The 72,089-nt window shown below is 39.4% G+C and overlaps 2 long non-coding RNA genes across 3 annotated transcripts; both read left to right on the plus strand.

Annotated features, from left to right (window-relative positions):
* Positions 1 to 8,180: 8,180 nt before the first annotated feature.
* Positions 8,181 to 24,115, plus strand: LOC113117874 (uncharacterized). Its single transcript, XR_003294213.1, has 3 exons — positions 8,181 to 8,264; positions 23,450 to 23,552; positions 23,846 to 24,115. It is a non-coding gene; the product is annotated as an uncharacterized LOC113117874 (long non-coding RNA).
* A 15,926-nt stretch (positions 24,116 to 40,041) lies between these two features.
* Positions 40,042 to 41,359, plus strand: LOC113117875 (uncharacterized). 2 transcript variants are annotated; one of them, XR_003294214.1, is made up of 4 exons: positions 40,042 to 40,128; positions 40,223 to 40,312; positions 40,468 to 40,500; positions 40,690 to 41,359. It is a non-coding gene; the product is annotated as an uncharacterized LOC113117875 (long non-coding RNA). The 2 variants fall into 2 exon arrangements; XR_003294215.1 differs by having other exon boundaries at positions 40,053 to 40,128; positions 40,226 to 40,312.
* The last annotated feature ends 30,730 nt before the right edge of the window (positions 41,360 to 72,089 follow it).

The raw sequence follows: 72,089 nt of genomic DNA on the forward strand, positions 1-72,089 counted from the left end.
AACATCAATCTCTTCTGACTTTACAGTGGGACTCTCTGCTCCTCTGACCAATGGAGTTATTAGTTTTGTGTTTCTGTTTGGTGACTTCAGCTTTACGTAAGCAGAGAGGCTCACAGAGGCATAAGCAAAGGTCAGGTTTTTTCACATGAGTGTCTGCTAGTCGCCAGAGCTCCTCCTTCCATCAGCGGTCATTACCCGCGGCTCTCAGGGGCTCGTTTAATGTCCTCTCACCTGACAGCTGGCAGACAGGTGCCGACACACAGCTCTCAAACAAGCAGCGCTCAACAGAAAATCAGCAGCAGTCGATACCAAACACATCCGACTGCAACAAAGCAGCCAATTTACTAGCAAATGGCTGGGTAAGGGAGAAATATTCTGTCTCCCCCCAACTCTGTGTCTCCCATCCAAACGAGATTGTGAAATAGCAATTATGGCAGCGTTTGCATCTGACACCTGTCCAGGAATGATTTGTTCTTCACACTCATTGCGCCATCAATCCCACAAATCCCTGCGGAGCACCAGAGTTGGGCGAGGATGCCATTTGGGTGATGTCATTTTTGATCAGGAATGCTCTGGCTTTGATTTTCCAGTAGAGACGCTGTCAACAAAGAGCTGCTCTGAGTTACCAGACGCACTGAACAATCAGGGGTCCAGCTAGAACCGAAACCCAACACCACTGTTCTGGAGGAAACCATCAATGCACTGGTGCTCTGAATACACCTGAATATAGCGCTTCTATGAACACAGCAAAAATGGTAATATGATGTTGTGCTTGTTTTTAAAAACAGAATTTAAAATATAATGCATCCAAAATATAAAATATGCATTATACTCCACCTTACTGCATTATTTACATTTATGCATTTCAAATAGTTTTTTAAACCACAGTCACTTTTCAGAGTCACTTTAAGAGTAAGAAAAGTCATTTCAAACATTCAGCAATATTTTTCATAATACGGCAACACTGCAGTCCTGCAGATCTCAAGTCTGTGTTCTTTTATTTCAGTTAAAAGTAAAGCTCTTGAAAATAATGCTTTCTTATTGGCATTGATGATTCCATGAAGAGGCTATTTGCACAACAGTGGAAAAACGTTCTTCAGATTACTAAAATATTCTCACTCCAAGAAAAAAGAACTGATTACTGGAAGATTCTTGTGACAATAAAACATGGTTCTCTTGCAGTAGTTCATAAACCTTTACTTGCATCGGCCACATGTTTTTTGCCTTTACCAAAATTCCCATGGGCTAATCGTATAAATGTAAGTCAATGGAACTCCAATGCAAAGCCATTTTAATCTGAAAAAACCTGAAAATAACTTTTCCAAAGAATCTCCAAAAAAATCAAAAAAGGGGAAAAGTTTTAAATAAATACTGAAAGATTTGTTAAAGTCTAATATTGGTGATGTTGAAGACTTATTATTGAGTTCATTTATAGCCTACATTTAGTCTTTCACTTGTTTTAGTCTTCAAAGTTGTGTTCATTTGTGAAGACTATCATAATAAACAATCATTTATGACTCATCATCTTTTGTAGGCCACAGAGCTTATTTTCTTCAAAAATCCAAAAGCCGATGGAAGAATGTGACTGGGTTCTTGTGGAGGAAACCAGAGGGATGCAAAAATACTCTTTTATTTTGGGTTAAGCTGCTTAAAGATGTTGTTTCTCAGTGGTTGCTAGTGTCAGATCTATGGGCTTTTATAGGGTTAGGAACAAATGTATCTCTTTCCCAATTCTAACACACTATGAGTGAATGTTTAATCCACATCAGTCTGTACTCTGTTGAGCTGTCTTTGTAGGGTTAGCAGTCGCTGTGAGCTCTGGACTCCAGCGTTTGTCTTTGGTCTGACATTACCTCGGCTTTCCTCGGGCCGTGATGACTGCAGAGTCCTGAGAGAGGCCTGGAGGAGTGTCACGAGGGGGGCTTCCAGTGAGGTCAGGACACCTTCACGCTCCGCACCACTGTGACGTTTGGAGGACCAGACCAGCTGAACATCTGACCTGGGGTGCGTTTCCCTAAAGCATCATTAGCCAACTATGGTCACAAGTTCTGACATGACCAGCATAGTTTAATGATTTCCTGAAACCAAACGAACATTTGCAAACATTAAACAATGAATTTTAGCACACCCTCAGTAAGTGCTGTTTTTGAAGAGTACACATGTGCATAAATGCCTAAGGGAACCCCAGAATATGACGTAGGAGAAAACCCACAATGAATCAAACATCAAATAAAGCAAAATGACAAGGAACAAAATATAGTAAATTAGTTTTCAGGTGCCATGTTCAATACAGCTGCATCAAAGGTGTTTGCAAATGTTTGCTTTTGAGATGCGTTTGTGATATTTTGAATGCAGTGCTTTATTTTGCAAGGGATGTGAGGTATTTTGCATTTTGTGTGTGCAGTTATGGGATTTGAGTGTACAATTTTGAAGAAAAAAAAAAGTTTTGAAAATGTCTGTGGACTGTAATTTCCTTCTAGATTTTTGTGAGTTGTGTTTTGCAAAACGTGTTTCATGAAATTGAAAAAAGGAATCAAAGGCTGATAATTAGTGCATGATTTTGCAGATTTGATGTGTGCTTCTGCTGTTTGAGAGTTTTAGAAATGTTGTATGTAAGCACTTTAAAAAACAACAACTCTATAACACCCAAGATAATCTGGAAATAATGTAAAGGAGTCAATGCTAAATGAAATAAAACCGAGATGAATGCATGTATTTGTGATGATTATAGGTGCCGCCCCTGAACAGGAGTCAGAGCACATGGGGCCGGCGTGAACCGGGCCCTGTGTTCAGTCAGCCGTAAAATGAACCACAGCCAGTCGCCTGCTGGTAATGAGAAGTGGCGTCTCGCTCAGCGTCACCTTAGGAAAATCACTTCTATAAATACCTTCTAGAAGTAAAGATCACCTTAGTTAGACTCGTGCAACACTTTCTCAGAAGGTCATCTGCTGCCCATCCTCGACCCGCTCACTGGTCACGAGGCAGAAGCCTGTCTGGTTATTTCCCCGATTCATCAGTGCATCGCAGCATGTGGAGCAGCTCATGTACATGTCATCTGAGGTGGGCCGGGTGCAGTGAAATCACCGCTGGGGGTGAAAGCTTCTATGTGCTGTTAATTACTTCCCTGAAGCGTTGGCATGTACCCGACCTAGAGCCATATTTCATCATGTCAACCCCTCGTGCTACATGCCATAGCAGTTTAGGAACACAACAACGACTCGCTAATAAAAGCACTGACCATGCACAACTCAGAGCAGAATACATGTGTAGATGCAGTAAAATGCATTAAATGTTTAATACAGTATTTTAGTGTGGTTTTGTTGAGTCATGAATTATTTTGATATGTCAAAGAATGTGTATGTCAGCCTGTTTAGTCCAGTGTAGGTATAAGCCTTGAGCGTCACATGATTTGCCTCATTGAAATGTTGTCCAATCCTCCTTTGAATGTGGACCCCCTCACTTCTCGTGTATAGAATACATTTACCTCCGCTCTGCTGCTCCGCTGCTGTGTTTTCCACAAGCTTTGGCTCTCCTCGAGAGAGAGTATGGGTAATACTCTGTAGCCGGTCAGGCCCTCAGGGGCCCCTCTCCTATTAACCCTCACCCCAACAACCTGATCCAATTAGCTTCATTCAACATGGATCTGCACGCTGAAATCGACACATCACAGAACGCTTATCAATTATCATTCACATTGATTATGCAGCCTGTTTCCGCTCAAGGGGAAGCTCATATTGATTCGACAAAATTAGCCAGAACAAAAGGAGGGCGATTCAGCTAGACACCCACATCAGAGTGTGTTAATACGGCTAAAGGCTGAGAAAGGCCGTTGTGTGAGTGTTTAAGAAGGCTTGCTTAGGCCTGCCTGTTAAAGTATGATTAGCCTGTGCCACCGGTCTATATGCCTGACTCGAAGCGTGCAATGTGTTTTGGATTCTGACCCACATCTGGCCGGTTGACCCTCAGAATTACTTCAGTGCTGTGCATCCTTGACCCTGTGGACCCTTTGGAAAATGAAATGCGATCACATCAAAAGTTCAGTAAGATGGCTCAGCCACGCTCCAAAGGCTCTCATTAGAGTCTGGGAAAACTGTCTGTCTCCCACATTAAATATTTACACCTCACACAACAGTAAATAAGTCATGAAAACAGAGACGTTGTACAACAGGAGATGCAGGTATCTGTACTGCTCAGTGATTCACACACACCCCAATGATCTGATGGAGCAGCAATGACTGAATAACTCATATTTACTGTAGGATGAAATGTTGAGGTGAATGTGGCTGTAGTAACCATAGATACCAAACACCCACCTAACAACACCCTTGCAACCACTCAGAACACTAAAGCAACACTCTAGTAACCATTCAGAATACCCACCTAGCAACACCCTGGCAACCACTCACAACACCCTAGCAACACTCTAGTAACCATTCAGAACACCCCCCTAGCAACACCCTGGCAACCACTCACAACACCCTAGAAACACTCTAGTAACCATTCAGAACACTCACCTAGCAACAGCCTGGCAACCACTCACAACACCCTAGGAACACTCTAGTAACCATTCAGAACACCCACCTAGCAACATCCTGGCAACCACTCAGAACACCCTAGCAACACTCTAGTAACCATTCAGAACACCCACCTAGCAACACCCTGGCAACCACTCACAACACCCTAGCAACACTCTAGTAACCATTCAGAACACCCACCTAGCAACACCCTGGCAACCACTCAGAACACCCTAGAAACTGCCTAGTGACAACCGAGTACAACCTGGAAACCCTTTAGAGCAGTTTTGCAACCTCATAGCAACCATCTAGAAACACCCTATGTCTGTAACAGAAGTAAGAACATTTATAACCTACTCACTGTGTTTTTATCATTTATTAAAATAGACCATTATAAACCATTGTAAAATATTGCTGTTGTTGCAGTTTCATAAATTCCATAAATCTCTCCACTTTCATGGGAACTCATCACCTCACAGTACTCACAGTACTCATCGTCAATTATCTTTACTATATAAAGCATTGCTATATACACATATTTATATGCAGTTTCATAACAACGTTCGGGAGGAGCACGTCAGATATTTAGCCTAATTAGCAAAGGTGGAGCCACTTAAGATAATCAACCTTAGGGTATAAATACATCTGAATTAGCCTACCTGTCTCCATTGACGCTCTGTCTGCCATCTTATCACAGACCCAATTTTTCTTCCACCAAGGAGATCCATAGCTGGGATTTTTCAGATGTGCTACTTTTGCTGATACCCATGATCATTAAACACGGCCGCTGAGCACCATCAAACGTCGTTGGGACAGCTGCTCTTCTCGCCAAGCCACACGTCTTGGCCAATAGACCATGCAAAACCCGAGCTCGCCTCGCTTGACACCACGATTGATCCGATCAAGACCGGGCTCTCCTCGAGTGCTGGAATCACACTTCAGTTCCTACCCACTGCGGCTCAGCCTGTCGCCGCAGCTTTTCCGGCCGAGACGCAGTTTGAGGCTGCCTCCTACGCGCATCGGAATCAATACATTTTTCAGGTGAAAACGCTAAATACTGGTTCGCGGTTAGAAAGTAGTGCGGCAGCTGCGTGGAGTTCCGATCACATTTCGAAATTTCAGATCCGATTTGAGCCTCGGATGCGTTCAAATATTTTAACTCCTGCGACTAGACTGTATACGAACGCCCAACCGGATGTGACGTTTTCTAATCAAATCTATTGGTGCGAGGTAGAGCTACAACTAACGATTATTTTTTCTGTCGACTAATCTAGCGATTATTTTTTTTACAATAAATAATTAATCTAATGTTCTTTTTTTTTAATTAGTTAATGAATCCTTTGGAGAACTTTACAGAAAAAATATAAGTACAACTTCTAATATAATATTTCAACCTTTATTCATTTTCAACCAATGTGGTTGAAGTTTTTACAGTATAAAATAATAAAGAGGCAAAGAAAATGATTTTACTATGGTAAATATGAGTTTGATTAAACCACAGTAGCCATAAATTTACAGTAGTCTGAGACGTCATGAAATGTTCTTTAGCATCACAAACCATAAAATGTAGTCAGGGTTCTGCTATGGTTTAGCTTGGTTTCAAGAGATCTGGAGCTGATTCGGGGTAGCTCGGTGGTTTGTGACTGTTGTCTCACGGCGCGCCGTCTTTTAAGGGGCCGTTCACTTATCACGTCATTTCCAATGTAGATGCACGATAAGCGCGCTCATAATGGAAGCGGCGCGGTGTGCGTCGCGACACACTCTTTTTTTTCCAGGCGCGTCCGAACCGCATCGAGTTAAAAAACATCTCAACTTTTCAGAATGCCGCAAGGGCAAGAATATCAGACCTGAACCAGGAAGTTGGTCACCAGATCACACGGTAACCAGTTAAACCGTAACCGGAGAGCGCCAAGATGTTTTCCTCTGAGGTGCACTCATGTATTGCAGCACCAACTGGCGACCATGTGACTCCATATCACCACTGTCCTCCTTCCTCTCCTCCTCTTCTACACAACTTGCAAAGAAGTTATGCACCTCCGTAGCTCCTATCTTCAGGAAAAAAGACAGATTCTTATAGAACATTGTCATTTACAATCTAGTTCTTTGTAGTCTAACATACTCAATTGTCTAACACACCTATATTAAACATTACCTATAAGGTAATCCTCACACCTGTCCTGTATGTGTGTGTCACTCTAAATAAATGAAAATACATTTTGTCATTTGCTCTGCAAATGCTGTTGATGCTAATGTTATTCACCCTCTTTCTCCACAAGGCCTCTCACTCTCTCCTCTGTCCCTGCCGTTTCTGTGAGTGCTGTCAGGGTGCTGATGACCTCCTCATACTCTTGACCGTTGAGAGTTTTCCTTAAGAAACTCCTCAGGCTAGGAGAGAGAGCTGTGGCTACCTTATGGTACAGGTGGACTTTGAATTTCATCTCCACTGCCTGGGCTAACTTCCCTTTCAGCTAGGGGAGGAGGAGCATGACGATACATGCAACATCATTGCACTGTGCTTATGTTTGCTACTTGAATGACCACCAACTAAATGAAAATCAGACATGTATTGTATTACCTCTTTTACAATCACACTGTCTCCATCCTGGATCGACAAACCCCTCAGTAGAGTAGCCTTGGTCGGGAGGACAAGGTGAAGGGTAGGTGTCTGATCAGTGGAGAGATGCCTGGTATCCTCATTGAAAGGTTTCAGGAGTTGGATGATGTCTTCAAGAAGTTTGCAGTCTATGTTGTTGAGGTAACGGAGCTCGTTTCGGCGAAGCAAGATGTCATGCAGCCTCCCAGATCTCAGAGCATCATTAACAGATTTCAGCATTGCTAGTCTGGTATTCCACCTCGTCTCCACAGATTGCTTCAGTGACTGGTCCAGTGCTTTTTGCAACCTAAAATATAAAGAGATTGCACAAGAAAAATGGATGTTATGGTGACATAAATTTCAATTCTTTGGCCTCTCTTTTGGGAAAACAACATTTATTTAAAAAAAAAAAAGAGATTTATTTAAAATTGAGTAAATAAAAAACAAAGAACTGTGCAGGTATAAGTTACAGTAGCTTCTTTTTATTTATTTCACTTTAATTTCTTTCAAATTATATAAGCAGCTTTACCAGGAAGACATAACATTGTATGCTATTTTACCCTGCTCTTTTGAAGTGTGTGACAAGGGTCTTTGTGTCCTTAAACAGCTTGATGATGTTGCTGTGCACTGGGTTGTCCTCGTCCGAGTGGTCAAATACATGTTTTAAGATTAAGTTGATATTATGGCCAGCACAGGAGAGTCGGACATAATCCTTGAATGCTGCAACCACATTTGAGCCATTATCCATTACAAAAGTGGTGTCATTGCTCAGGATGCCAAATTCCTGTGTGAAGTAAAAAAAAAAAAAGATTTAAAAAAGACTAACACAAAAGCTTTGCAAAAAGAAGCCCAGATATAAGAGCATCAAAACAGATTGACTAACGGTCCTGCATGTCACGGTTCATGAATTCACTCTCTCTCTCGTCTATCGTGTGTGTGTCTATGGGCGTGGTCACTGATCAGCGATGATCAGCAGCGCCAGCTGGTTTCAATTGTTTGTGTCCTATATAAGTTCAGTAACTGGTGTTTCATGTTGTCAGATCGTTGTTTCTCCCTAGTGTGCTCCCGTACCTGTTTCCTGTGTCCTAGTTCCTGCCTGAGTCTTCCTGTGTCTTCGTCGTCTTGGATCTTCAAGCTACTCTGTAACAAGTAATCTGGTATGCGCAATATTTTAAACAAGCCTCACTAACTAAGTTTAATGCCTCAGTTATGTTAGAATGTATCTCATTCTTTTGTTTCTGTGGTGTTGTGTCGGTCTCATCATGAGGCACATGGTCCGGAGCGCGTACGACCAATGCATCAGTTTCAACTAAACCTTACTCCAAATATATTTACCAGTTTTGAATACTATATTTAACATGTTCGTTTACGTCCATATTAGGGTTTAATTGTTGAACTTTAAATGAAATCCTCTATTGTTTCACCATTGACCGATTTCCAGATCATTTAGATAGATAACTTCCGTGTGCAGATGCGGCAAATTTTTCACAAGACAAGCGAGATGACCGTAGTAGCCGATTACATGAACTAGCTGTTTTAAATATAATAATTTCATATTTAACATCAGTTTATCAGCGCATCTGAAAGTATATTCTTTTAGACTATCGGTGATTCCATAGGCTCTCTTTTTCACCTGCATGGTTTAAAACAGCAAAAAGTCATGCCATGACAAGAACAGAGTCTCTCTCTTCCTCCACCCAAGCACGATTACATACATATACGTATCGTCGATCTCACGCACTGACAAGATGATGATTGACAATGGCCATATCGCTGATTAATGGCACTCATCTGAGGTACACCGGCACAGGAAATTCTATTTATTTTTTGTACACTTAATTTTTCAAATACAATGACTGCACCAAGATTTTCTGACTTTATATTGGAAACAGCTCATTGGATTCGTTAAACAATTATGCAGTAATCCTCATAGCATCTACCCTTTAGACAACCAAATTGTTCTTAGTATTGAACCCCTGTCAGGCACTGCAAGAGTGCTCCCGGCTTGATCCAACCTTTGCCTTTTCCGTGTAAAAAAAAAAAAAACCCTCCTTCACTGTCTGGCCAAATACTGGCCATACAACTTTACCTTTCTGTCTTACGTTCGGAGAGGCTTTCCCGTCTGATGCCGCAAGTAATTACCTCCCATCAGACGTCGGTGAGAGCCTCCCGCCTAGACCACATTACTTTTCCTTTCTACGGTCGGCGAGGCTTACCCATTCGACACCGTGAGTATTGAGCTCCCGGCAGATGGTTGCTAAGTCTCCCGGGCCGGACAACTTTTTTCATCCTTTGGTCAAAAAGGCTTACCCATCTGACGCTGTCAGTATTAAGCTCCCTCGGGATGCTGGCGCGAGCCTCCAGGCCACACACCCTTACCTTTTCCTCCTACAGTCAGCAAGGTTTATCCGTTCGATGCCTTGAGTATTGAGCTCCCATCGGACGCCGGGGAGAGCCTCCTGGCAACACAACTTTACCTTTCCGTCTTACGTCCGGAGAGGCTTATCCGTTCGATGCCTTGAGTATTGAGCTCCCATCGGACGTCGGCGAGAGCCTCCCGGCTAGACAACCTTACCTTTTCCTTTCTACGGTTGGCGAGACTTACCCGTTTGGTGCCTTGAGTATTGAGCTCCCATCGGACGTCGGCAAGAGTCTCCCAGCCACTTAAACTTTACTTTTCCATGCTACGGACGGGGAGACTTACCCGTTCGATGCCTTGAGTATTGAGCTCCCATCAGACGTCGGCGAGAGTCTCACGGTCACCTAAACTTTCGTTCCTGTTTGTAGGGTGGCGGTGCTCGCATACGACGACAAGAGTCTCCACTTCCCGCCAAACTCTGTCCAAATCTCCCCCCCCCCGTCTGGTGAGGCTTACCCGTTCGATGTTCTGAGTCCTGATCTCCCATCGGATGCTGTGAGAGCCCGCGCAGTCGGGTTTTCCTTTACCTGCTCCCCGGCCGGCGAGGCTTACCCGTCTGTTGCCATTGAGTATTGTGCTCGTGTCAGATGTCGGCGAGAGTGCTCCCGGTCGGGTTTTCTTTACTTGCTGCCCACAAACAGGTCTTATCCATCCGATGCCGTGAGTATTGATCTCCCGTCGGGTGTCGCAAGAGTCCTCTTTGTCGGCGGCCCAAAGCCTGTTTATCTGCTCAACCGAGAGGACTTACACGTACAAGTCTTGATCTCCAGTCGGAGGCTTCATGGGTCCTCTCGGTCAGGTATCTGCCCTGGTTGCCCACTGACTAGCAGGGGCTCATCAGCCAGTAGGGCCCGTACGCCAACACCGTGACCTATTACGGTCGAGACAACTCGGGCCCTCCTGGTCGGGCAATCCAATCACGTCGCTTCTCCGCTATCGGCCTGTGGGGCTCATCCGTTCCAATGCAGTGAGGTGCTCCGGTTGTGCAACGGCTTGAGCCCCCCTGACCGGGCGCCCTAAATCACATAGTTCGACACAAGCAGCCGGTGGTGCCTATTCCTGCAATAGGTAAAGTTGCAATCACTGGAGTACATTGGCTCTTCCGACCTGTCTTTTTTAAATATCAGTCCCCGCCAGATGTCAAAGCTATTGTGGGGGGTCCTTTGTCTGGCGGCTTTCCTTTCCGCTATTGCTTTTTGGGGGGTACTCTAGGTTCGGGCCATTCCCGAGCTTGGAGCCCCTTCCCCGGACAGCACGCCAAATATGCATTATAATACTTCAGCTAATTATATGTAAGTGTGAACTCGTGAAATGCAGTTTCATAACAAGGTTCGGGAGGAACACGTCAGATACTTAGCCTAATTAGCACAGGTGGAGCCACTTAAGATAATCAACCTTAGGGTATAAATACAGCTGAATTAGCCTACCTGTCTCCATTGACGGTTTATCAGCAACCCCCCTCCACCCCATCTCCTCCACTAGAGTTCATTTTACACTTTTACATATACGGGGGGGTACTCTAGGTTCGGGCCATTCCCGAGCTCGGAGCCCCTTCCCCGGACAGCACACCAAATATGCATTATAATACTTCAGCTAATTATATGTAAGTGTGAACTCGTGAATTGTGAGATGGTGTAAGGTGGGATGGGATGAGGTCGTATGACAGTGAAGCACGCTTCTGATTGCATTTGTCTCTAAAGCCGTGGTATGCAGTATGTACTGGACAGTGAGCAGCTAGTATTGTGTTTCTGTTTCCATGTCGATTAGCTAGAGCTGATGGGTAATTCAGCTTAAAGACACATGCACCAGCATCCCTTATCTTTAGCCGATTCTAGAGCAGTCATTGATAATTAGGGTTCTCTCTATCTCAGAGAAAAAGCAAATGGAAGCTCCTTCCCCGAGCTTCCCGTGGGCTCTCATTTTGTGGACAACATTTTTTTGGGTCAGTGAGTTAATGCTAAAAATATGTCCTGCCAAGACCCCTCCATTTATCTGGGTGGGTGTTGAGTGTGATGCTCAGCGGGACTCTCCTTGGCGGTGGAAGCAGCACTTAAGCCTCAAAGTCTTGCTGCACTCCGCTGTGACTCCAGCTCTAATTAGACAGCCATACTGCACTCTGCTGTTCATCTCGGAGGACTCATGACATTCTGTGACCTGGACGCCGTCCTGCTTGTGCTTCTCAACAGCAAAAGATTATCGGCAGACTAGAAATCTGAGATTTCCATGCATCTTAATTTCTTGTTTAAACCCTGTTTTTGGGAAGGTGACAGAGGGACGGGGCGAGTCTCTTCTATGACACCTCCTGCTGCTGCTACCTTTATCTTCTGGCCTATTAACAACTGTTTCTGGGGTTTTAATTACGCCCCTGTGATCCTCATGTCAATTCTCTCCCGAGGGACAGCATGTAATTACCAGCCACTAGTCTCTCCTGTCAGCATCACGCCGTCTTCTCCAACATCTGTTCCCTGAGTGAGCGGCCAGGGCCTGTAAGAGAAACATCCACTGACTGACCCCCATCAGACACACCTCAGCCTTTAGAACCATTCTGATCTGTGACAGTGTCAGCTGCAGAAAATCATTACAGCTCTTTTCATTGAATCAAATTCAAACTCAACAGGGGTTCCTTGCATGCATCCTGAGAAGAACTTTTTTAAATATCAACTTTAAAATGTGAATCTCTTGGAAGATATATATATATATATATATAGATAGAGATATATATATATATATAGATAGATAGATAGATAGATAGATAGATAGATATATATATATATATATATATATATATATATATATATATATATATATATATATATATATATATATATATATATATATATATATAATTAAAATTATTATAACAGCATTTTATTTTATTCAGAACAACCCTAAGTTACAATGGAAATATTTATGGCTGTTTTGATTTCTGTGCTTTTATTTCAGAGCTTTGGTCTTGGTGGAAAACAGCAAAAGGGAGACTAAAGGGATAGTTCCTCATTTTTGTGCTATTCCACCTGGAGGGAACATTTAATTGAAAAGTCTGTGAAAGTGATTTTGTGCCTCTTTGGGATGAGCAATAATGTGACATTCACTTGCAGAACGCAAGCTTCTAGATGCACATAAGTCTGAAGTAATGAATTTAGGTAAAGGGGGTGCAGAGCCAGTGGTGGTTTTGTAGGTAAACATCAATACCTTGAATACATTGGGACCAACTGTTGGTAGCCAATACAAATTGATAAACAGAGGTGTGACATGCATTCTTTTTGTCTCATTAAAAATTAATCTTGCTGCCATGTTCTGGATTTATTGTGAAGGAACATTTTACGTTACTTTTCAGTTAATTTTTGTCACCTGAGCTGAGTTTGCTTACTTGTTTTTTTAAAAACAAAAGCCCAAAATTCAATTTATTAATTTTCTTTTTTTTTTTTTTTTTGGGCAACAGTAAAGGCACTTCCATACCAAAAATTAAATGAATAATCCTCATTCTAAAGAAAGTGCCTCTGTCTCTGCATTTAATCCAGATTTCTCTCAACCCAAGGACAGGATGGGTGTCAATGAATAAATGGGAAAACAAAGTAACTTATTTGAAAAAAGGGAAGTAAATTAGTAAAACTTCAATTTAAATGTACTGTAATACTTTACTTGTTACTTAAAAAAAGTAATCTGAATGCATAACATGTATTTATTGTAATACGTAACCCCCAACGCTCCTCTCAACCTCAAGAGAATGTTTTATAAAATGTTAATAAAGTTATAAGAATGTTGAATAAACATAATTTTAAGAACGTTTTATCCTAACATTTATAATAACTTAAAAAAAAAAAAAAACATGCATATGCATGTCATATGGGTCAGCAGGATTATATTTACAGAAGTATGAAAAAAAAACATAACCCGTGTTACCTGTATTACCTCTTCCAGAAAGAGTGCTTAATTAAACTTGGTGCTTGAATGGTCTATTGTCACACTTTCACAAACAATGGTGCAAACATGAACCTGTGCTGAATGTGAAAACAGAAAGCACAAAGCTTTTTTCAGCATGTCATGTGTTTCTGCTGTTGTATTTAAATGCACCGATCAGCATTACTCCTATAGGATAACTGTCAATACACCTTTTGACTTATTCATGTCATATCAGTTTCATAACGCTCAACACATGTGATGTCTCTGTGACTGACAGCTCTCAATATACCACAATATCGATTTTGGCCAGAGTGTTGTACCAGGTTCAAAAGTTTTCCCTGCAAAATACAAAATAAATAAAGCCAGACAGCCGACCAAAAGAACAATATGTGCCACTGATAAAAATGCATGAGCTTTTGAAAACTGTGCAGAAACTTTCAGAATTAAGAAAGGGCAAAACACAGGAAAGCAATTTGCAGTGAAAGGATGAAGATAGACAGCAGACTTTCACATTAACCCATCCAGAGAGAAAGACCAGTGCATCATACAAACAAATGATCTGCTAGAGGAGCCCGGTTTAGAATCAGAAGAATCAGAATCAGAAAGAGCTTTATTGCAAAGTATGATTGCACATACAAGGAATTTGTTTTAGTGACATAAGTTTCCAGTACACACAGGCAACAACACACAGACATAATAATAATAATAATAATAATAAAATGCACGTATGTACATATAAATAGACAAATATTGAAAAATAAATTGAAAAATAAATACATTTTATGAACAGTTGCTATAGATGCTATAGATGATAAATGAAATGTGAGTGAAATGCAGGGATGTACTAGGATGGAGGGGTAACAAATAAATATAAGGATATTGCAAATTTTTATTGCATACGTGGGGAACATTTAACTGTTCATGAGGTAGATTGCCTGGGGGAAGAAACTGTTCTTGTGCCTTGCTGTTCTGGTGTTTGCGGCTCTGAGGCGCCGGCCAGATGGCAAAAGTTCAAAGATGGGGTGACTTGGATGTGAGGGATCCAGAGTGATTTTCTGAGCCCTTTTCCTCACTCTGGATGTATACAGTTCTTGAAGGGTGGGCAAGGGAGCACCAATAATCCTTTCAGCAGTCCGAACAGTTCTCTGTAGTCTTCTGATGTCTGATTTTTTTGCTGAACCAAACCAGACAGTTATTGAAGTACAGAGGACAGACTCAATGACGGCCGAGTAGAACTGTTTCAGCAGCTCCTGTGGCAGGTTAAACTTCCTCAGCTGGCGAAGGAAATACAACCTCTGCTGGGCCTTTTTCACAATGGAGTCAATGTGATTGTCCCACTTCAGGTCCTGAGAGATGGTGGTTCCCAGGAACCTGAATGACTCCACTGCAGTCACAGTGCTGTTCATGATGGTGAGTGGAGAAAGTGCAGGTGGGTTTCTCCTAAAGTCCACTGTTTTGAGCGTGTTCAGCTCCAGGTTGTTAAGACTGCACCAGACAGCCTTCGCTCAACCTCTTGTCTGTAAGCAGACTCATCACCGTCCTGGATGAGGCCGATGACTGTAGTGTCGTCTGCAAACTTTAGGAGCTTGACAGAGGGGTCTTTAGTGGTGCAGTCGTTGGTGTACAGGGAGAAAAGCAAAGTCATTAGCAAGTCGTTGATTAGCCTCAGTGCAAGGGGATGGTGTCTTGTAGTTCGTGATGGCTCTTAGACCTCTCCACACTGAAGTTGAGTCGTTGGAAGTAAACTGGTCTTCCAACTTTTTAGCGTAGGTCTTTTTAGCCGCTTTGATCTCTTTGTTCAGTGTGTTCCTGGCCTGATTGTGCAAGACTCTGTTCCCATTTCTGTAGGCATCCTCTTAGCCTGACGAAGATGTCTGAGTTTTGCTGTAAACCATGGCTTATCGTTGAATGTTAAATAAGTCCTGGTAGGAATGCATATATCCTCACAGAAACTAATATAGGATGTTACAGTCTCTGTGAGTTCGTCCAGATCGGTGGTAGCAGCTTCAAAAACACTACAATCAGTGAGGTCAAAACAAGATTGTAAATCCTGCTCTGTTTCGCTGGTCCATCTCTTTACAGTCTTTACTACAGGTTTAGCAGATTAAAGTTTTTGCCTGTAGATTGGTATAAAATGAACCAGGCAGTGATCAGACAGCCCCAAAGCTGCTTGTGGAACAGAGTGATATGCCTCCTTTATTGCTGTGTTACAGTGATCTAGTATATTACTGTCTCTGGTGAGACATGTAACATGCTGTCTGTATTTTGGCAGTTCACGGGAGAGACTGGATTTATTAAAGAGATCTACAAATACTTCGGACAGTTGGAAATACAAAAATCTGTCCTGAGACATTTCAGAAACAAAGCTTCTGTAGCTACGGGAACCTGCACTCGTGTACCTGTGGACCATAAGCTCTCTCTATATACAAAACATGCACGATTCTTGGCAATCTGTTCATTCATGACAAAGTTCATTATTGCCTAATTCTTGAGAAAGTCTTCATTGAATAAATAATTGGAAATGTGATTAGCCTCGGGCCTTCCAAGATTAGGAGTCTGTTTCTCCGAGTTTGTTTCTTCATCAGATTTGGAGATATGTAGCATTGACTCAGTGTCTCAGCAATGGATGTCCTGCAATGAATGGGTGCCGTCAGAATGAGAGTCCAATCAGATGATAAAATCACTGCAGACTGGGACCCATACATTTTTTTCTTTCTTTTTTTTTAATGCTGTCATCACTCTGTTGTGTTTCATATACCGAATGTAGATTTTCAATAAGACATTGACATTGACATCTCTCTTAATTCTCAATAATAACTAATGTGGATGTCTGACAGAAATTAAGGCAATCTGGATTGTAATACGTTAAGCTTGTAATGCTGTTTGTGGAGTTATTTAATCAGATCTTGTGAGATTTTATGTCTTTTATCTTCAGTTCATATAAGGCTGTGGCGGAATAAAGTTGTAGTTTGTGTTATTATTTCTGTTTCTTTCAGTGCTTGTATACAACAGGTGTTTGAATGATTGAAATAATGTTCAGGAACATCATACTAACCTTTAATAACATTCTACTAACATTAAGGAAACTGGATATTTTTATGTTTTTGGAATGTTACAAATCAATGGGTCTCATTCACTAAATATGCGTAGGCACAGATTTTTGCGTGAAATGTGCTTACGGACGTTTTCACGAATAAATCATGATTCATCAAAAACTTTCGTACTAAAATTTATTCTTAATGTACGAAAAGATTCAAGAACAACTTACGTACCACACGTACGCAATAATCATGTACAACCGGGGCCTTATAAGCATGTGTTAAGAACCATATATAATTAGATGTTATTGATAAATTATAATTACAGTTCCAATTATATATAATATAATATTAGAGGTCCAAACAACAATCATCTATCCTTATATAAACGGTGATTAATGTGTCTCATCTTGTGTTTAGAGGCATGGCACACTTGGTATTGCTTGAAGACCTCACGTTCATTATCGTTAAAGTTATTTTTCTTTGTCTTTTGTTTCGGTGCCATAATTGTCTTTCTCTGTACAAGTGCCTCGTTGTGGAAAGCCCTTATATGGAGCTGGTTTGGGCGTGAATTATGCTAATTACTGACCTCGTGCACGCGGGCGCTCATTTAGAAGACTCCAAATTCACTAACAGAAGAACGAGTTTAAGAACAAGCTCATGTGCGTACGCACGTGTTGTGAATTAGACGGAAAGTTCTCGTGAGAAGTTCAAATGTGCGTATAAATAAGAAAATTGTACGCAAAAATTAGTGAATGAGACCCAATGATCCTAGAATATTTAATTGTAAATCAAAATTAAACTGTATGTGGCAGTCAGACTCCGACTTTAGGCTCTCAGACCATTATATTGTCTGTTTGCTGTTTTCTCAGCATCCACTCGCGGCTATGATCTCCACATATATGTGCCTGTGTTCGGTCAGTTCACCACTCACACAGAGCTCAGAGGAGGATTCAGTCATGAACTCCACAGGAAACTCCTACATCTAACTCTGGCCTCCGTCCACCGCAGAAAAGCCTCTCAAAGAGTCACTTGTCTCAGTTCATTCATTTCTCGTCTCAACCCTTTTTTCCTTCTAGCAACTTTAGGCCAGATTTTCATGGGAAGTAAGGGTCTGCACGGCCAGCAGAAGACCAAATTAGGAATTAATCAGCATCCAGATCTGTAGAGACTATAAATGCATTTCCCTTGTTTCAGTGATGAGACGCAGGAGCCGTCCAAAAACTCCTTCCCAGAACTCCACTGTTTGGATTTCTGTGTGAACACTGCAGCCCGCTTCAGAAAACCAACACACAACTGGCCTCATGAAACCCTGAGAAGAAACTTAAATGAGGAAAATCCTCTTGATCGAAGTGACAGGGACATCCAGGACATTTATATCACTCACAATGTTTTTTTCAGAGTCAAAATTATTTTTCTGAATACAGAAAGAAGGAATTCCATTCCTAAAAAAACTTGTTTTTATTGACACAATAAAATGTTTCATGTCTAATCAATAGCTTACAAACATACTTTCTAAGAACTTTTTGACAGGTTATGGAAAAAAAACATCGGAATCTTTAAAACGTGAAGTTTTTAATATGTAATAATAATTTAAAAAATACAAAAATTATTGGTTATGTGAACGTAATAGCAAACATTAAAGGAATGCTCCATTGAAAACATTGGGATTTTCTAGTAATGTTTAAACAATGTAACACGAACATCCAACTAAAATGTTTCTGAAAAACATTCCAAAAACAATTTATAAATTGTTATTTCATGATGATGAGCTAATGACTACATATTATGTGTTTGTATCTGTGATGGATATTCAAGTCAAGGTTAGTTCAACATGAATTTTCACAGTTGTGCAGATAAATGTAACTCTTTTTAATCTGTCTCGTCAACCTCTATATCCAGTGAAAGAGTACTGGCTGTGAATGTACATTCATTAGATTTATGTCTGCGTATGCTGTCTGTCAGTATTAACATATGGGATATTTCACTTTTATACCAGCGCAAATTACTTGGCACTTTGATAAAGTCTGGTTAATCTGGATTCGACTTCCATATAATCCGCATTTTTAAATATTCTAGATTTCTGCATGCATCAGGAAATATCTTGAGTTTATATCGTGACAGAGTTAAGAAGGTCTTGTGGTTCTGTCTCTCCTGGAATTAATTCACTGCAGTAGCTGAAATATTCAATAACACTTATGTGATAGCAACCTTAGAACAAAAGTATGTTGTAAAAACATTTGGCCAATGTTCCCGTTAAATTATAAAAACGTTATTTCTCATTCAAAACACCAGATTAATGGAACGTTAAGCAAACATTCCATTTTATGGGAATATTACTTTTGAATTTTTCTCTTAACATTCTGTAACAAGTTTTAAAATAAATAAATAAATAAATTAAATAATAATTTACCCAGCTAAAAATTAAATTACACACAAATCCAAGAATTGCACACACAAAATGCAAAATGCCTCACATCTCTCGCAAAATATAGCACTGCATTCAAAATATCACAAACACATCTCAAAAGCAAACATTTGCAAACATCTTTGCCATAATATTAATTCCTGTTAGATTTTTGTGTGTTACATAGAGTAAACTTGATTTGTGTGTTGTGTTTTGCAAAAAGTGTTTTCTGAAATTGAAAACTGAGTCAAATGCTGAGAATTAGTGTATGGTTTTCCAGATTTGGTGTGTGCTGTTTGAGTGTCAGCTTTCAGAAACTGTGTGACAAGAAGATTTTGTGTGTTAGCTGCTGAATTTATTTATTTATTTATTATTTTTTTTAAATGTCAGACAAATGCTTCATGAAAGAAGTCCCTTGAAAGATGTATATATATATATATATACAGTGGCGGCTCCAGACAATTTTGATTGGGGGGGCAATGGGGGGGTCCTGGTCTTTTCAAGGGGGGTCTCATGAAAACCAACAAAAAATACAGTGGACATGGCTGATAACTGCATATTACTGCTACTAAACAACAAAAACACCTTTGCAATGTAAACAAATGACAGGCTACATTTGTTATTCATATCCTTCACACTGCACTTTCATGTCAGGTATATTATGCATTTTTATTGACATTGATATTTTTACATTTATTTCCAGATAGATATTATTGAGTTTACAGGCTAAAGTGGTCTTGCTGTTGTAAACACTGTTGCTATTGTAGAAAAAATATTTGCATCACATTTAAAATCTGAATTGTTTTTATTTTTATAATGATAATTCAGAGAATGAGAAAATCTGAATAAGCCTTACCAGTGTTGTGATAATTATTTTTATTATAATTATTTTTACGTGTTAAAAATAAATAAGTACTGTAATATAATAAAAGTTTATTCAAATAACATAAAATAATAATAATAATAATATAATATAATAAATTGTACTAATATTATGATTGGGCGTGGGCAGGCATTCACAAAAGTTTATGTTATTACAAAAAAAATTTGAGGAAATTTTGCTTTGACAAAAGGGCACTTAAGGGGCAAAGGAGCAGGTGCTCAAGTGAACCGGTTCTTTCGGACAATTCGATCAAATAAACCAGCTGAAAAAAAAAAAATGGTTCACCGGTTCTTTTGCGCTCGATGTAATGCCGTCATTGGCGATGATTGCCCTTCATTCAAGCCTTTGGTTTACCCGCGCTTATAACATTAGCACAGAATCAGTTCAGAATCAATCACCAAAAGAATCAGTTCGGTTCAGATGCGCTCTGTGTCAGTCTGCTTTGCGCTGAATCACGCATGCGCAGTTATCATCAGCTCATCGGTTCTGGAATCAGACGCGTCCGACAGAAACGGTTCTCGGTTCAGTGTATGAATAAATGTCGAAATAATTATTATTTATTATTGTTCTGCTTAGTTTGAAGAGAAACATTTTTGGATCTTTATCCCGAATATATATATTTTTTAATCAGGAAGAGGCTGGGGGGGTCAAATGGGGGGTCAAGGCATTTTTTGGCAGGGTCTTGAGACCCCCCAAGACCCCCCCTGGCGCCGCCGGTGTATATATATATATATAAAGTTGAAGTTCTGCTAATATTGATAGTTATGTGGGATGAATCTATTATCAGACAGAGTATGTTTAGGGTTAAGGGTGTTTGGGACGTCCTGTGTGTCATGAGTCCATCACACAGCAGGACTCCAGTGCTGGACAGATGCTGTAACAGAGGTGTTGTTTACCTGCGTTTCACCTGAGCGCATTCTGCTGCTGTTGTGCTCCTGCTGCGTCCGAGCCCAGTGTGTGTGTGTGTGTGTGTGTGTGTGTGTGTGAGGCCACGGGTCAGAGCCCAACAAGCTGTGCCGGCCCAGGGCACACACCTGCTCACTGACTCATGACACACACACACACACACACTTCAGTCAGGACGTGCCTTTAAAATGTCTTTGAGGACTTCTGAAGCACGTCTGCTTATGAATAAACATCCAGCACAGTAAACCTGATCTACTGGCATCAGAAGATAATCATTCAAGATGAACATAACATGCTCTTTCATCATATTTACAGTGCAGTCCAGTCCTCTCAGGTGTTTATTAATGCTTTTTTAAAACACATTTATCAGGTTTCTAATGCACAGATATTGCATCTGGATTAGAGCTGTGATTATAAAGCAAATATGCTGAATGCAGTATTTCAGAAAACTGCTTTTCCACATTCTTTCATTGAACTCAGTTTAGTGTGTAATGCCAAACAACACACAGAATAAAACATGTTAAAAGTTTGTTTACAGAGATTATATATGGAAATTAAAATTCTTCCACAGCATATTTATTTTCTGAAAATGCAGCATTTTCTGACATAAAAATGATGATTATTATATATGAAAGAGTAATGTTACAACAGTATTTTGACAGCATGTTTTAAGCTGTGGTTATAACCTAAAATGTTAAGATCTAAATTAACTGGTTCTATTGAAGTCAACAATATTTATATCACTTTATCATCCTTTATATAAACAAAACAAAACTTCTTTTTTTAATGGGTTAAATCAGGTAGAAATGTCTCTGTAAGATAACAATTGCAAATTTCCACTTTTACAGTTAATATTCATATTTAAAGTTCATATTCCATTATGTCTACATTCACATTAACATCAAACAGGAGCAAATGTTGTTCCAGGCACAAAGCAGATGAACACTGACCGTAAATACTAATATATAATGATAATTTCTGGCTGTAATTGGTCATTTTGGCCAATCTTCTATAACAGCTATTTCTGAATGTAACAGGGTTGAAACTAAACATGTTTTGAAAATGTCAGTGACACAGAACACAGCTGGGAGTGAGCATTTCCAGTTTATCAGCTAGTAAAATATTATTGTGTGAAAACCAACCCAGGCTCATTGGAAATACAAGTATCGATCCTACATTTCTGCAAAACTCCTCTAAATACATTTTGCTGCAGTTTCCAGTGGAAATTAACACTAGTGGCAGTAAAACACCAACAACCCTTGGTTCCTTTTTAGAATATTATAAAAATTAGCCTGGGTTTCAAAAAAACATAAATCCACAAATCAACCCAAAGGAAAGTATCCAAAAATGAGCAATTTATTTTGGACACACTAACACAGTTTAAGTCTCTTTTTTTTTTTTTTTTTTTTTTGTGCTAAACTACCTAATCATTAAACTGGAAAATGTTGCACAATTCATAAATTCTTAAACAAATTTCAAACTGTAGCTGTAAAGCAGCTCTATAGATGAAAATAGTGTCATTATTCAAATCAGTTCAGTGTGTTTTCAGTTCAGTTCAATAATAGTGTAAATGTTGTATAAGTCATTATTTATGAAATTATTAATATGTTAGTGTATAAAGCAGCTCTACAGACGATAATAGAGTCATTATTCAGATCAATTCTAGTCAATGTCAATGTAGCAAAATTCACCACTATTTAACAACTCTAATTCATCTTAAAGAGTTTTTCTACCTGATATATATATATATATATATATATATATATATATATATATATATATATATATATATATATATATATATATATATATATATATATATATATATATGCACATTTTTATGAACCTAAACATTTTTAGTTATATCAAAACCCTTTTTTTTTTCTTATTAAAATTCGTTTTGTTCTCATCCAATATTGCTGTAAAATGGCCATGAATTTAACAGTAAAAAAATGTACAAATGTACAATAAAACTATTAATTTGTTAACGGTAAGTTTAATTACTGGATTGGACGTTACATGTAATTTTACGGTAATATACAGTTTTTGGAAGAAAAAAAGAATGAGGAAAGGGCAGTTTTAGAAAGTAAAGAAGAATTTGCAGTGAATAACTGAAATTCCCAGAATTCCCTCCGTTACATTTCACATTTGATGTTTTTCCTTTGAAATAACTGTTTCATCTTAATTTTCACTATCAGTTGTGAACAATAGAGTTATATGAGTTTAATATAGAGTTATATATTTAAATTACCTTTTTCTTGCATTATTTCAGTTTCATGTGTGTCACCATGATGGTGATTAGTGTTTGTGTGAATTACACCTTTAATACACGTATGATAATATTTAATTTTTTTAGATTTTATCATCACCACGTTTTACACATGGTACTGTGGTGACAGCTTGTTTGGGGGACATATAGTAGCATCACAGTGCATTTCTGCTGAAACTTGGATGTTTCTCCTGCTACGCTGAGAGTTTGTCCTCATTGTCGGCGGGCGACTCTAGATGGACGACAGACCGGCCTGCTCACTAAGAGGTCAACAGTCCTCCTCGTGTCAGCGGAGAGAATAAACAGCGGGGGTCTGAGGAGGCGGCAGTCTGTCTGTATCTCCCCCACCTTCACAACGCATCTCCTGTATTTCTGCTTGGCCGCAGCTGATGGTTTTGGGTCAAGCATGACGGGCGACGGGTTACTCTAAATAAACACACAGGACTAGTCAGGAGGAGCGGGTGCGTGTGATTAATCAGCGGACAGATGCAGGGTGACTGTCTGTGTGTGTTCTCAGGTCCCTGCGCAGGGGACAGAATGAGGCCAGCGAGGACGGTGGCGATGCCGGGGCTTTTGACCGAACCGAGCTAGAGCGCCGGTGGCCAGACGTGGCCATCCAAGTATGTAATGTACACATGTACTGTGTGCTGTTTTCTATTTTTGGCTAAAGGACAAAGGGGCTGCTGTTAATCATGCAAACAATCTTTGTTTCTGTCCATGTCATACATCAACGTGACACCGCTGACATATTAGCATATTAGCATATTGTGCTGATAAGAGTGTGTTTCTCAGATTACATCAGCCCTGCTCCATGAACCGTGGAGTGGAGAAAATAACATCCTCCCAATCCTCCGTTCACAGATTAAAGGGCTATTTCAACCTAACATGACAATTCTCTTTTCATTTGGTGTAGTTTCTGCCGTCGTTCATCACGGATTCTCGCTGCTGGATCACCTGAGCCATGAATGTCTCGTGACTGAGGAGGAGAATGATGTCATGGTGACATCACAACAGCACGCTTCACGAGTGACATCACAGACAGAAGACTGGACCAGTGGACTACTAGACTGATTATTCACATGACACATTCCCACAGTTATTAAAGTGATAGCTCACACAGAAATTAAAATCCTGTCATCACTTACATAAACAGTTGGTGGTAGCCATTAGCTTCCACTGTATTTTTTCCCCATACCATTATGTCAATGTCTACCATTAACATTAATCAGTTACCATGATTCTAGAAAATATCTTCATTTATTTTCAACAGCAAAAAAAAAAAAAAAAAAAAAAAAAAAAAAAAAAAAAACAGGAACAATAGGAAGGGTGAGTAAATGATAAAATATGTAATTTATACATTTATACAATATGTAATGTGAATTTATAACACTATATTTTGGCATTAAATAATAATAATAATAATAATAATAATAATAATAATAATAATAATAATAATAATAATACAAATAGTTAACTGATAAGTATTTATAACCCTTTTATCCTCTTTTGTAAGGCAATAGAAATACCATTATAACATTTTGCTCCTGTTCTGTTTATAATTAATAACCATTTGAATGAAAGTTGTATTTTTACTACTGCTAACTACACACTGCAGAGTTTCAGGAGTGACAACCACATACAACATGTGTAATTACATCACCTTAAAATTAAGGGTTAAACTTTATTTTAAGACTTGTCATAGCACTTGCATTTTATTGCTCTTCTGTTGTTTTTGATTGCTTTTGTTGTCATCATTTATTGTTATTATAATAGTAAGTATATTTAAGATGTGTAACAAAGACACCTTAAAATAAAGTGTCACCTGATGTTTTGGTAATGTGACAATACTAGTGTCACAAATTCAAACCTAACAGGGTTTGTGAACAGCAATGGTGGTTAATTTCCCATCTCACAGTCTCTAGATCATCATCTTCTAGTGTTTGTGTTGTTCCTCTTTGTCATTCTGCCTTTGGGTTATAGTCTTTCTTAGTGAAAGCTATTATTCCCCAGAACACTCTTCCAGAAGACATAAAAATGTGCAGATCTATTGATTATTAAAAATCATCTCAAATCTGTACACTGACACGGTTGTGGTTTAACTGAACTTTATCTTTACTGTTCTTTGTTGTCTCTGATAGGATGTGTATAAGCATTACTGAATTTATGTGTTTTTTGTTTTGTTTTTATGTTTAGTTGTGATTATGATTACCTGCCAAGGGACCAAGGAAGAAAACTAGCCATTGGCTTCATTCAGTGCAATGCATAAAATGGAAACATTTATGGTAAAATTGTACGTGGTCCCTTTTCAAATAAATTTTAAGAATAGAATAAATAAACCCCATGACAGCAGAAGATGATTTTAAAGCCTGAGTCTGTCTTTAACCCTTCGTGGATGTGTGGGAGGTTGAAAAGCGGCTCAGTTTTCTGCTCTTCTTCGCTGCTCTCCATCCCACATGAAGCGTCCTTCACCCAGTGGCCCGATCACCATGATTTATAGATCTGACTGTAGGTCTGGTCAGCGTCCGCCGCTCACCCAGCCCCGCAGCAGCAGCATCTCACCTGTCAGGTCCACTCCGGCGCTGGACTCACGAAAGGCTCGACTAGGATTCGGCCCTGAGCAACGCTGCCCTTATCCTCAGGCAAGGAGCCGGCCCACGTCTGACAAAAAGCTTATCCGTTCTGATTGCGGCAATAGGCTTCAACCTGAATGCCTAGAGGATCAGAGAGAGAGAATAAAGCAGAGCTGGCCAGCGAGTAAAGGGCTTCTGGGAGCCACCGCGGAGACGGCCGAGCTTTGCCTTGAGCGAGGGTTCAGGCAAAAACCAGCCCCTCCAAACCCTGCTGGCATGAGAGACCACCGCAGGCGCAGCTTACCTGCATGGACAGGTCAGGAGCGCAGCTTCACAGTTACAGGTCAAAGCACAGCCCAGCGGCTCTCAGACTCAGTTCAGGGTTATGATGAACACACACAGAGAAGTCAAACAGCAGTGCCATTCATTTCATGTTTACACTGCTCCAATCCAAAATCATGGTTTACTTTTTAAATCAGGGTTGTTAAAAGCAGATAACACTCCCAATAGAATAAATAAATACATAATTGGTACCATGGTGTCCTTGTTGCATATGTTACATGTACTTACTGTTACAATTACAATAAACTATGCATAATTATGTGGTAGTAACCCTAACCCTAATAAGTACATGCTGTTTATTCTGTTTAAACCCAAATTTTTCCCAGACATGAAAATATCCAAATCATGTGTCATTAGTAACCATCTGAAATAATCAATGATTATTTGTGAAAAATTGTGTTTTATGATAGGGACCGGTGGGATAATGTGAGTACTGAATTAATACATTTCTGCAGTCGTAAAAAAAATGTCATATATCTTAGCCCAGATATTTTAAACTTTTTAATCACATTCAGGTTACCATTATGCAGAAAAAAAAAATACAACATTGAAAGGAACACAGAAAAAAAAAAAAAAAAAAAAAAAAAAAACCTTCCATATATTTCACATTTGTTACTTTTTATATCATATAATCATCACATTTTTATATTAGTGTTGCCAGTATTACAACATCAATATTGTAACTTATTTGTAAGATTTGAACTTTTAATTTAGTGCAATATTTAGTCACTGCAACATTCTAGTGTAATATTCACTAGCATCAGCAATTAGATTTAAATTGTATATTAAGGTTCACTGTAATCCCATCAGTCACTATTGTGACCATCGACATGTTTACTCATTCTATGACCACACTCAACAAAACTGAATATATGTGAATGAATATATTAATAATAGACACCCTAAAGATTACGTGTACCAAAAATCTCCGTCATATCTTTATGCTGACTTACTTTACTAGCCTTTAGTTTTGGAGCTTGGATGCAGCATCATCTTCTCAAGGTGATGCTCTGGTCATGTGACAATTTGCACTAATCATGTGAAACTGCACATATTTCATTGAGACCTTTTATTTTTCCCATATTTGCAGGAAGTGCACTAAAACACCAGTCAGTAAGGTTTTTAGAGCTTAATAAATGAAAACCTTTATACGGTCACTATTGTGACCAGTGGGATTCAATTAGTTTTAATAATATTACTCAGTACTTAATTTTTTTTTCTCAATTGATTCGACACTTTTCTCCAATGCAATGGACTTGTTCTCAAAGCATTTAGGACAGCAAAAAAATAAATATAAATAAATAATATATAAAATAATAAATGTAAATATAAGTGTCTCAGAACTCTTTACGTATATCATTACTGCAGCTGCTGTGATTTAAAGTTCATTTGAAAATAATATTCAAAACATGAATTTGTAAATGCGTGCTTGCATTATTCATCAGTTCGCTGGGTAATGGTTAGGTTGTTCTAGTCGGCATCACGCTGAACGCAGCACCATATGCCACCGGTTGTAGCAAACGGCTCCGTCTGGAGGTCAATATAACAAAGCAGCGAGTGTTTGAAGCGCCATTAATTTCTCCTCTTAGTTTTCTTTTTTCCTCATAAGCTGAAATGGCTTGGCACACTGTTGGCTTCTTATCGTCATCAAAGACACGGCAATCAGCTTCCATAATCACAGTTTTCCGTGGTGGAATGGAGCGGGGCCGCGGCCAGCAGCTGCTAATGCAGGCCTCTACGGGCCGGAGAACAGCAGCAGATGGGGTCCGCCGCTGCTGTCAATTACTGCAGGAATGCTCAGCACTATGAGAAGCACAGCAAACAAGATTGTGATCGGCGACTGATTGCTCCCCACTGCTCGCTAAAATGCTCAGGGAAACTCCTGCATCAGCTGACAGATCACTCCAAACCGTGACACACATCTACTGATCTGTGTTCTGTGTCATCTACACTCCTCCTCGGTCATGTCTTTCAAAGACACTAGACAGCAGAAATGTTGTCCACTTTACACCACGGTCGAAGAAAATCACCCAAACACACATTTAAACACAATTTGTAAATGTGAAAGATCTCACCGAGGTCTTATGACTTCAGAAGATGTGGAATATTGTACACAAATCATAAACAAACTCCATTCACTGATGGAAAAGAATAGCCAGGACACTGACAAATATCTCTTTCTGTGTTTCACAGAAGAAGGAAAACTGCATGTGTGTGGAATAATGAGAAAATGATGAGCAACTCTTCAACTGATCAATTCATACACAGAAATCTTAAAAAAATAATGTTTTTTCCCACATATTTATGGTTTGGTTCAAATGTAATATTAATAATTATTAGCTTTGGATAAAAGCATCTGCTTAATGACTAAATGTATTTCGTATAATTAAATATTAAGAACATAACATTATTTATAAGGTGATTTATTTACAGATATTTGTAAGTAATTCATTTATAATGTCTATTGTGATGTCTTTTTCGAAAATATAATTAATATTTTCTGGTATGTAAAAAAAAAAAAAAAAAAAAAAAAACACTATATACTGCATGTGTTCCACACATCTAGCCCAAATACTATTACCCAAGTCAAGTTTATAGTAAACCCTAAAACGGCAACATATTCCCTTAGAAACATTTAGAGACAGATTACAAAAAAAAAAAAAAAAAAATGTAAGCATTTAACTCATAAAATGTCAATGTAAACACAATAAGCATCATCTTTTTAAACCCCTGAGTCCCCTCCAACATGTGTAAATATGTGAACTATCAACATTTATCAGAGGGTGACAGGCGGCCTGCAGTTTTAAATGCTTCCTGTGAGAGCTGAACAAAGAATGAAACAAATTCACCTCATCTAAATATTCACGATAAACCCCCTCTCATGATGAAATCAAGAATTAAGACCTACACTTTCACTGCTTCTCCCCACAGCTTCTCAAATGCTCAGGATGAGTCGCCTCTTTTAGGGTTAATGAGTGTTATTTACTTTCAGACAAACTGAAGAAAATTACAGTTTCAACAGGAAACCATCATTTTTGATTAGACCAATATAAAAATGCAGTTTAATTAAATGGAAGGGTCATCTGGCCTATTTCAGTGTGGTGCAGTGAAGTCCCGACTGGAGCTGAATCAGGTCTAAAACAGAGCCCTCCATGCGTTCATGAATCTGTCTGTGTGCTCTTGGCTCATGTCCTTCCTTTTCTCTCAGAGCTCTATTGCCAGATTTCTGCAGCCATGAGACCAAAAGTTCAGTCTGACAGAGCTCAGGAAAAATAAACACATGCTTGAGTATGAGCATGAATGAAAAAACAATAATAAGGATAACTGATTATTTGGTCCAATCTTTGGCATTTATTCATTCAGAACACAGAAGGAACTTAGATGACAAATATGTCAGTAAAAAGAGAGGTTTCACTAACTTTTTTTTTCTTCATGCCAACATCAGTCCTGATCATAAGAACCAAAAAATTATTTAACCCTTTTAAGGCCAGTTTGTTTACATAATGCAAAAAAAAAAAAAAATATTTAATAATTAAAAATAATATTAATTGTGATGCTTTGTAATTTTTTTACACCCTGCCTGATAACAAAAAATAAATAAAATAAATAAAAAAATAAAAAAATACCAATACCATTTTCTGTTTTGCAGGATTTTATGGAAAATATTGGCATTTTAATCGGTTTCAATTGGGATATTTTTGTCCTTAAGATCCTACAAAAGATTTCTGAAAGGAAAGTAAAGGAAAAGAAAGGTAAGGAAAATGGTAAATTCCACTCAAAATACAAATTATGCTTTTTGCATTAACATAGCCAAAATGATCAATAAATCAATAATGAAAAAAAAGTTAATCAAATAATTTACAGTATTTGGCAAATCTGGTCATTTCTTGAGTGATTTGTCCTCATATGAAGCTTCCCTGATTAAGCACATGATGAAGTCAACACAGAATCGTTTGGATGAGTCCTGAACCATTTCTATTAACACTAACAGCAGTTAAACTGACAGACGAGTCACTTTCATCAAGCACTTTCAGTCGGCGAGGAGAGAGTGATCACATCATTAATATCACAATTATCATGAGCTGCTTCACACGGGGCCTTTAGTAAGCATATGTTTAATGTATTTTATTAACAAATGAATCATCTTTGTGCAGAGAGCAGAGCTGCAAATGACCAGAACCACTTCATTAAGTAGAAAGGAATGAAGTGATCTTTAAAGCAGAGTTTTTAGCAGGAGGTGAAATGAGCTGCTGCTCTGATTGTTAAACTTCACTGCTGTGTTATTGAGTTAATGGCACAGATAATTGACAGACACTCATAAGTGCTTAATAACGGCCATTTAACACACTTCCACCCATTCATTACACTAGAAGCTCCTGATTTTCCAGAGAGCCATTTCAGACTTTAACACACATGCACCGCTTTTCCACAGAATCATGGGATTGAACTGTTCACTGCATGGAAAAAAGGAAACTGTTACTTTACGAACTATGACTTTAAGAGCTATTTCTTCTTGATTTAACCTGTTTTGTTCGTATAAATTCATCTAGCTTAGCAATATTAAAGAATATTTTCACTTTGTTACCATTTTAAGTTACTTTTTTGTGAAAACGTTATGTATGTATGTATGTACAGTATACATGTGTTTATTTGGTTACACTTTATTTTAAGGTGTTATTTTTACAGTGTAATTGCACAAATTAAAAAACAAATTTTACTGTCCTTGTTACATATGCTACATGTTTGTTAGTGAATTCTGCATAATTATATGCAGTAACCCTAACCCAGCTCTAATGGTAACCCTAACCTTACAGTAATGTTGTTCATTTTACTCAGTACTTAAATGCACTGTAACATGGACACTGTATAAGAAAGTGTTGGGCAAATTGGTTGTAATGCACAATTTACAGATAATGGGTAACGTTCCCGGTTGTAACCTTGTTCCCTGAGAAAGTGGAACGAGGTGCTGCGCTGCTCAGCACATTGGGAAATGTCTTATTCGTGACCAGTTGTGAATAATGTGTGTATCAAGTTGATAGAATTGACCCAGAGGTAATATAGCCTCGGTTGATGACGTCATCGGAGCGCGGCCGGAACACAGCTCTATAAATAGATAAGCCACAGGTGCATCAGTAGGATATTTTGTCTGAAGAGCAGTCCTGGGACATCTTCAGCACGGCAATGCAGCGAAGCATCTAGTTCCGCTTTCTCAGGGAACAAGGTTACAGTTAAGTGACCGGGAATGTTCCCTTTCGAAAGTTACAGTCGATGCTGCGCTGCTCAGCGCATTGGGAACGAGAATACCCACGTCGCCATGCGTAAAAATGTCTGGACCCCTAAGGTTGTGCAGGTGTGCTACCAAACCACATGAAGGTTTCAGATATTAGCTTGTGATGTTGACTCAAGGACATGAGAGCCTGGAGTAGCATGAACATCCAAACTATAAAATCTAATGAATGTGTGCGGAGAGGACCAACCTGCCGCATCACAAACCTGTCTTAAGGGGGCACCCCTTCCTAAAGCACTAGAGGAGGCAACCCCCCTTGTGGAGTGAGCTCTAAGACGTATTCGCTTGTTAAGTCTGACGTCACGTAGCAGCGCTTCCGTGTCCAAACGCTCTATCAGTTACCATGAGAAAACAACAAAAGGTGCTAATACAAATTCACAATGTGATAGAATATTAGCGAAAAAGTTATAATCTTAACCTTTAACTCCTTTGACCGCGTGCCTCATAAGCCAAAGCTATAGCATCCCTGACCCAGTGAGACATGGTCTGCCTGGTGGCAGCTGGTCCTATGTTACTACCATCATAACAGACGAACAGCTACTCCGACTTATGCCACTGGCTAGTGCGGTGGACGTAAGCCTGAAGAGCACGGACTGGACACAGTCTATAAGATTTTTCCTGCTCCAGCGTTGTGAACGGCAGAGGGCAGAAGGCCTCTAGAATGACCGGATGTACAGCCGAAAACAGAACCTTAGGCAGGTAAACAGGATGAGGATGCAAAATCACTTTCACCATCCCTGGGGCAAAGTCTGAGCATGATGGTGAGATAGACAGAGCTTGCATATCCCCAATTCTATTCAAAGAAGTTATTGCCATGAGAAAAAAAAAAATAAAATAGAGTCAGAAGTTTATAAAACGCTGATTATAAAGGTTCAAAGGGGGTTTCAACCAGACCCTCGAGAACTATAGCTAAGTCCCAAGAAGGCATCTTGGTTTTCACTATAGGCCTCAGTCGTCTGGCTCAGCGAACGATTCCTTGTGCGCCTAGAGCCACTAGCTCGGTGCCCTGGAGCAGTGGACCAGCAGGGGACGACCATACTAGTTGCTTTAGAGACCTCCATAGAGGTAGCGAGCCTCTTAGCACCGCTACATTTCCGGGCGTTAACTGAGAGAAGCGCTCGCCGGAGATTGCTGCACCCTGGAAGACCGGCAGGGTTGGCAGACCGATCTCCTGAGGGCACTGAGCAGAGATGGGCACCGTGTAATGTGGTGTACACCACTCTTCCCCAGAGGTTGTCTACTGCCCACACTCAAGTCCTTCAACAGGTCAGCTTGGTATGCCTGTAACACTGCCATAGTGTGCAGAGCAGCACCAGCATGACCTGCAGCTTGGAAAGCCCGAGAGGTATATCATCCCCCTCGTGAACTGAAGAAGCACCGGAGCGCGGTTCAAGATAACGAGAAGAGATGTATGGATCAGGTGATGCAGCAAGCAAAAGGGACGGACCCATCGCTCGCTCGTCACGCAGGTCCCTACGAGAGCCCCACGTTGATAATGTGGGTGCGGTCTGGAAATAGTTCAGACGAGAGCGAAGCATTTTCTTCACTGTGTACAGTTCACAATGCTCGCACTTTCTCTACAGCGAGAACCACGTGCTCTTCCCCAACAAACAAAACAGTAAACGTGTGTTTCTAGCTCAGACATGGAAAGGGAGCATGGAGGAACACAACACTTACTGTTTTGTTGTCTCATCCTAACGAAGATTTGTAGTAGACGAAATAATTTTCCTTACACACACATGCACAGAATGATCTGAAGATAAAAGACCTGTTGATGCACCTGTGGCTTACCTATTTATAGGCCTGTGTTGCAGGCGCGCTCCGATGACGTCATCAAACGAGGCTATATTACCTCTGGGTCAATTCTATAGACGTGTTACACACATTATTCACAGCTGGTCATGAATAAGATGTTTCCCAACATCTTATTTCGAAAGCTACAGCATCGACTACAAATCGTTGCAAAGCAACTTTTCAGAAAATTAAGTTTCTACAATATTTAATGGTGACTGTCAGTTTATGTGTATATGTATACAGTAGTTTTCTCAACTTGTTGTTTTCAGTTTACACCACAAAAAGTTGAGAATATTAAAAAAAGTTTTTTTAGGGTAGTTGTAACTAGAATGTTAAAAGTGCATTAGCCATTTGTTCGTTTGGTGATGACGGAACAGTATTCTGAAGTGTTACCATAGCAGACGGATGAATGCTGCATCATGGGCTCAGGTGAGAACTGATTGTCGGAGAGCTGCCGTTCACACATGGCCTTGTGGACCCCCTCCTCCTTCTTTCATTTTCATTAGTTCTCCAGCACTGCCTGAAAGCCCAGTTGGCCTGTGCGGAGGTGACAGCTGCGTAAATCACACCGGTTTAGTGGAGCACCCTGCTTTTTATACACTTTAATCACAGAACTCCTAGGGCAGGGAAGATTGGACCAGTGAATGGAATCCACCAATAAACCGAGTGGGATGAGGATCAGCCGATGGGCCTTTCAGGGCAGAAAGGCATCACAGTCCTCCTGACATACTGCTGGGACGGAGCGCTGCTGTTTTCTCTGCAGACAATCAATCGCTGTGGAGCAACAGGTCTGTGTCGTAAATTCTAGGTCATGTCCTGAACGCTATACAGTTTCTCATATGAAGCGCAGTTGTTAACGCGTCGGCAAAAATTCACAGCGAGGCCTTGGGTTGTGTGTTTTTATGGTTCCTCACAGGTTGAGGTCCGTACTTGAAACGACACACAGTATTTTTAAACGGTCAACACTTTAATCAAGTTCAGAGAAGAGCTGAGATGGAAATTATTATATGGGTCTTTCTCCGTTGTTGATGACAAAACATATATTTTATGTTTTTTCAATATCATGCTACTTATGATTTTTCAGAAACATATTTTTTTCTAACTCATGCACCCAAAGTGCCAGGGAAAAAACCTAATGCTAATGTTAAACTACTGCTATTCATGTAAGAATAATATTAATAACAATAATAATGGTAATAATGATATTTGAAATGTTGAAGAAAAGACCAGAGCAAAACATCATATCAGAGAAATTGCCGGAGTATTAACGATGTGGGATGTACAATAGTTCAATAAACAAGATTTTATTACAGAATAACATTTTAGACACAATACTGTCAGTCTGCATTTGCTCTGCAGAAGAAAGTAGTTCTAAATCCACAGTAAAATATCTGCAATACACAATATTTCTGTTACTGGCTAAACTGGCTAACAATGGTCTTAATTAACACATTTTATTGTGTCAAACATCAGTCTCAATGGCTCTGTTTATTAAATACAGTACATGTCTATGCAGTTGTGTGTAAATGCATAGAGTTCAGTTTTTGGACAGTCCAACTGGATCATTCGTCTGTTTTGAATTAAGTCTCATACTCCAAAAGTAATGTTGATGAGAAATTGAGTGACCTGTTTGCTCTGATGACCTTGGATTTGTGCTTGGGTTACATCTGAACTGAAAAAGAGAAGCATGTGTGAGTTTTCATGCAAAGCACACGTTAGAGAGGAGACAGGCGCAGTGAAAACACAGAGGAAAATTACAATTGTCAAAGGTACTGAGATTTTAGACAAGACAATGGGAAAGTGGAAATAAATGTAACCATTTCAACACTCACATCTGGGCCGCGTTAGAGCTTCAAGGCCGGAGATTTGGATTCAAAAACATTAAAAGTTCAAATAAACAGTCATATCCAATGCTTTAAGTGCTGTTATAGCATTTAAGAGAGCGTTGTCTACGTTGTCTTTGTCTAGCACATCTTTTCAAAGGGTGCTGGTTCAGATAATAACTCTGATTGGGGGAAATAATGTTTCCCATGTGGCGGCTGCTTTCTGAAGCAGTTCATGTGTGCTGGAGCTCGTTTCTGAGAAAGACCCCGATGTGTGTGAGAAGTCAGTCATCATGTTCTGCTCTGGAATCACTCTTCTCTTCATTGTCTTTGTGTTCTCTCTCTTCACGGTTTTAACAGATTTGTCTCGTCCCCTGTGGAGGCAGTTTATCGAGTCTCTGTTGACTTGTGTGGAGAAGCAGGCGTGTTATAAACTACAGGACCACAATGGTTTCAGAAAACTCTAGAAAACTCTTAAACTCTAGTTTGACAAGATACAAGCTACTGTTATAGAGTTGCATTTTAAGATGTTAAACTACAGTTGCACTACTCTATATTTATTGTTTGTGTGTGTGTGTGTGTGTGTGTGTAAAACCCAAGACAAATCCAATAAGTTAAAGAAAAGAGCAAAGCATAAATTAATCAATGTTACAAGAATTCAGAATATCTTTTTGTATTAATATTGTCACAATGGTGTTAGTCTGTGTTTGATCTAGTTCCAGACAAAGCCAGAGCAGAACCACTGCAACACACAGTTCAGTGTCGTTGCCAAATGAAATCAATCTTTTTAACAAATTGGTTCAGTGAATGACTCACTGACTCAGTCACTGATTTAGTTCTGAATGAATTGTGTCCAAATACTTAAGCACTGGTCTACTTACATGATACACTTCCTGTATTTGTGTGAATAACTTGTCAATATCTGATGGGAAACACTTATAGTGTTATAAAAATTCAAGTATTAACAGAGCTTTTTGTGAGCATTTATTTTCTCAATTCTTTGCATTTACAATAAGTGATAATAAGCAGTTTCCATATGTTGTGGAAAATACACAAACTTATCTTTGCACCAATAAAATGAGCAACACTTTATGTTTTACTACCAAATTATATGTAATATCTAATTATTTTTAATATTAAATCTTAATCTTGACTAAAAGTTTCAGGATTTATTTCTAGGACATGATGTATGAGTGGTATCTGAGATATATTGGTTGTGCTTTGGTGGTTTTAAGACCCGGGACAGTCTGTGCCAAGATCATAAGTATTTAGACAGGCCAGTGTTTTAAAATAAACAGGTTCAGTGGTTGATTCAATGACTCACTCACTCTTTTAGTTCTGAATGAAACAGCATTTTACAACAAATAGGAAGCGTGATTCAGTCAATGACTCATTCAGAAAGGCAGTTATTTTGGGCCAGTTGCATAAACTTAGTGTCTTATTCAGCTTTGGATCAGTGACTTATATTGTATTAGGTTACAACCCACAATTTTGGAATCGCTAACACCATGCTCTACTGTTGAGCTTCAAGAATATGGTCATTTGTTTCACTCACAAATAAATCGGCTCTTTTGGTTGAATGAATGATTCACTGGCTCGCTCATTAAACCTACTGGTTTAAAGTTGTAACCTACCTCTAGACTCTAGTTAAACACTGCAAAAGTACAGTATTGGCTTTAGCCATGTTCTTAATCTCCTACAATTCGTAAAACAACAACAACAACAACAAAAAAACCCTTTGATTCATTTATCCACCAATGGAACATTACTCCATTTCGATGGAGAATGTGTAACTGTAATCCTTCCGTTTCTCCAGTGTAATCTCATTCAGATTTCTTAAGAAGATTAAATCATGTGCAAATACCGAAAATCATTGGGATACGAGCGAAGGCTTGATTGCAGCCAAAGGCAGCTGGGACGGAGCCGCACTAGTAGTCACGGGCCCCAGAAGGACTCATGTGCGGCCCCGAATGCAGAACAGGTGTCTGTGATTAGAGCGTTCAATTACATCATCGCAGTCCATCCAGACGTACACAAACACGCTCACAACACACATGCTGACTTGGCATCGAGCGGACCGGGGGATCCAAGAAAAGCAAAGCGGGCACATGAGAGCGCCGGGGCTTATGTGTTTGCGGAGTGTCATACTTGATCACAGGAGAAACCTCGAACAGGCCCCGCCGCAGCTTTGAAGCTGGAGAAGGACCGCCTCTGTGGCTGCCTCTGATGTCAGATCCAATATTCTGATTGCGAGCTATTTCCTGGATTAAGATTGTGTTTGTCGTGCGAGAAAGCAACCATCCTCGGATTGTATATCCGAGAGCAGACGTCCTAATTACAGCATTGCGGCCTTAAAATGGATGGAGCTTTCTTATCCAGCAGCTGGATAAAATGAGTATTACGGTAACACAAACACATGATCACCGCAGGAAAGCGATGCCAGTTATTTCTGGATGGTGCACAGTCAAGGCTGATTTTAAACTTACCCTTTAACTAAATGAATTTGTGACACATTACATAACACTGATTCATAACATTTAAGGGGTTGACTCACCTGAACCTGTAAACATTTACTATCTGGGATTTATAAAGGCAAAAACTGATGTGGAAATATTGTTGTGTATACGCAAGCTGAAGATATACACAATATGCATTAACTACTATGAGATAATTACTGTATGTCACTGAAAAAAAAAAAAAAAAAATAACAAATACGAATATGGAGTTGATGCGTTTGTTCACATTGCACTTTTAAGATGAACTGCAGTTTAAGATCATCATAATTTATGATAATTCTAAGCCACGTCTTCATTTGCGTAGTTTGAAGAAATAGACTTAATTGCAGCTGTTATTCATTATTAATCTTCCAAGCTGCCCTCAAAAGTCATTCCAATACAACCAAAGACATCAAATCAGGAGATATCTAGAGATTTTATAGAAGAATCTCATCATGCACCATTGCATTAAATGCATTTTCACATATTAATGAGACAGGTGCAGTGCATAAAACAAATTGATACAGTATTTACCCAGAATTCAAAATTATGTCATCATTTCTTCCCTCTCATGCCATTTTACTATGATTTTATGTCTTCTGCACAGCACAAATTATAAATATATGTTGTAAACAGTGAATTTCAATGAAATCAGTTTTTTTTTTAAATTAAAAAAAAAAAAAAAAAAAAAAAAAACATCTCAACCATCAGATAAGAAACATTTTGTTTCTGTAAATAAACTCTCCTACCGGGCATCAAAAATAGATTCATAATATTTTAATATGTTGAATTCTTTGTATATATTGTAATATTGCTAACTGTTATTATTATGTATTTTTATTACATGGTTTTGTGGTCATGTGTACAGCACTCAGTGGAGAAGTTTACTGTAAAGAGATGAGTGTTTAATCTGACAGACAACAAAGACATTTAACTGAATTAGGTAACAATGTCAAACATAGCAGATTATTGTTTATTGAGAAACATTTCAACAAGACAATGTCTCAAACCTAACAGCTGTTTTTCCAGTAAAGATCAAAGTAATTGCAGAGCATTGTGAGTATGCAGCGTCCTGCATAGTGTTTGAGGGCAAGATCCTGAGAGAAGCGTGGAGAACACGGTCTGCCAAATATTCAGGCTTTACTGCACCACGAGGATCTGTAAAACATCTGAACAGACCGATCTGCTGCATGTTTGCAGCCGCATGAAGAATTATGAGCTGAACTGATTCCTTCTGAAAGTCAGAATCTGGATTTTGTGGTACTTTTGAGGCTGGGCAGATATATACCTTAAGTGCGGCTACAAATGCGCTCTCGTTGCAGAGGAAATACTTGTCAGATGATGTAAATAGACTCGCAGTTATGACTCAATCATACTGTAATTCTGCAGGAAGCTGAAGTTATTCCCGTCAGGAGCTCCAGTGAGGAATGTGTTGCTATCAGGACGCTGTACTTTTCCTCACAGAAGAGCCTAACACAGGCCATCATTCACAGCAGACATGCCTTTGGACATCTGTAAAGAAGTGAATTTAAAAAGGCAAATAATAACTTTGTCAGGCCATCATATGTGATAGTGAAAATATTTCTAACTGTGAAATTGCTCAGTGTAATTTAAGGAGCAATTTGTCCCTGCACAAGATGAGCTTGTCAGCACGAACAGAAGCTGTTTTGTTGTCCTCTTAAAAGAAGATGAATAGATGTGGAGCTAAACCTTGACTGCCGCGACTCTCTGGACGTCTGTGTCATCATTTCACAGCTTCTTATTAAGTGCAAAGTTTCTGTGTCCTTGTGCGTCCAAGATGAGTTTGTGTGTCAGCTTTGAGATGCTCACAGTCTTTATAGAAAAGACCAAAGACGTCATTCAGTGCGTTTGCGCTTCTGTTCATACTCCAGATAAACACCTAGTGTACAGTAGAAGACGTGACTTTCAGTTGTGTAAATTCAGAGGGAACGTGTTGTTTTTGTCCAGCTCAGGGACACGAGGTGAGGAGAGCAACACAAGCCCAGCAGCAACACACAGCACATTAGAGTATGGTTCAAAACACCATTTACTATAAATTACTATACTATTTTTTTATGTGGGTTAGGCTCATCATTACAGTCTAATCATTAGCCTGCATCCTGAACTGATCAATTAATCAATCTTTTATTACGCTGACATGAAAAAAAAAAAAAAAAGCAATGATTTTTCTTTGGTATCTAACACACCACATATTTTTATGGAGAACTTATGTCCAAAATTGCTTAAAAACACATTTTACTCACAAACAAAAACAGTTTATTTACATAAACTAAACCAGTGCAATTAATAAATAATAGCATACATTATTTCAAAATAACTAAACAGAGAAACATGTTCTATTGTTTTTGGTAATTTTACAAAAATGGGTTGTATGAGCACTGTAAGATGATTTGTTTTTTCTTAATACATAAAACAAAGCTTAGCTATTGAGTATGTTGAAGGAAAATACTATCTCAGTCTTTTTACTTCAAAAATGTCACATTTATTTCAATATGTTGCTGTCTATTTGTGTAAGTTACAAGCAATTACTGAGTGAAAACTGTTTTGCAGCTACTTACTATAGGTAAATTAATAAAGTTATTAATTCAGCATGCATCAATATGCTTGACTTTAGTTTATTACATTCATATACTAGCATGTGCTGCACTATAACAGATATTTAAGAAGAGTAACCCGTGCTGTGTTTAACAGCAGGGTTTTTGTTTAGCCGTCACTCAGGGTATTTCGTGCAGGCAGATCATCAGGCAGCCTCCTGTAGGGGGTCCTTAAAAACACGGAAGCATGCCAGTGTTTACAGGCGAGTGGAAGAACACGTGTGTGTGTGTGTGTGTGTGTGTGTGTGTGAGAGCAGCTGCGCTGATCAGGTAACGTGACGTGACTCTGTTTATAATGACTCTTGAATACGAAGCAGACAGTTGTGCTGATATAGGAGCTGGTCAGTGATTGTGTGTGTTTCAGCAGAGGGAAGGACAGCTGTTATAACATGCTGCAGTGTGTGTCTGCTGGTCACTATCATGGCTCTCGCGAACCTCATGCCTCACACACATGGTGAGATCATTTAACACATAATAATAACACATGATCTCTTATTTACTGCTGTAGTGTACTGCAGTATGACATGCGCTAACTTCATCAAAACTAGTTAAAATCTCCTCAGACACAGCAAAGTGAATACTTTAAAATCAATATTCATTTTTTCACAGGTGAAATCTGACCGGTTACTGACCCCAACAACGGTAGTGTATAATGTGACAAAAGATTTCTGTTTCAAGTAAATGCTGCTCTCTTTTCATCTGTGAATCCTGAAAAATAAAATGTATGACAGTTTCCACAAAAATATTGTGCAGCACAACTGTTTTCAACATTGATAATAATCAGAAATGTTTGTTGAGCAGTAAATGATCATATTATTCTGATTTCTGAAGATCATGTGACACTGAAGACTGGAGGAATGATGCTGAAAATACAGCGGAGCATCACAGAAATACATTACACTTTGACTCATTCGTACAGAAAACAGCTGTCCACCTGTCACTCAAGTGGTCTTAATTATGCAGAACTTTAAGGCTTAATTTAATTTAAACAGATGAGTTATTCACCCCCTCACCAGGCTGTAAACGTTTTTTTTTTTCTGCTGTAAAGTTGGCCATTTTAACATGGGAGTCAATGGAACTGACTGCCTTTTGCAGCCAGCCTCAAGCGGCCAGTCGATGAATTACAATCACTTCTGTATGGGTTTCACGAGAGAGAGCAGGAGGTTGCCGCTAAAGACAAACATTAAAATCTGATAATTTCCCACAAAAAGGTTATTTTGGGCTGGTAGAGTTCACTAGTTTGTTTATGTAATCTAGGGCAGGACGATATGGCAAAGTTGTTTATATATGTGTTTTTTTTTTAAGTTGAAAATGTAACTACAACATGATTCAAGTAACTTTTTTAACTCTCTAGTTGAAGAAAATTCTATTCCAAGTGCAGCACACATGAAGTTGTCAACATGATGTAAATGTTAAACAAATCACTTAAAGGTACAGGTTGTAGGACCTGCCACTAGACGGCGCACTACCAAAACAATAACAATCACGTGGTTTGATGACACTAAGAAGGAGCGTGGAATGATGGGATTTGTTGTCATCTACCCAACCGCTGACGGCCATCAATCAGACGATATGAAAATGAACCACTTGTTAAACAAATATATACACTCGTGTACATTCAAACACAATAATTGGGCATACATAGCAAACACGAGTTCAACGATTTGAGCGAGTAGATTACATACAAAGTCAATGCAAAGACGTGATCAGACTGTGGATCAGACGCGTCCTCGTGCAGGTCTAGAGATGCAATGCCCCGCGTTTGGCGTGTATGTGCCCCATAATATTAATCTTGTTTATCGTTATTATAGCATACGTTTTCTGTAAAGATATGAATCAAAACAACTCAACTGTCAAGTAAAACACAAGTGAGATTGGCATCTCTTTCTAGTTGAAGTTTGATGCGAAGCTCTCTCCATCTAGAAACTGCAACACCGATATACATCCTTGCTCTTTCTCTCCTCTTGTCCCAAACTCTTCTTGGGTCGTTTGGTTGGCCCATACGCTTACGTTTACGGGAGCTGTCCTTGTCAACTGAACCAGCAGCAGACGCCGGTAAACACTAATTATGTTCAATAAACACAATCCACCATAAAACGTGCAAGAAGAAGTAAATAAGGAACTGCTTGAGCAAGCTAGTGGTTTGTCGGACGCTAGACACTACTTCCACATTTGTCCAGGACACTGTTGTCATGTGGTTTCTACGTCAGTAAAGGCGGTCACAAAGTGTGTGTGTTGAACTAACGTCATTGACAGGCGACTGCACTGCCCCGTGTCACTGTTTAAAATGGGCATTTTGTCATGAATTACAAGTAGTTGAAAACTTTGGAGATATTGTTAGTAATCAGCTGGACAAAATATATAACACTAGCCTAGTGGTTTTTGGATATTTTACTGCAAATACCTTACAAATTGTACCTTTAAATATCTTGCAGACAAGAGGCATGAACTACAACTAGATCCTGTACAAACTTGTCTTACACATATTATATGTTCAGAATAATATGAGGAAAACGCTTTAAAAAATCTTAATGACTTAAGGTATAACACCAGTAGACTTATTAAGTATTGTTGTTCTTTAAAAAAAAGAGCAGCTTTCAGTCTGTCACCATGATGCAAAAATGACATATCAGACATACAGTAGTTGTTCCTTACATGTTTTTTATTAAATTGCACTGCTTTTCCATTATTTTTCTGTGTAAACATGGAAGCGTTCGACTGTTGCACTCATGTCTCATGTATGAAACGGCAGTCTAAAACAATGTGCTCAAGTTACAGAAGTTCAATCCCATCTTCTTGCATGTTTTTCTTATTCCATTGGTGCTTCACAAAAGTGCTTTCTGTGTGAATGCTGGCTAGTGATAAGAGTGGTTAATCATGTGCAGTTGGATCATTCTGTTCTCTTTACTGTTATCATTGTAATATTGTCAAAGTGTCATTCTAACGTTTGGAAATATTTCTATTCAAAATCACGATTCCTTGATTCCCAAAAAATAAAATTGTGGAAAAAATAATAATAATTTGAATTAATCGATAAAATCTGAAATATTGCACAGCCCTAACATAATCTTGTACTTTGTACACAATTATATTATTAAAGCACCCAATAATGATGTTGTCACGGAAACGAACCCCGTGATTCCCTCTACTGGCCAGCAGAGGGCTCCATCTCCGGAATACTGACTCTCACACTCACCTATACTGATTCGCACTACACTACCCATCATCCCCGTACCCCCACTCTGATCACCTACAGGTGCAGCTCATTGGCACGGAGATATAAGCTGCACAACTCCATCAGCCAAACGCGAAGTCTTGTTTTGCTCCGGCTGACATTTCCAAGCGTTATTTCCCGTGTTTGATTTCCTGTTACCAGTACTGTTTTGCTTACCGTCTCTTGAACCCTTGCTGCCTGCCTCTTGACCTTGGATTGTTTATTGGACTCTGAATCTTGCCTGTTTCCCCTGAACCTCTGCTTGTGTTTGACGACGATTCTGATTATCTCTACTGTTGTGTTTGCTGGTCCCGATCCCCGCCTGTACGACCTCGAATCTTTCAATAAAGCCTGCTAAATGGATTCCCTGTCTGATGAGTCGTTACAGAAGACTTCGCCACAACCGAATCCAGCGGCTTACGATCATCTGTGTGCTACCATGGCAGCCCAGGCAAATCAGATCGCTGCTAATCAACATCAATTGAATCGTCTCACTTCCGTCACGGAGGAACTGGTAAAGGCTGTTCAAAACCTCCACAGCCCTGCCGTGACGTCAACCCCACCTACAGCGGTCACCGCTTCCCACATGGCAGGAACGCCAACTCACGTTAATCCTCGACTGGCTTACACGGAGAAATTTGACGGGGACTCTACCAAGTGTAAGGGCTTCTTACTACAGTGCTCGCTGTTCGTTGAGCAACAACCAACCCTTTACACCACTGATGCTGGTAGGATCGCCTTCGTGTGTTCATTATTAACGGGAAGAGCTTTGGAATGGATAACGGCGGTATGGCGCGAGGATGGAACGGCGTTCACCACTTTCACTGACTTTCTGATACGTTTCCGTGAGGTGTTTGATCACCCCCGAGAGGGGAAAGTAGCGGGTGAGCGGTTGCTTGAATTATCGCAGGGAGGATTAACAGCAGCGGAATATGCCTTGAACTTTCGCACTTTGGCTGCTCAGACGTCATGGGTGAGTGACACGCTGAAGGTATTGTTTCGCAAGGGGCTTAATCACGAACTGCAAACCGAACTCGCTTGCCGTGATGAGGGGAGAACTCTGAGTGATCTTATTTCACTTACTATAACCATTGATAACCTGCAACGCTCTCGCCGTGTCAGTGCTCCACGCCTCTTCCCCGCTGCGGTAACGCGACCCGTAGAAACTACAGAGCCCATGCAGATAAACTCCTGTCATCTGACTGAGGAGGAACGTCACCGCCGCAGGGTTAACCGACTCTGTCTCTACTGTGGCTCTCCGGGACATCTACGAATCACTTGTCCCAATCGCCGCTCTTCTTACACTCCGAAGTCGGTGAGTTTACCTTTTAACTGTGTGTCAGTCCCTCTGATAATCAAGACCGACAGGGTTCAAATAGCCACCACTGCTTTACTTGATTCAGGAGCAGCTGGGAATTTTATCTCTGAGGAATTTGCCAGAGGGAATAACATCTCTTTAATTTCATGCACTAATTCTCTGTCTGTAGCCACAATAGATGGGCGCCCTTTGGGGTCTGGGTTGATCATTCACCGCACCCAAGATCTCCAAATGTTAACCGGCCTGCTACACCAAGAAACCATTCAGTTCTACGTGCTCCCTGTATCTAACACCCCTGTTATTTTGGGATTGCCCTGGCTCAGACTGCATGATCCTCAGGTGTCATGGAGAGAAGGACAAATTCTTAGATGGAGCACCCAGTGTCAGAAATCATGCCTCTCGACCATCTCTCCCATGACGGTACAAGTTGTCACATTAGACTCGGAGACCACCAGCATTCCCAATCTGCCCAAAGAGTATCACGATCTCGTCACCGCCTTCAGCAAGGTACAGGCAAACACATTACCACCACATCGCAGCTATGATTGTGCCATTGATCTCATTCCAGGTTCATCACCACCCCGGGGTCGAATATTCCCGTTATCATTACCCGAGTCAGAAGCTATGGCCAAGTACATCAAGGAGGAGCTGGAGAAGGGGTTCATACGTCCATCCACCTCTCCTGCTTCAGCTGGCTTCTTCTTTGTCCGCAAGAGGGATGGAAGTTTGCGCCCTTGCATCGATTATCGTGGACTCAACGAAATAACAGTAAAGTTTCGCTATCCTCTACCACTGGTGCCCTCTGCTTTAGAACAGTTACGTACTGCACAGTACTACACCAAATTGGATCTGCGCTGCGCATACAACCTCATCCGCATTAGGGAGGGGGACGAGTGGAAGACAGCTTTCTCAACCACCAATGGGCACTACGAATACCGGGTGATGCCGTTTGGACTGGTCAATAGTCCTTCGGTTTTCCAATCCTTTGTCAATGACATCTTCAGAGACATGCTAAATAGAACTGTTATCATATACATTGACGATATCCTAATCTATTCAGATACCCTGGAGGAACATGTCCAACATGTGAGAGCTGTGCTGCAAAGACTCATTGAACATCAACTCTATGCTAAGGCGGAAAAGTGTGAATTTCATACCACCTCCACCACCTTCCTGGGGATACGTCATCAGCCCAGAGGGGGTCGCCATGGATGAGAGCAAAGTCAATGCCGTTCTCAAGTGGTCAGTACCAAGGACACTAAAGGAGCTTCAACGCTTTCTGGGGTTTGCTAATTTCTATCGCCGTTTCATCAGGAACTTCAGCTCTGTGGTTAGTCCCCTCACGTCTCTGGTCAAGAAAGGAGTCCATCGGCTACACTGGGCTGAAGCTGCTTTTCAAGCTTTCCAGGAACTAAAGAGAAGGTTTGTGACCGCTCCCATACTCCATCATCCTGACCCATATCTCCAGTTTCTCGTCGAGGTGGATGCCTCCAACACTGGTATCGGGGCTATTCTCTCCCAACGCCAGGGTTCTACCGGTAAACTCCACCCATGTGCCTTTTACTCCCGCAAACTCAATGCTGCTGAACGTAACTACGACGTGGGAGACCGTGAACTTCTCGCTATGAAAGCGGCCTTCGAGGAGTGGAGACACTGGCTGGAGGGGGCCAACCTTCCTTTCACCGTACTAACCGATCATAAAAACCTTGAGTATTTGCGCTCAGCCAAGCGCCTCAATCCACGGCAGGCCAGATGGTCACTGTTCTTCTCTCGATTCGACTTCGCAGTTACCTACCGTCCAGGCTCCAAGAACACCAAGGCAGATGCGCTATCCCGTATTCACGAAGACGAACAGATTCCATCCGAACCAGAGTCCATACTCCCTTTCAAAGTAGTTATTGCACCAGTACAATGGGACATCATGACGCTTATCCAACAACACAACTCTCAACACGCACCTCCAGCAACTTGTCCTCCTGATAAAGTCTACGTACCACCTACCTTACGTGATCAAATTCTCAACCACACGCACTGCTTGCCCGCATCCGGTCACCCAGGTATCACGGCTACCATTCACCTGCTTCAGAACCGGTTCTGGTGGGAATCATTACCCAAGGACACCATAACTTTCATCCAACAATGCCAAACCTGTAATGCACACAAGACTCCCCGCCAATTGCCAGCCGGATTGCTTCAACCACTCCCCATCCCACAACGACCCTGGTCCCATCTGGCAATAGACTTCATCACCGATCTACCTGTCTCTCAGGGTAACACTGTTGTTCTGACTGTAATTGATCGTTTCTCCAAAGCCTGTCGCCTTATTCCTCTACCTAAATTGCCTACGGCTCTACAGACTGCCGAACTACTCTGTAACTGGGTCTTCCGTCTCTACGGACTACCGGAGGATATCGTCTCCGATAGAGGTCCCCAATTTACCTCTCGTCTCTGGAAAGCCTTCTTCCAAGCCCTCAATATAAACGTTAGCTTGACCTCTGGTTACCATCCTCAATCCAACGGCCAGGTCGAAAGACTCAATCAGGAAATCACCCGGTTCCTGAGATCATACTGTAGCTCCAACCAAGAAGATTGGGCACGGTTCCTCCTTTGGGCTGAGTACGCACAGAACTCCCTGGTCAAACCAGCTACTGGTATAACTCCCTTTAAGTGCATCCTAGGCTATCAACCGCCCATGTTTCCCTGGTCCGGGGAACCCACCGATGTACCCGCTGTCACGGACTGGCTGCAACGCAGTGAGGAGACTTGGAATCAAGCTCACGTACACCTTCAACGAGCCATCCGCCATCAAAAAGAGCATGCTGACCACCGTCGTCGTCCTGGGCCTGTATACCAACCCGGACAATGGGTGTGGCTCTCTACCCGAGATCTCCGTCTCCGACTACCCTGCAAGAAACTAAGTCCAAGGTACGTGGGTCCCTTCAAGATAACACATCAGATCACTCCTGTTTCATTCCGTCTTGCATTACCTGACACCTATCGCATCTCTCCCACCTTTCATGTATCTCTGCTCAAGCCCGCTGTGGCCCCTGGAGAGGAGGGAGAGGGGAGGTCCCGTGAGCAGAGTCCCCAGCCCGTCCAGATCGAGACTGAGGAAACGTACCAAGTGCGAGAACTTCTTAACTCCAGGCGTCGAGGACGCATCCTGCAGTATCTGGTCGACTGGGAGGGGTACGGTCCGGAGGAACAATCTTGGGTCAACGCTGACAACATACTAGACCCCAACCTCATCACGGAGTTCCATCGGTTACATCCGGAGAAACCGGCCCCACGACCACGCGGTAGACCTCGACGTCGGCTACCATCTCGCGCCAGGAGTCGCTCGCAGGGAGGGGGCTCTGTCACGGAAACGAACCCCGTGATTCCCTCTACTGGCCAGCAGAGGGCTCCATCTCCGGAATACTGACTCTCACACTCACCTATACTGATTCGCACTACACTACCCATCATCCCCGTACCCCCACTCTGATCACCTACAGGTGCAGCTCATTGGCACGGAGATATAAGCTGCACAACTCCATCAGCCAAACGCAAAGTCTTGTTTTGCTCCGGCTGACATTTCCAAGCGTTATTTCCCGTGTTTGATTTCCTGTTACCAGTACTGTTTTGCTTACCGTCTCTTGAACCCTTGCTGCCTGCCTCTTGACCTTGGATTGTTTATTGGACTCTGAATCTTGCCTGTTTCCCCTGAACCTCTGCTTGTGTTTGACGACGATTCTGATTATCTCTACTGTTGTGTTTGCTGGTCCTGATCCCCGCCTGTACGACCTCGAGTCTTTCAATAAAGCCTGCTAAATGGATTCCCTGTCTGATGAGTCGTTACAGATGTGAAACATGGATGCTATACAGTCTAAAGCATATAAAGTGTGTAAACATATTTATCAGCTCAGCTTTTTGCATAAACCATAAGAAACCTCTTGGTTCACACATGCGCATATCAGAAGCTCATCGGTTTTCAGTCCGAGTGGAACTGTTTCCTCAGTTCAGACTGTCGGAGGAATTAAAGTGAGTTTTTATTGAGTAACTTATCAATATGTGCTGATTCAGATGTTTCGGTCTAATTTGATGAACTAGTTTAACTAGTTCAATAAAAAGAACCAGTTCATAAAAATGATTCATATTTGAACCTGACATCACTTCAGACTAGGGATTCATAATATTATTGGAATGAAATCGGAATCGGCTTAAAATTGAGATATCGACATCGGCCCGTTATGAAAAATTATCCCGATTTGCTTTGACATATAACTCCCATGTGCTCAGTGTGAGCTAGTGATAAGATCACATCAGCACATCAGCACATCAGATTTGAAGCTTACCACTGCATTTGTCTGAGAAAAAAAGTTCAAATTCCAGTGATTGATTTAAAGCTGATTTATAGTTATTTTAAAAAAATTCAGTGCACTCTCATTATAAAATAACTTCATTGTTATTTAATTATTTTATTTAAAAACTGAATTAAAAATATTTTTTATAATCTCTGCACAGGAGAGACTTATATAGAGGAAATATATCCGTATAACCAAAATGATTTAAAAAATATCTGATATTGTCAAAAATCCAATATTGTGCATCCCTACTCCAGACCATGTTCCCGAGGTTCTGGATTACAGGTAATAATGCTGGAAATAATGTTCAGTTTTTTGCACAGACCGATCGCTTTACAAAACCTCACTATATTTATTGTCAGGAGCCACGGGGATTGACGCTTAAAGTGTTGGTAGCCATTGACTTCTGTACTGTCAGCTGCCTGAGATGTTTGCATGTGAGATGCCTGATGCCGCTCGCATCACTTCCTGTTGCTGAGGAGAAATGAGAAGAACGGCTTCAGGAGAGAGATTTCAGAGTCCCACATGTGTGTGAAGCAAGGCAGCTGCATTTCCTCTTATTCTCACACAAGAGTGCTGTCAAATATAAAGGCCTTGTTGTTTTAGGTTGGAGAAGGTTAGACTGGGAATTACAGGGAATTTAATGATTCTGGTTCTGATTTCAGACTCCTTTAGTTGTTCTGAGGTAGCAGAGCTCAGTAATTGATCCTGACTATATAATGCAATAAAACAACATGCTTAAATCTTAAAGCACTCATATCATGAGGAATCACAGTGTAAATATTAAGCAACATCACAGTCTCCTCAAAGACCTTAAAAGCCATATTCCACTGCAAACACTGAAAAAAAAGAAAGGAAAAAAAAAAACATCTTTTACTTCATTTTTGAGAAATGTTTTAGTCCATTCAATGGAAATCAGAGCTCACTAAAACTGTTTGATTAACAGTGTTATTGAAAATGTCTTCCACTCTATAGGACCCTAAGAAATGAGTTTAATTTTTCCCAATTTTTTCTTATAATTTTTTTTAATTTTTTATATTTATTAATTTTCCCTAATTCCTGACTTCAAACAACTAAAAAAATCATGTGTAATTAATTGAAACCAACATATATTATATATTTTAACAACATATTTAATTTTTAGCAAAAATGCATTTTTCCCATATTCCTGTCCCAAATTCAATTTTAATGGTTAACATAATTTTAATAATCAAAAAACATGTCTAATAAATTAAATTAATTAAACTTTAACAACCGGTATTACAACCAGTAATAGCTATTACAACCAGTAAAGTATGGAGTGCCACAAGGATCTGTCCTAGGTCCTCTGCTATTTTCAGTATACATGTTGCCCCTTGGTAATATAATTAGAAAACAGGGAATTAGTTTCCATTGTTATGCTGAAGATACTCAACTATATATCTCAACGAGACCAGATGAAACTTTGCCCTGAGGAAGACCATTGCGGTCGAAACATGTCTGCATTTTATTTTTGATATTGGCCATACCACAATAAAGGCTTTTAAACGTTTACCTTCTCCACCTAAATTTTTTTTTGTGCCTGGGACCTGTGTTTTTTCCATTCTATTTTGCTTCCCCATTCCCAGAGCACCTACTATGAGTTCATATTTCATCGGAGCGCCGGGTTGAATCATTTTCTAAGACCAGATGAAACTTCTAAATTATCTAAGCTAACCTGGTGTGTTAAGAATTTTAAAGATTGGATGACCAATCATTTCCTCCTATTGAATTCAGATGAGAGATGCTTAACTTAAAATAGGTAAGAACAATTGTGTGATAGTCCTTACAGTATGAGTAGAAGTAGTAATACCAATAATAATTATAGTAATAATAAAGTAATCTATTAAATGGATCAAAAGTGCTAATAAAGACATGTATAATGTTACAACAAATTTATATTTCAGATACATGCTGTTCTTTTGAACTTTATATTCACCTATGAATCCTGAAAAGTAAAATGTATCACAGTTTCCACAGAAATATTGTGCAGCACAACTGTTTTCAACATTGATAATAATCAGGGTAGCACTTTATTTTACAGTCCTGTTCCTCATGTACATACTATGTACTTATTATAGTAATTACAACAACTATGTAATAACTAGGTACTAACCCTGAACCGACCCCTAAACCTAACCCTACCCCATGTAGTTACCTTGTATTACCAGAACTTTCTTAGATACGTACATGTAAGTACACGTACTGTAAAATAAAGTGCAACCATAATCAGAAATGTTTCTTGAGCAGTAAATTATCATATTATTCTGATTTCTGAAGATCATGTGACACTGAAGACTGGAGGAGTGATGCTGAAAATACAGCGGAGCATCACATAAATAAATTGTAGATGAAAAGAGATTCACATAGACAACAGCTGTTTGAGATTGTAATAATATTGAAACATTTTTTTACAGTTTTTGATCAAATAAATGCAGCTTTAGTGGGAGAAGAAGAGAGTGCTTTCAGATATTGAAAATCTTAATAACTCATCTTTTAACCAGAAGTGTATTTGTGTCAGCTTTTAAAACCTTTGATATCAGTGAGGCTGCTTGATGTACTTTTTGTACAAACAAGGTTAGATTAATTCACACACTAGACTTATTTGTTGTGTTTGTTCATGTGCATCAGTGTTCTTTTGTAATTTTCCATTGTTAATGTGATTTTTCATCATCTTATTATCAACATTATTGCACATGCCATCAATGAATCTGTTACAGCTTTAAGCTTCTCAAGTCTTTTCTTTTTCCAAACATCACAACCCAAGTTTCTAGCATCATTTCAGCATCAGTTCACAGAGAATGATGATAAAAAATAAAAATCTTAATTTTGATGATGACAAAATTAGCAAATAGAAAGTTTCTTTGTGATATCAGTGATATCAGTCACTTTTTTCTTCTGTTTTGTAAAAGAGTGTTTGTCAGAAGACTACGGTTTGATTTGGGTGTCAGGAATGGTGCGATAATGAGCTGTTAAAACTCTCGTAGCATCAGAAGTGCGTTCTGTTTGGGAAGTGTGATGTTTTAAAAGATTCATCCAGCACTTTGACTTAATTAGATGTTATCTTTTGAGCAAATGACACTTGAACACAAAGAGGCGCTTGTGCTGTGTGTGTGTGTGTGTGTGTGTTTGTGTGTGTGTGTGTGTGAGATGGTGCAATAGTGCCATCTATAGCTGTACCTGCATGCAGCACGTGTGAAGTTTCTCCTCTTCAGAAATCAGTTTTCTTCAGTATTTTTGTCAGTAGAAAGGCTGTGTGCATGTACTATGAGGATGTGCTGTAATTGTCTCAGGCATTCTTGTGTGTACACCGCAAAGAAGGCTTATCTTTCTTAGTATTTCTGTCTCAGTTCTAGTGAAAGTAATCCAAAACTTTTTAAATTAAGATGCATTTACTAGATAAGCAAAATTAATTAAGATATTTAATTTTGTTTCTAGAGGGGAAAAAAATATCAAATGCATTTTGCTTAAAACAAGTAAAATGACCTGCCAGAGGGGTAAGTAAAATTCTCTTGTTTGAAGAACATTGTATAACTAAATATCTTATGTTGTTTTGCTTACTGGGTCTTTATTTATTTATATTTCTTAGAGTCTATGTTGACTCTAAATTCTGATTAATTAAAATATTACTTTCCCTAGAATGCTTTTTGCTTCTCTCTAAGATATTTTGTTTACATGCCGCACGTTTATTTTACAGGCTTTATCAATATTTCATAGGAGTGTAGTAATGCATAATCTCACAAAATATTGCAGTACAAAATCACGACTATATGTGTATTGAAATAATTGAAATAAATAAATAAATAAATAAATAAATAAATGAATGAATGAATGAATGAATGAATGAATGAATGAATGAATGAATAAATAAATAAATGAAATAAAAAAGTCATCCAGAAATGTTTAAAAGTTTAGTTTGGATTTAGCTTCAAATATGGTGAATTCAGAAGGCCACACAATTGACCTTCGATGTTTAGTAATTATAATTAAATAAAATGCATAACAAAATACAGTAATTTAAACCTTTTTAGCACTAATCTTTAATCCAGAAATATTTGAGAATCTTGTTTTATAGCACATCTCTGTATAACAGACCCTCAGTATTTGTGATATGGTGGGAAAATATGATTTTCAGCCTTTTCAAATGAAAAGAGAAAATTCTCATGAAATTTTCTGGCAAACATGGCAGTGTTTATTAATGGCCTGAATGTATGGAAATTAAATGAACTGTTTTTGCATACTTACTATTTATTTACTATTTTTATTTATTTTTTTATTAGAAATCCTTTTGTTTTGTTTGGTTTGGTTAGAGCGATCGCAGATATGATTCTGAGGGGTTTTGAGAATAATAGAGCAGATGAAATCTTCACACATCAAAAACACAGCTTGTGTGCCAGCAGTCCTTTCAAGATCTGTGAAGAAAACAGTGAAGTTTAATGCCAGAAAACAGAAGACAAATATCGACGGCTCTGTGTGAAATATAATGATCTGTGAACAACAAAACATGTCTGTCTTCTTCTGCCTGTACTGTACTGTATGTGCACTGTACACAAAACACAGCAGTGAAAACAGGAATTACAGTGGTCTAATCTCAGAAGATTCATCTAAGTGCAACTACACATACCAAAAATACTACTATACTTTTTTTAAATCAAAACTTAGTATGTTTTCATTTTTATATTTTCCATTTTAATTGCAGTTTTAAAGTTATAGTACTTCTCTTGTGTATATTTGTTATGAGTTACAGTTTTTTATCTTATTTTTTTAAGATTTTCACAAGCAATTGTTACATTTTCAAAACTCTCAGTAATAATTTCACAACAGATCATCGCTAAGTGCACTTTTTCAAACACATGTTTTTAACTGTGTTAAAATTACACACAATCACAAAATATCATTTTCACTACATAAAATATGTGTTTCATCTATATTAATGTTTCAGTCCCAGTAACAGTATCGTTTCATAAAGCTATTACTATGACTTCTTGTTCAGTTTAATACATGCGTCTATTATTGAGGTTAATCAGTGAATCATTTGGAGCATCTATAGAATAGATATTTAGCTTCTATAGAACGTTATTGCAAATTATGGATAACCAAATGTACTAAAAGTGATTTATCTAAGATGATAACACACTGGATAAATACTTTTACAAATATTATTGATTGTATGTGAGATATGCAAGTTAGGTAATTCAAGTGTATTTTCTAACATGACAGTTATTGCCGGTATTACTATAATGATTTCAGTAACAAAGGAGATTTAAAACATGAATCTTGCATTGTTTGCTCTTGAACAAACTGATTGTTATAAGTACTAAACTGAAAGAAGATTGTGGTGTTGGGTTTCGGTGATTAATTCAAATATTCTCAGTACATATCACAATGATCTTGTGTTTTGAAACTGATTGTGTGGAATGAAAATATGCACAACTACAATGAAATCAGGTTTTGAAAGAATGCCTTGTTGTGCTGAATCAGTTTAAAGTGTTGTGCTAAGAGTTTTGAAAATGTACACCTTACTTGTGAAAATAGTACCAAACCAGTTAAAAAAATAGGTATTTTTGGTCTAGCTTATCTTCTAATACAGCTTTCTAACAAACATTTTTATCTCACAATTGCGAGTTATAAACTTGTTAATCTGGGTTTACAAAAAATGAAAAGCTTAAGTGATGTTGATACTGTAAAGCATTATGTTCTGCAAGCATTAACCAGTTTCCCATCAAGCATATATTATGTTATAATATATTATGTGGTCTGTCCAGCTTTAAAGACAAGAAGATAAAATTTTTATTCAGGATCCTCAATTACAGATGATTTTCTCAATATTTATATTTTGTTCTGCTCCGTCAGATTCCAGATTTTCAAATAGTTGTGTCTCAGACAAATATTATCCTCCTAACAAACCATACATCAATGGAGAGATGATTTATTCCGATGACAAATATTATAAACCTTTTTCATATAAATTCTTACTAAACTAGTTTTTAAAGTTTTCCAAATGCAGTTCTTAGCAATACATATTACTAATCAAAAATTAAGTTTTGATATATTTACAGTAGGACATTTTCAAAATATCTTCATGAACATGATCTTTACTTAATATCCCAATGATTTTTGGCATAAAAGAGAAATGAATAATTTTGATCCATACAATGTATTGTTGTCTATTGCTGCAAATATACCTGTGCTACTGATGACTGCTTCTGTGCTGCAGGGTCACAGGATTAAATATCTTAATCTTAACGGCTTGTTTTCTTTTTTTAGTTTGGTTGTATTTTCCTGTAACTATTGTAACTCCGTACTTGTTATAACAATCTCAGTTGCTGACATGGCATTATAAACTACTACTGTGAAGAATTACTCTGTTTCTGTGCATCCTTTGACTCTGGAGTGTGAGACTGGACTGGAGGTGTGCATGAATAGTCCTGAGATTCACCGAACGCTCGATCACCTTCAGATGTTCAAACACTTTCTTCCGCCGGCCCGTGTAAGAATCACACACCAATCAGAGGCGGAGCTAAGCTGCTCTTTAAGGATCCCCGCGGGCCCCACGCTCCGCTCCGGTATCGACAGCAGCAGACGAGTGTCCCGCGAGAGAGGGGTCCGACAGGCCTCCAAACACACCTTTGTTTTCTCTCCTCTGCTCCAACTTCTATCCGGCGGCTTCAGAAGGCCGTGTCCGGCGAGCTGCGGGCGTCCAGGTGGATTTCTCCTGACGCAAAAATCAAACTGTCTCTGATTACTTCCACATTACCACTGAAAAAGAACATAAAAAGAAATGGAAACCTTTAAACCTGCTTAATACATAAATGATGACCTCTGAGGTCTCTCCCAGGACGGCGGCGATCGATAGCGCAGCTAATAGAAGAGCGCTGTACCTGTGCGGGTGTGCAGCTGGAGGAACGTCATCTTTAAATAACACCAGCTGACCACTGCCACCACAATCATTTGATTACTGTCAACATGACATTTACATCACAGCATCAGCCTCGATCCCTTCTCAATCATTCTGCTTTTATTATCTCCCTAGTAAAAAATTTGTATACTAAAATGCAGTGCAAAGACATTTATTTCATGCTAAGTATGCTACAAATAAATGTACATATTTATGTACTTAATAAAAAAGTACTTTTTCCCCTGGTGTCACAGACTTGTTCTCATTTTTAATCGGCTTCATTAGAATGAAAATAATTTAAATAAAGAGAACATGCAATAAAGCAATGTGGCAGATGTGTTGTATTAACTGCAGGTAAATGAACAAACGATCAGATGTGTGTCAGAAGATGGCTTGAGGTGTAAATCAGCATTTCTTTCCCTGTGACAGGAGACCACAAGTGACTGCAGAGAAAAACCACAAATTCAACTAATAGACATAACCATACTAGTCCACTTGATTAATCACTGTGTGATAAGATATCATTTTGTATTAGTTTCTGAAATACACTAATTGACATACATTTTCAGCACAGAAATCAGAGACTGGGTAAAACAATGTTCATAATTGTTGTTTGATTTTATCCACATATTACAATTACACTTGAAACTTCTTCCTGAGAGGATTTTGGATTTTTCTTTTTATCACTCCTTCAATCAAAAAAACAAAAACAAAAAAACTGCCAACAGACAGAAAACAAACACACTTTCACCTTGTTTCTAGGAGTGAAATATATAAATCAGATGTTTAATTATGATTACAGACACAAAAAAAGTAAAAAAAGAAAAAAAAAAAAAGAAAAAAAGTGACGTGACATTCAGCCAAGTATGGTGACCCATACTCAGAATTCGTGCTCTGCATTTAACCCATCCGAAGTGCACACACACAGAGCAGTGAACACACACACACACACACACACACACACACACTGTGAACACACACCCGGAGCAGTGGGCATTATTTATGCTGCGGTGCCCGGGGAGCAGTTGGGGGTTCGATGCCTTGCTCAAGGACACCTCAGTCGTGGTATTACCAGCCTGAGATTTGAACTCACAACCTTAGTAGTCAAACTCTCTAACCACTAGGCCACGACTTCCCCTTAAAATAAATAGATAAACTGCAATAAAATAGTACAGTTGTACTGTGTATTTTTTTTATTTCCACTAGTCTGAAATGGAAGCAAAACAGACCAAAAGCTCAAAATTACAAATCTGTGGTTTTGCCGGAAGTGTCTTGACTTAAAGGGGTCATATGACATTGCTAACATTATTTTGTGTATTTGGTGTAATACAATGTGTTTATGTGGTTTAAGGTAAAAAAAAAAAAAAAAAAAGTCCACATAATGTACATTACTGTTTCTCCTTTATGCTCCGCCTTCTGAAACACATCGATTTTTCACAAAGCTCATCTGAAAAGCGAGGCGTGCTCTGATTGGCCAGCTATATAATGCGTGCTGATTGGCTGAATACCTCAAGCGTGTGACGGAAATGTTATGCCCCTCACCATACTGTGATGTGTGTCCCGGAGCACAGAGACTAAACCAATAAAACCCATTACAAACAAGACATCTGTCACATCCAGTGGGGAGATAATTAATGAATATAATGACTTATACTGTGTTTTTGTGTGTTGTGTTGCATATCGTGTTGCGTAAACATAAAACCATGTCTGCATTTGTGATAGGGAAAACAACAAACAACAAGCTCTACTCTGCATGGCTCAAAACTCATGTTTGAATCATCAGTGGTCAATTATTTTAAATATGAAAATGTACTTACAGAAAAGCGTTTGAGCACAGATCCATTGAAATACAACTTAACCACTGATTTCTAGTTGTGTCCTCTTTTGGTAAAGCAAACAAAGTAGTTTCTCTTTCACAATGAAACAAAGTTACACCTTCTTTCTTTGTGTGAACATTTTAGTGGCTCAGGGCCACTGCTGGACAAATGGGTGCCCTAAGCAGGATTGTATCTTTGTGCCCCCCTTTCTCAAATATCATGAAAACAAAAACAACAACATAAAACCTATTATAGGGGTCAAATAGAACTTTCATAAAATTTAAAAATAGTAAATACATTTTATTATTTACAAACTACAATTGTAGCTCTAAACATTTATCTATGGCTATATTTATTGTGACTCTAATTAATTTTATAGTCTCAAGCATTCAGAAATATTGCAAAAGAAAATTAAGCAGCTTTACTATGATAAAAACATGGTTTACTTTTGTAAGGGCTGTGATACCCACACTCGCAAACATGAGGTGTGACTATTTGTGACCTTTTTTTACGCTGTAAAGAATTACTGTGATTTTAACGGTAAAGAACTGTGAAAATGCTACAGTACAAACCTGTTTACTGGTTAACGGTAATTTCCTGTAAACTTTACAGGGAAAAACCGTAAACTTACGTTCCCAGAATTCTCTGCGTTGCATTTCAAATTTTGTTTGAATTTGATGTTTTTTCTTTGAAATAAATATGTTTCTTCGTAATTTTTTCTGTTATGTTTACTAGGTTTTTATGTTACATAAAATGTTGTTAAATTAATGTTTATTGCATATTTCAGTTTAATGAGTCTCACCATGATGGTGTTTAGTGCTTGTGTGAATGGCACCGTGCACCTTCAATGTATCTTATTATTTAAAAGCTGCTTGTTATGGGCTTTGTTTCACCACGTGACTCTCTCATCACCACCTGCTTTTACTGGTTACCAGTGTAATTCAAAGGTAAAAAACAGATTTCAGTGCTTCAATAAGTTCGTATATTAATATTATATCAGTTGAATTATGGTATTAAACTGTAAATATAAAGTAAAACCGTTAAACCTACATCAGTGTAACTGTATTTTTTATGGTATAAAACCGTTAAACCAAAAACGGTTTTACCGTATTTTTTACGTTATAATTCTGGCAACCACAGCTGCTGTTTTTTTACCGTATATTTTATGGAATATTTTTAACAGTGTAGTGTAACTCTCCAAAGAGAAAGGAAAACTTGAAATCGCATCATATGACCTCTTTAAGTAACTTTGAGTTCAATAATCAGTCTGGTGTAGTTTGTTTTATTTGTCTAAGATACATTGGGAGATGTATTTACAGAATCTTACAGTAAATCAATTTCAATTAATGATTATCCAAATTTTTAATCAGATGAAATTGTTTAATCAAATCGAATTGTTCTGAATTGCCTCATTTTTTTAAATTGAATCAAAGCCCAGTGAATTGTGAATTTAATTAATTTGCCACAATGCATAGGCCTAATCGTTAGTGTATAATGATTTAATGCCATTCTCGCCTCCATTCTATGGAGATTTCCTCCATCCTCCATTCTGTGATTTCAGAAGAGACTTGTGTGCAGCGTGAAGATTCATCAGAAGTTATTCTGTGATTGTGGGGAAAAAAATAACAGCACACAGGGCTGTTTGTTCGCCTCATGGGAACGGCTGAACGAGACTCTGATCATGTCAGATGTGTGTGTGTAAAGGCAGGACAAACACACACACACACACACACACACAGTCCCAGTGCCAGATAAAGAGCGTAGCCTAAAGCTCTTGTAATTTGTTTGTATTTTCTGCCTAATGTAGTTTGCTCAATCTAGTTTAGTGCTGATAGAAAGCGATAGGCCTTATCTGGGTTTGCCAAAGGCATGAGTGTCTGACAGCGCTTGAGCGGCGTTCCAGCACTGATGCTGTGTTCATGTCTGAAGTTTGACCACCGAGATGAGCTGCAAACATGGCTCAGACGTCCTCCAGATTCAGTGTTTGAGAGGATAATGTGGACGTACAGGAGAGATATATATTGGAATGCCCCAATATTGCAGCCAATAATCGGTATTGGCTGATAAAAGCACTGTCTGACATCAGCCGATGGCTTTTATGAACAGTCGATGATCAGGGACGATTATATCCTGTCAATCAAAAGTGGGCAGTAGTCAGTAAATACTGCAGCTCTTGCTGTGTGTAAAGAAAATGTCTCTTGTGTAGAATGTAGGGATGTCTAAATTAATTAACATAGTACATATTAACACAAGTTTGCTTAAACAAACAGTGCCATTAAATCAGTTTGACCCAGTGAATAACCTACAGTTCAAACCAGGGTTGCCAAATATTATTTATAGCTCCTTTCATTCAATAATCACAAAGAGCTTTGTGATAAGAAACAAAGTCTCAGCTCTCATATCTGCTCATTTTATCACAAAATTGAAGTGAAGACCGATTCTCTTCCACTTTAGTGAAAGTTTAACTGTACTATTACACTTTACTATTAGTTATAGCACAAAATAAACATGAGTGAACTTCAGAACGTGTCGAAAGATACATAACATATCACCGAAATTTTTAATTTTTCATGTAATCACCAGTGTTGGGAAGATAACACTGGAAACGTAATAGGTTGCAGATTATAAGTTACCCTATTTAAAATGTAATATGTAGTGTAACATTAAAGTAATGTAACTAATTACATGAGAATGTAGAGTTGTGTCTGATTTGGTCATGGTATCAGTGTGAGTTAGTGTTTTTTATCATCATGTTGCCGGAGGCTGGTGATATTTGTGTGACACTGACATGATATCACAGCTTCTCATCTATGGTCTCAGATCTTTGATTTGCTTTCCTCTCATTCTTCAGGAGAAGCAGCGTGTTGAGGCCTTGTCTGTGGGGGCCATTCTGTCCAACTACCAGAGAGTACGTGTGGAAAATGTGTAAGTGGACCTCTCTATCTTGTTTCTCCTTTCCATTTCTCACACATGCATATAGAACCGTGCATCATTTTGGATTATTAAATTAATAATTAATTAATATATCAAATGCATAAATGCTCATATAATCAGGAAGTATTATATTTGGTAACTCTGTTTTTGCCATGAAGCTATCATCAGAAGCTGTGGCATTCAAATCTGTATTATACTATACTAATGATCAGGCTCATTTGTCTCCCTGTTCTTCAAATTAAACCCAAAGTGTTTGAATTGTATCTATAAAATAAACACATTTATTGAAAATTATTAAGATTAACCCAATGTTTGTTTCAAAGGGGTCATATGATGTGATTTCAATTTTTTGTTTCTCTTTGGAGTGTTACAAGCTCTGGGCGCATAAGGAAGATGTTCTTTATCAAAGTTAACCACTCCCTCCTAAAATGGTTCTTTCAAACACGTCACGGTGTGTCTACGTCACGGTGTGGGAAGATTTACTTAACACCGCCCAAATGTTGCTGCCCAATCTGGGATACTGAAGAGCTGACCTCAAGGTTCTGGGCAGACAAGACAAGACGTGACGAGACTGTGGAAGTTCAGCCATGACTTGACTGGACTCAGGAAGGGCAACAGTGACATGACTGAGCATTGCCGTGGCTGGCATTTTGTGAACAGGATCTGCTGTTGCCGCCATTTTGTGCATGCAAACTGGTGCGTCTGCCATTACAGGCACAGACAAAGTGTTGTGTTCCTCTTCCGCGAAACCCACAGTGAACAAAGAGCCAGCAGACAGCGGAGCAAAGTGTATAAAGTCCCTTAGACTACAATTGAACTTCCCCTCTGGTAACCATGACTTTATGGGTTCACTCAGTCCAAAACTAAAAATGTCCTTTAATACTACCTCATGAAAAGATACTCTGAAAGATAGATTTCAAAACTGAGTGGCATATTCCTCACCAGACAAACTCCCTTGTGGTAGGTCAAGCAGCTGCTCGAATGGGTCCATAACTGGCCAGGGTCCCTTAGAAAACGGGGCTGACGAGTTGTGAGATGTGCGGATCCATGAGCAAGCTTTTATTAGACAGAGACATGATCATAACAGGCATGGGTCAAACAATGGCAAACAGGTATATAGAGGACATGACACAAGAATAATCTGTGGACAAGCATGGGTCTACGATGAACGAACAGTATCCAGAGGGCTAAACTAGAGAGGTAATCCAGTAACCAGAGCAAAAGGGTCAAAACACGAGTAACAGGGCAAGGCAAGAAAAGACTAGACACTGAAAACTAGAAACTGAAACAAAACTATGAAAACTAGAAACAGAGACAAGACTTTGAAGAAGTCTCCTAATCACCTTCAAAACACTTCATGGTCTTGCTCCCCCATATATTTCTGATCTCATTCATAATTCCTCCCCAGTTTGCACGCTACGTTCTCCAGATACTGGTCTATTGTTAATTCCACGCCACAGGTTAGCATTGTTTGGTGGACGAGTGTTTTGTATCTCTGCCCCCACACTCTGGAATTCTATTCCCAAACACATATATTAAATCTGCACATATCAAGCACCGTTTACAAGCCAAAACTGTCCAAAACAGCTCTAAACAAATGTGAGAAACAGATGCACTTTTCACTGGAGGAAGTGTTATTATGGATTATGGACTTGGATTTCAGTTAAAAATGTCTTAATGCTGAATTTGTTTCAGCTTTTATCTTCAAATGATGTTAACTGCTGGACTGGAGTGCTGTGGATTATTGTGATGTTTTTATCAGCTGTTTGGACTCTCATTCTGTTGGCACCCATTCATTGCAGAGCATCCATTGATGAGACACTGATGCAATGCTTCATTTTTCAAATCTGATGAAGAATAAACTCATCCTAATATTTTTGGTGTGATTCCTTTATAAGTACTATATAAGGTCTCAACACCCAGTTTTTAGAAATAGCGCTTCCATTCAGCGCCCCCTGATATTCTCTGAATGGCCCGTTAAGAAATGCTGCACTAGAAGATTACCATCAAGATTTGCACATGCCTCAAAAAATAAATAAATAAATAAATAAAGGGTTGAGTGCATTTCAATAATGAGAATATAATGCCAACAATTTGAGTGTAAAAGTTCATGCTGAAAGAGTCTTTATAATTGCAGAAAATAAATTTATAAAGCAGGCATTAAAAAAGGAAAGCAGCAACACCGTAAACAGACCTTTCAACTTCACACTTGCCAATTTCCACTGGAACTGTCATCCAATTAACTACTGGAAACAACAGCGCGTCTGGCCATCCTCACCCACACAAATCAACCAATTAACTAATTACATGAATATCTGACGCTGCTGTATTTACCACCCAATTATTTCCGCTCAGCTCCACAGAGGTGGCGAGCAATCGCAGAGAAGTTGTGCTCTGGTTTCTGACATGATTACAAAGAGAAACTTGTTGGCACAACGTCGAGGAGAGATTCTTCAACTTCAACTTTGCGTGTTGTGTGGGCAGCTGTCTTGTACCAACAGATCCCCTCCTTTAAAACAGTTTGAATGTCTTCTGTCAACCCGGCGATTATCCACAATCCTCCTTCAAGTGTTATTACAGGATTATAATTTATATCTGCGACTCATCGTGAGTGCCAAATGTGTGGGCACCATGATAAATTCACAAAGGGAATCCATTTTCAGTGAGTTTAAGTTAAAAACAATTTGTTCACACCATTTGCAGTCATTTTCATTACTATATTTAATTTTTAACACTGTAAATCTGTAAATGAACAGACATGAGGTAAAATAAATTATAAAATATTCCTAAATTAATATTTACCTAGATAAATTCTTGCTGCAAAATAAATCTTTAGTGTCTTTTTTTTTCGGACATAGTGCATTAACTACAGGTAATGAACTGAACGTTATTGTTACTTCACAATGATTTTTATTAATTTCTGTGAATTTGTTCAAACTGTTTGCATGATTGATTCAAAAGTCACATATTGTGTCATTCAAAAATTTCACAAAATGTCTGTGTTTTTCATATTATAACGTTTTAGCATGAATGTAATGTAGGTAAATATTGTATTTTTTAGTGCATATAAAATAATTAAATATATTTGCATTTAATATTTTAAATCTATAATGTACAGTGGCTGTTCAGTACACATACAAAGGTAACTGTGACTGTTATTTTTATCACAGTTTCTCGCGTCATGCCCTCTAAGGCGTGTGTATTTCAACCTGTGGTGTATGTGAATGTACAACACACCTCTGTCACCCCACACACACATGCAGTTCAGCCCGCGGCCCTGACCCATGAAACCCATGAAAGCCACAATTACTGCAGCTCTCCCCAACGGCCCGCGGCAGTGTAAATCCATCCCAAACCTCTAATTTCTAATTACCGCCGCCTGAGGCCAGGTGAAAAGCCAGTGCTGATAACATCTTCTCTTCTACCTGTGGCCAAGCAGAAAAACACACAGCTCAGTGTGCACACATAATTACACTCTTCCAGACATGTGGGGAATTTGCTTTTAGAGGAAGATTTGTCAAGAGCCGGCGCTGCAGTCGGGGTTTGGAGGTACTAAGCCATGCCGGCAGATCGCTCAGGGCTCAATTGGACAAGCGTTTCCACATCGAGTGATATTTAACATTCCTTCAATATGCACAGGGATCCGGTGTGTGCCGGTCTAAACAAACAATAACGAGAAAAAAAAACAAAAAAAAAAAACAAAGATCCTCTTGAGTGTTATTCTGTCTCTTGCAGCTCATGTGAGGGGTTTAAAGCACAGAGGGTGGGATCGCTCATATTCACACACCAAATTATCTGCTTAAAAACACATTTAGAAGAACACAGATAAGACACGGGATGGGATTTGGGAAAAAAAGGGATTTTGATTTTGAAAGAAAAAAAGAGGTAATCCCAATGCATCTGAAACCCCTCAAATAATAGAAAGGGACAGAAGATTTACAACTCCACATTTATATTCTAATCATTCAAGCTTTAAAACTGAATATAAACATTCCATGTAAAACAGCAACTGGGTTATAACACTCTACAGTCCATTAGTGTAAACCACAAAAAAAAAAAATCATTTCAAAATAAAAAATAAAAAACATTTGAACATTGCACATTATTTACTTTATAGTATGGCTGTCAAAATGGCTGAAAAACTAAATTTGAATTATATTTGAATTTAAAATACATCATTTTAGTTAGGGTGAAGAAAACCCTAACCCGTATATTGGAAATTTGCTTTTTTTTTTTTTTTTTTTTTACAGCCCTACTTCATAATAGTACCTGAAGGTCACATATTACTCCTCTGAGGTACTAATAAGCACCTTTTAGGGGTAGATAAGCTGTGACAAGCTGTTACCCCCCTATAGGGACAATTTTAGCAGATTTTATTTTATTTAAGAAATATTGCTTTTTTTATTAATCATTTTATGATTATGAGTTATAATACCACAATAATGGCACTTTTTTCGGGTAACTTTCTTCACTCAAACAGAGATCATGAGAGCTTTATGTTTTATCGGATCATAATTTAAAAACTAATACTTCTCGACTGTAAATCTTAACTGGATGAACCACGTTTGAAGACAAAGAAAAATACATAGTCTGTGGCTCACATTCTATGAGGCAGGTGATGACGGTGCTTGACAATCGTTAATGAACCACTTTGTTATACTGTTGTATTGATTATTTTGATGCTTTCCGGCCTGTTATAAATACATTAAGCTACTTATTGCATATAGGTGTCTTTTATTATGTTGCTTCTTGCCAATGCATGTTACAGTAAAGTTACAATAATGATCCAGATATTTTCCAAAGATTCTAGAGTGATGTTACAGTAATGCTACGGAGATGTTACAGAGATGTTACAGTGATACTACAGAGATATTACGGAGCTACTGAGATGTTATGGTAATGTTACAGAGATGTTACAACTGTGTTATGGAGATGTTAAAAAGTGTTAAAGAGATGTTACAGTGATCCTACAGAGATGTTACGGAGCTACTGAGATGTTATGGTAATGTTACAGAGATGTTACAACTGTGTTATGGAGATGTTGAAAAGTGTTACAGAGATGTTACGGTGATGTTACAGGGATGTTACAATCAAGTTAGTTTGTGAGATTTTTTGGTGATGTTTCAAACGGATGTGGTCCTGGTCATATCACTTAACCTACTGAACATCACTTAAGATTATATTTGTTCTTGTTTTATGCTAGTTTCATCCCTGCATCACCTGAAGGTCAGAAGTCTAAGAATAGGATTGTTGTAAAACCTCAATGGTAGCTGTACTGCTCAAGTCCTGTCCTTCACCCACCGTATGCTGCCACTTTGATGAGGAGGATTGGAGGTGACATGATGTGATCACTCTGGGCAGCTCAGCCTGGTCCGCTGTAGCTGCAGTCTCACAAACCTGCAAAGAGAGCCACAGTGTCAAGCCGAGAGAAAAAAAGAGAAACCAGGGCCATAGAATTAGAGGGGGACATTAGGGACATGTCCCTACCAATATCCAGTACCAACTTGTTCCTAGCAATAATTTTGATAAAACAATAAAATACATGTATATGTTTTTGTAATTTCGGATTCATCTACTTATGTCATCCCATTGGGATTACCTAAGAATTTAAGCAAATACGTGTGCTTTCAATGACACACATTTAATAAATGGGTGGAGTAAAAATCAAGGTAGTTGCACGTTTGACGAGAAGCACAGCCGTGTTTAGAAGAGGGCAGTCCAAAACAGTTAAAATAATAGTTAACTTCAGGAATTAACCAAGTTGTGTTGATAAGTTTGAAATAAGGTGTTTGACAAAACAGAGTGAAAAAGGGAAAGTCATCACATTTTCCTAGTATGGTAACCCATACTCAGAATTGGTGCTCTGCATTTAACCCATCCAAGTGCACACACACAGCAGTGAGAAGTGAGCACATCGTGAACATACCCCCGGAGCAGTGGGCAGCTATATATCCAGCGCACAGGGACCAACTGGGGGTTTAGTGCCTTGCTCAAGGGCACTTCAGCCATGGGGATTGAGGGTGAAAGAGAGAGCTGTTCATTAACGCCCTCCCCCACCTACAACTCCTGACAGCACTGAGACTCAAACCTGCGATCTTCGGGTTATAAGTCCAACTCTCTAACCATTAGGCCACAGCTGCCCCCTGAGCTAACGGAACAAGAAACCGCAATCTATGGCTATTAATAGCTCTCTATATAAAGCATACATTTACATTTAGCAGACGCTTTTATCCAAAGCAACTTACAAATGAGAACAATAGAAGCAATCTGATCAACAAGAGAACAACAACAGTATACAAGTGCCATGACAAGTGTCAGTTAGTCTAGTACAGAATCCATAGCCAGTTTTTTTTTTTTTTTTTTTTTCAGTTTTGTTATGACAGCAACAGGAGAGTTTTCTTTCATTAGATTAAGAGATTACTTTTGAAATGAAGTTATGCATGATTAAGACACCTAGATGGTGCTGTAATGTTATTGGTTCACACAATAAAATTTGTGTAATTACAAATTAAAATACTTTATGAATTACAAAATTATGAATATGTTGTACTCTGCTCTTATGTCCTCAACAATGTCAAAGCAAACCTATGCCCTTTGAGACAAATGAAAAGCAAACCAAGCAGGCATGGAAGAGGATATGGATGGATGTGAAGTGAAGACAGGGCGGCACTCTGGCACCACTTAAAAGACAAATTAGCACTCACTCTCTAGCACTCATGTGACATGGGTGGACATCCGCTCAATGCCAGCGTCACAGGTCAAACTGAGCGCTCGGATGATTAGGGCGATTAGCACAATACCATGCCCTGCAGCATTACAGGCTGTATACAGATGGGGTTACACCATTTACCCAGTGGTATCAGCGGAGGAACAATAGCTGACTGACAGCTCAAGTGAAGTGAGTACAGCAGCAGAGACCAAGACTGAGCTGTGTCAAAGTGAAAAACATTTTCACAGCATGTTCAAAGAGTTTGCATGTCCGTTTAATGTTCAGAGTCACTGGTGCGCAAATGTCTGAAACAACCTATAGAAAAAGTTTGTGGCGGCACTTTCTGTTTGACTGACTAATGAAAGACAAGAGCGGTGTTCAAGAAACAGACTATTGCAATTTCATTCAATGGCACTGCAAATATTATATAGTAATGCAATAAAATTTTTCATTAAAAAGATTCTTTGAGCATGAAAGCATGATGTATCTCACTATTAATTACACTGTACAGCTGTTCACAGAAAAGTCTGAGCTTATTTTTAATTCATAATTTTATTAATCAAGGATGCATTAAATGGATCAAAAGTGAAATTTATAATATTACAAAATATTTATATTTCAAATAAATAAATTATAGTTGTTGCTGTTTTCTAATTACAATAATATTTCACAATATTACTCTTTTTACTGTATTTATGAAAGTGGTTTTCGTCCTGGTCGTGGAATACTGGACCAGCTTTACTCCCTCGCAGGGGTGCTGGAGGGTTCATGGGAGTTTGTCCAACCAATCCACATGTGTTTTGTGGATTTGGAGAAAGCATTCGACCGTGTACCCTGCGGTGTCCTGTAGGGGGTGCTCTGGGAGTATGGGGTCCGGGTCCCCTCTGTTAAGGGCTGTCCAGTCCCTGTACGACCAGAGCAGGAACTTGGTTCACTTTTCCAGCAGTTAGTCAGACTTGTTCCCAGTACATGTTATGGACAGGATTTCTAGGTGCAGTCAGGGTCCGCAGGGTGTTCAGTTTGGGGAGCACATTATTTTGTCTCTGCTTTTTACAGATGATGTTGTCTTGTTGGCTTCATCAGGCCATGACCTAGTGTGAAGTGGCTGGGATGAGAATCAGCACCTCCAAGTCTTAGGCCATGGTTCTCAGCTGGAAAAGGGTGGCTTGTCCCCTTCAGGTTGCTGGAGAGCTCCTGCCTCAAGTAGAGGGGTTCAAGTATCTTGGGGACTTGTTCATGTGTGAGGGAAGGATGGAGCAGGAGAAGATCCCGGATACAGGTAGCCAAAATTATCTTTCTCCGTAGGGTGACTGAGCACTCCCTTAGAGATAGAGGAGCTCAGCCACTCGGGAAGAGCTCAGAGTAGAGCCGCTGCTCCTCCTCCTGAGGTGGCTTGGGTATCTGTTCTGGATGCCATCTGGACGCATTCCTGGGGAGGTGTTCTGGGCACGTCCCACCGGAAGGAGGCACCGGGGAAGACTGAGGACACGTTGGAGAGACTCTGTCTCTCGGCTGGCCTGGGGATGCCTCGGTATCCCCCCGGAAGTGATAGAGGAAGTATCTAGGGAGAGGGAAGTATGGGCATCTCTGCTTAGACTGCTGCCCCCGCGACCCAGCCACGGATAAGCAGAGGAAGATGGATGGATGGACTGTATTTATGATCAAATAAATACAGCTTATATGATCAGAAGAGACTTCTTTCAAAAACATAAAAAAAACTTTCTGACCCTTAACCCTCTGGAGTCGATTAACACAGATACGCGTTTTGTGGGATCTTCTCCTGATAACACCGACAATAACTTAAATTACACTTTCAGTTTTGATCGTACAGATAAGAGCAATACATCAATCGAATCTGTAAAGGGACTAATTTTATTTGTATACAGACATAATAACAATAAAACTTATAAAATCTAAAATAAAATTTATTTATTTATTTTATTTATTAAATAAAAATAACAAACATGTTGTGCTGTCTGCAGCCTTGGTCTGACGTGATCTTCATTTATAAACGCGTCATTAAAATGAACTGTAACTCCGTGAATACTCAATGAAGAGACATGGGAGATATATCTATATAAAAGCCTGACATGTCTACTTTTAAACTAATTAATTGCTACCAAAAACAATATTCTTTGATAAAGTAATCCATTTGAAAATTTCACAGGCCAGATAGTGTAGGGGCGCCACTTGCCACCCGACACTCCTCTTCTACTATACCTCCCCCCTGAGGAGCTACCCCGCCACCCAAGGAGAACGGACAACAGAATAACAGTAATCCCAAGTATATTTATTTAAATTAAAAGGCAATCTCAAGGAGAGAGGTCAGGCCAACCAGCCCTCTTACGTCGACAGGTCAGACTAGATGACAGCAAAGGAGATTGGACTCGAGTCGCTGGACCAGCGAGACTTCAGCATAAACTGGTAAGCGGGACGGGTCAGTATGGGTTCAGTTTGTTCACTCTTCCTTCCTGAATACAGGACTGGATACAGTAGCGAGGATGTGGCTTGGTCCCCTGGCTCAACAGGGCTTCAGCATAGACTGAAACAAAATGGATTAGTATTGATTCAATATGCTCACTTTCTTCCTGAATACAGGACTTGGTGCAATAGCGGGAATGTGGCTCGGTTCCCTGACTCAACAGGACTTCAGCATAGACTGGTAGGCAGAGTGGATCAGTATGGATTCAGTATTCTCACTTCCTTCCTGGATACCGTATTTCTTCCTGGATACAGGACTGGGTGCAGTAGCAAGGATGTGGCTCGGTTCCCTGGCTCAACAGGACTTCAGCATAAACTGGTAGGCAGCGTGGATCAGTATGGATTCAGTAGGAGTTCAGTAACATCGAAGATCTGTTCGGTTGGGTACCACACAATCTGCAACTTCCCTCCACTCGTGCATGCACTGCAAAACACTCAACTTCACACGTGAAGAAAATAACCAGCACTGCATTCACAAACCGCCAAACATTAAGGCAGCGTGCGGGCCCAGACGGAAACCCTGGCGGATGACAACTGTATTATAGATAAACAAGCTCTGCACTGCAATTTCACATCCAACACACTCCTCTTCTCCCACAGGATAATGCCTCCAGCCACAGTTACAGAGTTACAACCTCTTCAGAAATAGACAGAGTGTAATGACTTTCCCACCCAATGAGACTATAGTGAATCCTCATGTCATTTTCGATAAGGGAAGACTGTCACTTATCTCCTTAGGTCCAGTGTTCTCCACCGCTGGCCACTTCCCTGTTGTATCTCCACAGAAAACTCTGCCGTGTCTTCGCTGTTCGTTCTCCGCTCCCCCCCAAGCCACGCGCTCTTCCTCTCAACACAAACCTCTTTATATCCTCATGGTCCAATCGTCCCTTTAGGATCCTTCCTACTGCACAGCTGACAGCAATCGCGCTCGTCAGTTCTCTTTCATTAATTCTCGCTGCTTCCGTGTTTTCCTGGAACCGGCCTTGTGTTACGCCGGAAACGCTCCCCGTACACAATTTCCGCAAATAAGGTTCCGTTTTTTTTTTAGTCACCCTGTGACAAAAACAACGCGATGTCCATCTTTCATGTCTCCCTTCATTATATCCAATGCGACCACACCCACGCGCTGAACGCAAAATTTAGATTATAATATTCCATGTGAAGTTGTAAATTGGGCCTTGTAAAAGCCCATAAAGAAAACAAAGCAGCAAGACTGTTCTTCAAGTTTTTTTTATTTTATTTTACTGATTGCTTCATGCTGAGAGGAATATGTCATAATTCACCCCAAGAAGATGCGCTGAGGATTATCTCAGGATTTGAGTTTTGGATTTCCTCTGAAAAAAGAATGAAGAGCTTAATCCAGCAGAGATAATAAACTTTTTTTATTTATATACTTGTATTAGGTTTCACATAATATTTAGTTTAGTTTAAAAGTAGACATGTCAAGCTTTCTATAGATATATCTCTCATGTCTCTTTGTTGAGTATTCACGGAGTTACAGTTCATTTTAATGACGTGTTTGTAAATGAAGATCAGTGCAGACAAAGGCTGCAGACAGCACATCTTGTTTGTTATCTTTATTTTATAAATCCACAAAGTGTTGTTGTTATTATGTCTGTATCCAAAAAAGTATACCCTTTACAGATTCGATTGATGTATTGCTCTTATCTATACGATCAAAACTGAAAGTGTAATTGTAATAAAATCTCCATACTCATCGGGAAGAAGGAGGCGGGAACCGGCGCACAATCAAACATCATTTTAATATTCAAAATAAACACAAAACAGCGCACCAGCCCCTCGCGGACGACTGGTGCGCGCAAATAAAAAAAACAAAACATAAAATATGGCCCAGGCCTGGTCCTCTGTCGTCCTTCACGGTCGTCGCTCCAGTTTTATATCCTTCAATTTCCTACGTGGGACTCGAGACCGGTGGTGGGGCGCAGGTGCAGCTCATCTCCAATCACTACACCTGGCCTCCAGTGTTAATTCCGTTGACTAAATATTTTCGTCATTATTTTCGTCACGAATATATTTTTGCGGACGAAAACGAAACGAAAACTAAAAAAGAAGCCACTGAATTGGAGACTAAAACTATGACTAAATTGATTGACATTATCGTCAACGAATAAAGGACGAGACGAAAATAGACTGTGACGAAAATCAAATCAGCAGACGGGAGAGATGCGAGGAATGAGCAAAAGAACCGGCAAAACGGAACAGGCGAGACTGCATGAGAGAAGAGAACCAATCCGAGCCTGACTTATTGAGACATGAAGCGAAGGTTTTCAGTTTTTAAATGAGCTCCCGGGAAGACGGCATTCGAAGAGGTGATGTCTAAAAGAGCGACAAAATGTCCACAGCTCACTTCACGTTTAACGATGAACAAAACAAAACAAAGCGTAAAGCACGCGGAGCGCTCATTCGTGGCAAGAACACAACCAATTTGAAAAGACATTTACAGACGAGCCACCCGGACATTTTCTCAAATATAAT

The sequence above is a fragment of the Carassius auratus genome, chromosome 17 (assembly GCF_003368295.1).
Source record: "Carassius auratus strain Wakin chromosome 17, ASM336829v1, whole genome shotgun sequence".
NCBI classification, from domain to species: domain Eukaryota; kingdom Metazoa; phylum Chordata; class Actinopteri; order Cypriniformes; family Cyprinidae; genus Carassius; species Carassius auratus.